Source organism: Aegilops tauschii, chromosome 3, assembly GCF_002575655.3.
Source record: "Aegilops tauschii subsp. strangulata cultivar AL8/78 chromosome 3, Aet v6.0, whole genome shotgun sequence".
Classification (NCBI taxonomy): Eukaryota; Viridiplantae; Streptophyta; class Magnoliopsida; order Poales; family Poaceae; genus Aegilops; species Aegilops tauschii.
Window position 1 is genome coordinate 321998269 of NC_053037.3, and position 72089 is coordinate 322070357.

Genomic DNA, 72089 nt, shown 5'->3' on the forward strand with positions numbered 1-72089 from the left:
TCTTCTCCTCGCTGAACACGACATCGAGGGCAATCTGGCCAAGTGATTTGGCCTTCTTCCCAGGGATTACCCCGTGGAACTGCATGTTCCTCTTGCTGAGCCAGGTCATCGGGATTCCCAACGATTCCAATGTGGCGGCATAAATGATATTAAGCCCGCTGCCGCTGTCCATTAGGACTTTGCGCAGTCGGACTCCTCTCACAACAGGATCTACCACCAAGGCATGCCGCCCCGGGGTCGGTATGTGGGCCGAGTGATCCGACTAATCAAAGGTTACTGGCGTCTTGGCCCAGTCGAGAAATTTGGTGACAGTCGGAACTGCCATGTTGACCTCTCGGTTGATGACTTTGAGGTGACCCTTGCTCTCGATGTCGGCAAAGATCATCAAGATGTTCTCGACATTGGGGTACCCAGAAGTACCCTTGGCTCCATCATCGTCATCTTCATCCTTGTCTCCAGAGGAATCTTGCCGCATCTCTTGCTTCAGGAGTCGACACTCCCGAGTGGTGTGTTTGGGAAAAATTAAATTACCCTCCTCATCTTTATTCGTATGGATCTGGCAAGGTTGGTCGAGGATGTTGCTCTTCATGGTGACTTGCTTTTTCCCTTTCCAATCTTTCTTCTACTTTTGGGAGCTCTTTTTGCCTTGGCCGGCCAGAGCCGCGGCCTCGGCGCTCCCTTCGGTATCTGCTTTCCGCTTGTGCTTCTTGCCCTTGTTCTCTGACTAATGCGCGTCGCCTGCTCGGCTCTTGCCGCTCCTCAGTCGGTCTTCCTCTTCACCATTGGCATACCGGTTGGCTATCTCCATAGCTCGACTGAGAGTCGGGGTCTCAGTTCGGCCAAACTTCATGTTCAGCTCCCGGTACCTAACTCCGGCCTTGAAAGCACAGATTACCTGGTGCTCGGTGACGTTCTCCACCATATTGTGCAAGGTGGTCCACCGCTGAATAAACTCTCGGAGAGTCTCATTCAGCTTTTGCACACAGTGTTGCAGCTCGGTTAGGCCACCCGGTCTCTTGTATGTGCCTTCAAAAGTCTTGATGAATACCCTCGCCAGGTCATCCCAACAGAATACTCTGCCTGGCGGGAGCTGAGTAAGCCAAGCCCGAGCGGAGCCTTCCAGCATCAGCCGCAAATGCTTCATGGCCACATTGTCATTGCCGTTGTCGATCTGGAAGGCCACTCGATAATCTTCTAGCCATATCCCAGGCTTGGACTCGCCAGTGAATTTGCCAATCCCCGTGGCCAACCTGAAGTTGTTGGGAATCTCAGCCGCTCATATGTAACGGCTGAAGCACTCGGGACCTGATGGTACGGTACCACTCGGTACGGTGTGATCTTGGCCTTCTCGCAAGGCCCGGCCTCTGTCGACCAGGTTCTGAGCGAGAACTGATCTCGCGTTGAACAACGGGTCTCGAGTGTCTCTTGATGGACAAGAAGGACTCAGCCTGCGATCGCTGCTGTGTGTCCGTCTGTCGTCGTAGGGCTAGCGCCCGTACGCGACATCCCGTGGTGGAGGCATCAGGGCACGATCGTAGTTGTCTTCATGCTGGGGCGACACAACTTGATCGCGCCTCCGATCTTCATGATGATCTCTGGAGGAAGAAGTGGCTCGGCGCCTGGCCGAGCCAAGTGGGCTATGAGCCAACTGGACGGCCTCCGCATGCATGGATGCGCCATGGATCCGGTCTCCGGACTGGGGCACGGCCGCATTCTGCGATAGCGCCGTCTTGAGGAGCACCTGGATCTGACAAATCCCTTCTCCAGCTAAAGAACCAGAGGGCTGAATGGAATCGACGATCCGAGTGGCGGCTGCTAAATTTTGAAGTGGAGTACTGAGGACTTGATACTTATGAGGTTGGTCACTCGAGTAGAGCCGGCGTTTGTGTCGACTCGAACTGGGTTGATGGTGCTCGCATTCATCCAGTTCCCTTTGAAGTCGTTCAAGGCGATCCTGCTCGACCAGAGTGTCCAAGCGAGCCGACTCCATGGCTATCACCTCGGGAGTCGTCCCGGTGACCGGAGTGTTTAGGAGCTGGTCGTTCCTACGACGGAGCTCGTCCCGCTGCTCCCGGGTGAGAGCCTGAGGGACATACGGCTCGTGGCCCGGCAAGCCACCGTTGGTGTTGATGTGGGACATACCTGCACGGCCGTCTTTGGGCTCCGTGTAACCTGGGGGTACGCGGTGCTCAGAGTTATCCGCCATGAGAATCTCAGCGGTTGACTCGATGCTCTCGGATTCAGACTCCTCTGAGGAATCAGCAAGCGATCCGTTAGAGAGGTTGAGGGCGGGCTCGTCGAACTCGAGAGCCGCCACTTGTTCTACCGCTTCCTGGGTGGCAACAGCGTGCTTGATCCAGTGTTGCAGCCGCGAGCTCCCGGAGCGTTTGTGACGACGCGCAATGGTGGGGTACACTACCACTCGGTACGGGGCCGAGGGCTGTCGGAGAAGGACCCCGTAGGAGGAAGCACGGAAGTGTGTCGCGCCACGGACGGGCAATGCCTCCATGTCCAGCGGGGCCTCGCGTAGCCACCCCAAGTCATCGGCGATGAAGGAGATCCTCCCGAAACGGATTTCGCCGCCGACTGACATGATGATGAAGAAATCCACCTACACCGTGAAACTTTGCTAGATGCCTAGCCCCATGATGGGCGCCAACTGTCGGGGTTACGATCCTAACAATGAGTACTAGGGGTACGAATAAGGGGCAGAGACTAGATACGACACACGTGTAACACTCGGTGTTTAACGAGTTCAGGCCCCTCACTCGGTGGAGGTAAAATCCCAACATCTCGTGCCCCGAGGCTTGCTTTGATTTGATGGGTATAGTTACAGAGATTGAACGTGTCCGGCTATGGAGAGGGGTGCGGCTTATATAGAGTGCGCAGCAGCCCCATGTCTCCCACGCCGTCGAGGCTATTAATGTCATTGAATGAGACAATTACTAGTGTAATGAGCCTCTACTACAGCAGTTACAGGTAACGGTAGCTATAACTCTATTTAGTGGATGACTTAGGATTCCTCGACCATTGCAGCTCCCACGACATCCTCTTGTCCTGTGCGTCTGAGTGGTGGTCCGTCCGCCGAGTGATGCATGATCATCCGAGTGCCGCAGAACCGTCCGAGTGAACCTCCTGAGGTATTCATCCAAATGCAGGCATGGTCCAGGGACCTACCTATGATGGTGGTGGGCCCTATGTGGGTCCCAAATGATGGGTCCTTGACCCTACCTATAATAGGTGACCGCATCACAAGCCACATAGACATCGACCTAATAAAACTAAAAAGACAGCAGACCGGTAGCCTTTGCACAAAGGAACACCAGCCAAGAATTTTTTTTACAATCAAGACCGAAGAATCCCCTCAGTTTGACAACAACGCCCGTGAGCTATCTCCGGCATCACCACAACATCACCAATGAAAAAAATGATGGATCACCTCTCACCAGAGCTCGACGCGCCCAATCACTGATATACAGCTTCGCGGACCTACACGGTGGCTCACCGAAGGCGAGTCATTGTCGTTGAACGCCTCAAACTAGGGCAAGACCTCGGACACGCCATCAAACTCTAGATCTGGAACCCCCACACAACTAAGACGACGGAGGAGGAAATCATAACTGCCAACCATGAATCCATCACACGATTCACCATCTTCCATATACCGATGATGTAGACCACATGAAAGGATCGAGAAGAGGTGTCTAGAGGGGGGTGAATAGACTCTTAACAATAAAAGTTGCAGTTTTTAAATTCCTTAAGTTGGAGTGGAATTTTAGCACAGGTTCACACATTTACAATACATGTCAAGCAAGCATGATAAGAGTATATGAGCAGCGGAAAGTAAAGCATGCAAGTTGCAAGAATGTAAAGGGATGGGATTGGAGTGTGCAAACGCAATTTGGAGACACGAAGATGTTTTATCCGTGGTTCCGATAGGTGGTGCTATCGCATCCACGTTAATGGAGACTTCAACCCACGAAGGGTAACAGTTGCGCGACTCCACGGAGGGCTCCACCCACGAAGGGTCCGTGAAGAATCAACCTTGTCTATCCCACCATGGTCGTCGCCCACGAAGGGCTTGCCTCACTCGGGTAGATCTTCACGAAGTAGGCGATCTCCTTGCCCTTACAAACTCCTTGGTTCAACTCCACAATCTTGACGGAGGCTCCCAAGTGACACCTAACCAATCTAGGAGACACCACTCTCCAAGAGGTAATAGATGGTGTGTTGATGATGAACTCCTTGCTGTTGTGCTTCAAATGATAGTCTCCCCAACACTCAACTCTCTCTCATAGGATAGGATTTGGTGGAAAGATGATTTGAGTGGAAAGCAACTTGGGGAAGGCTAGAGATCAAGATTTATGTGGTTGGAATGGAATATCTTGACCTCAACACAAGTGTAGGTGGTTCTCTCTCAGAAAATGTATGTTGGAAGTGCAGGCATGTTCTGATGGCTCTCTCCACGAATGAAGAGTGGGTGGAGGGGTATATATAGCCTCCACACAAAATCTAACCGTTACACACAATTTACCAAACTAGGTGGGACCGATTCATAGAACTCGGTCGGACCGATTTGGTTCATAATGTGACCGTTAGCGTTATCGGTGGGACCGACATGTCAACTCGGTGTGACCGATGTCACTAGGGTTAGGGCATAACGTAATCTCGGTGAGACCGATTACTCAAACTCGATGGGACCGATTTTGGTAATAGACAAACAGAGAGTTGGTCAGGCAAACTCGGTGGGACCGATTCGCTCATCTCAGTTGGACCAAAATGTTACGAAAGGGTGACAGAGAGTTTGCATTGCAATCTCTGTGGGACCGATTGCATATTTCGGTTAGACCAAAATTATTGCAATAGGCACCAGAGAGTTTGCAATCCCATCTCCGTGAGACCGAGATCCCTATCGGTGAGACCGAAATGATTAGGGTTTGTGGCAGTGGCTATGTCAAGTGAACTCGATGCGCCGGATAGATCAAATCGGTGGGGCCGAGTTTGACTTTTTGTTTGGGACATATGTGGATGTGAGAAAGTGGTTGAGGGATTTGGAGCATATCATTAAGCATTTTGAGCAAGAACCTCATTAAGCAACACCTCACCCCCTCTTAATAGTATTGGCTTTTCCTATGGACTCAATGTGATCTTGGATCACTAAAAATGAAATGTAGAGTCTTGTGCTTTGAGCTTGAGCCAATCCTTTTGTTCTTAGCATTTAGAAGGGGTTCCACATCTTCTTGTCCATGCCACTCCATTGTTGAACTTATCTGAAATATACTAGGTGAAAACATTAGTCCAACAAGAGATATGTTGACATTAATTACCAAAATCACCCAGGGAGCACTTGTGCTTTCAATCTCCCCCTTTTTGGTAATTGATGACAACATACATCAAAGCTTTAGATAAAGATATAGAGAATAACAAGTAAAGCTTTGGAAAGACATGTAACATGCATAGGCACCCCCTACATGTATGCAATCATGTGAATATGGAACATAAGAGCATATGAGTGCATAATAATGACAGAGCAAGCAATGAGTTACATGTATCTTGGCTATATGCATCAGAGCAAATGGTGTGAATATAGGAAATGTACCTTCATGCTCATGAGTCCTTCTTGCAAACAGTATGTACATCAGGAACATATCCTCATGCACATGAGTGTGATGCATATACTTACCTTGTGGTCTTGAGTTGGCTTAGAAAGGGATGAACCTGAGTAAACAAGGTTAGATAACACAAATACATCTACTAGCCAGAGCAAACAAAAGGAACCACAAGAGTACCAAGATTGGGATGACATGTAGAGTGTGAGCACTGGATACTCTATTAGATATAGACATGTCCCCAAAGGTAAAGATATGCAATGAATTCGAAGATTTTCTTCCCTTAGATGTCTTGCTCCCCCTGAATCTTATATGGGATACTGGGAGAAGATAGGGAACAGAAAATCAGAGCAAAGAAAATACACAAACAACATGAACATGTCTGTCCCCTCTAAAGACATGCGACTTCTCTCCTCTTGAACACCAAGCATCTGGGGTATGTAATTCTTCTCTCCCCTTGTTTGAAGCATTCTCTCCCCTTTTTGAAGGATTAAGCTTTGATGTGAACTCTCTCTTCCCCTTTGAAATCAATTTCCAAGAAGGGATCCTCTGGAGTGTGAGTCAAAATAGGTTTGGTCCTTGAGTCACAGAGAAAAGCAGCGTATAAAATGTGATGCTCATAGAGGAGAAGAATCATTGAGTGGAGCTGGAGAAAAAAGGAATGCAGGATCAAGTGGCAAGTTGTCTTTTCCGTAGTGAAATCGGTGGCACCGAGTTGTGTGCTTCGGTTACACCGAAAGGATTCGGTTGGACCGAAAGCAACAGATCGGTGTGACCGAGTTCATCACAGAGAAAGCACTTGTCACCTCAGCTCACTAGGTAAGAAAGATCTCACAAGGATTTGCAATGAATTAACTAAAGAATTTGCAAGGAATTGGATGCAGGGAATGCAGAACATAACAGAGAAAAGAAAATCTAGATGAAGTTTTTTTTTGAAGGGAAAACAAACATGCATGAGACAAATGCAAGAACACTGAGAAACACAAGGGAACTTCATCTAGAAATGGGTGGTGACAAAGTCACTTAGGTTAGAGTATATTGACTTAGGAGTCAAGTGAGGGCACTTGATCATGGGTCATACTCATCGTTTAAGCTCAAAATGGGGTTACCATTTTTCGTTTAAGCATTTTGATGTATTCACATCTTGTTGACTTGCTTTGACCTATGACTTGAGGTAAAGCTTCGCTAAGATGGAATGACATAACTTGGGTGGTGGTGTTGATCTTAGTCATGTAATGGAACTTGTGTGGGTTGCTCGAGGTTGATGTAGCTCATCAAGAGTTGGGAGCACCACTTGGAAGTGAGTTCATCTACCTACATGGGTTAGTTTTGCAAGGAAGAGCACTTGTGTATCCAAAATGACAATCATGAAATTTGATACCAAAAGAAATTTGATATGTAGAATTTGTCAAAGGATATGCTGAAGGGTTTCGTGCTTCCTTGTCATCAACCACCGTTTTGTAGAGACTTGGTGATGTAGAGATTGCTCAAGATGTGAGTGAGTTGCAATCTCATAGATTTAGATTCATCCAAGTACCTACAAGGGTTAGATAACGTGCAAGGGTGCAAATATATCCAAGACATATGAATATCATCATAAGAGAAATATCAAGGATTAGTCATAGATTCATGCCTTGCATGTATCCAAAATGGAGTTCCTACTCCAAGTTTGAAGCATCAATGATGTTCAATTCACCTCTCAACCGGCAAAATACTTTCTCATCAAGCAGTTTGGTGAATATATCCGCCAATTGCTTATCGGTAGGAACATGCTTAAGATCAATGTCTCCTTTAGCAACATGATCTCGAATGAAATGATGACGAACTTCAATATGCTTAGTTCGAGAATGTTGCACGGGATTGTGAGCAATCTTAATAGCACTCTCATTGTCACAAAGCAATGGAACATGTTTCACATATATCCCATAATCCTTAAGAGTTTGGGTCATCCAAAGTAATTGAGCACAACATGAACCAGTGGCAATGTATTCTGCTTCGGCGGTGGATAAGGATACTGAGTTTTGTTTCTTGGAGGACCAAGACACAAGAGATCTACCAAGAAATTGACAAGTACCCGAAGTGGACTTTCTATCAACCTTGTCTCTGGCATAGTCCGAATCGGAGTAGCCGACAAGATTGAAAGAAGACCTCTTAGGATACCAAATGCCAAAATTTGGTGTATGTATTAAATATCTCACTATCCTTTTCACAGCCTTAAGATGACATTCTTTGGGGGGCGCTTGATATCGTGCACACATGCACACACTTAGCATAATGTCGGGACGAGAGGCACATAGATATAACAATGAACCGATCATAGAGCGGTAAACTTTTTGATCAACCGGTTCACCATCCTTAGTCAAGTCAAGATGTCCACTAGTAGGCATGGGTGTACTCATACCTTTGCATTCTTGCATATTAAACTTCTTGAATAAGTCCTTGTACTTTGTTTGAGAAACAAAGGTACCTTCCTTAGTTTTCTTGATTTGCAAACCAACAAAGAATTTGAGTTCACTCATCATAGACATCTCAAACTTCTTCGACATTAGCTTTCCAAACTTCTCACTAAAATGAGGGTTAGTCGAACCAAATATAATATCATCAACATAAATTTGGCACACAAATAGTTCTCCATTAACCCTTTTAGTAAAAAGAGTAGAATCTATTTTCCAATTTCAACCCCTTTTTAATAAGGAACTTGGTCAAGCATTTATACCACGCTCTAGGAGCTTGTTTAAGACCATAAAGAGCTTTGTGAAGTTTGTAAACATGATTAGGTTTCTTAGGATTGACAAAGCCGGGAGGTTGCTTAACATAAACTTCCTCCTCAATTTCACCATTTAGAAAAGCACTTTTAATGTCCATTTGGTACAAGGTGATATCATGGTGATTATCATAAGCAAGTAAGATGCGAATGGACTCAAGTCTAGCAACGGGGGCATATGTCTCACCATAGTCCATACCTTAGACTTGAGCATAGCCTTGGGCGACTAGACAAGCTTTGTTGCGGACGACTTGACCATCTTCATCTTGCTTGTTGCGAAACACCCATTTGGTACCGATGATGTTGTGGTTGTTGTCGGGCTTTTCAACCAATGTCCACACTTGATTTCCCTCAAAAGTTGTGTAGCTCTTCATGCATGGCATTTATCCAATCCGGATCTTCCAATGCTTCTTCAACCTTCATAGGTTAAATGCTAGAGATGAATGAATAATGTTCACAAAAGTTAGCCAAACGAGTTTTAGAGCAAGTGATTCTACCGGTTTGGATATCATTGTAGATTTGTTCGACGGGATGGTCTCTGGTGACTCTTGCTCGAACTCGTGGGAGCTTTTGCTTTGTTCGGGGTGGAACATCTTCTTCATCTTGTTCTTCTTCTTGGCCTTCTTCATTGTTGACATTGTCGTTCTCTTGTCGTGGTGGAGAGGGAGGTTGATGAGGTTCATCTTGGTGTACGTCCTCGTTTTCTTTGTTTTGGTGTGTCCCACTCGTGGATGCTTCCATGTCAACTCTCGGTTCACCTTGTCGTGAGGTAGAGGCTTCCACTTGGACGGACGAGGTACTCTCCTTCACCTCCGTTGGACGAACCTTGCCAATAGACAAGTCTTGGATTGCTTCCGAAGGGTCTTTGTCTCCTACATCAATTGGCAATTGCTCTACTTGCGAGCCGTTAGATTCATCAAACTTCACATCTACCGTCTCTTCAACCTTTCGGGTGAAATTGTTGTAGACATGGTAAGTGTGAGAGTTTGAGCCATAACCAAGTAGGAAACCTTCATGAGATTTAGGAGCAAATTTAGAACGATGATGCTTATCAAGAATGTAGCACTTTGAGCCGAATACTCGAAAGTATCCAACTTGGGGTTTGTTACTGGTGAGGAGCTCGTAAGCCGTCTTGCCGAGTAGCTTGTGAAGATACAAGCGATTTGTTGCATGACAAGCTGTCTCAACCGCTTCCGCCCAAAAGTGTTTTGGAGTCTTGTACTCATCAAGCATCATTCTCGCCATCTCAATAAGAGTTTGGTTCTTCCTCTCAACGACACCATTTTGTTGAGGCGTGTACGTAGCCTAGAACTCATGTGAAATCCCTTCTTCGTCAAGAAAGGTATCCACATTTGCGTTCTTGAACTCCGTTCCGTTGTCGCTCCGAACCTTCTTGATCTTCACTTCAAATTGGTTTTGGGCCTTCCTAGCGAAATTTTGAAGATCTTTTGGACCTGCGATTTATCATCAAGAAAGAACACCCACGTAAATCTTGAAAAATCATCAACTATGACTAGACCAAATGAGTTACCACCGAGACTCTTGTAGGCATTGGGACCAAAGAGATCCATATGAAGTAGCTCGAGCGGTCTTCTTGTGGTCATAATGTTCTTCACGGGGTGGCTTCCTCCAACTTGTTTTCCTGCTTGACAAGCACTACAAAGTCTATCCTTGCCAAATATAACATCTTTTACTCCAAGGATATGATCACCCTTAATAAGCTTATCAAGATTTCGCATGCCCACATGACCTAGCCTTCTATGCCACAACCAGCCTTTAGAAGATTTAGCAATTAAGCAAGTTCTAGGTTGAGCCTTTTTAGTGAAATCAACAATGTAAAGATCACCTCTACGGATACCGGTAAAGACCATTTTATGATTATCTCTACGAAACACTTGGCAATCTACTTTAGTAAATAGGACGTTGAAACCAAAGTCAGCAAGTCTAGATACGGAAAGTAAATTGTACCAAGCGATTCAACGAGCATAACATTTTGTATGGAGCTGTCATGTGAGATGGCCACCTTACCAAGGCCAACCACCTTACCCTTTGAGTTATCACCGAAAGTGACATACTTTCGAGGGCCGCCATTTTCAGCAAGCTCACGAAACATATCTTTGTCTCTGGTCATATGATCGGTACATCCACTATCAAGGACCCATTCCTTTCCTCCAGCCATGTAGCCGCGAAGATTAGCCATAAGACCAAAGTGTCTCATCGCATCATCAAGATCATAGTCACTATCATCATCCCATCATAGTATCCATGTTCAACATCGTCTTGTATTTGATCAATTCCTAGAGAGGGTAATTCATTAGATGAATGATCATCACAATGGTCATCTTTATGAATTCTGATAGCTTCGGAGATGATATTGCTAATGATTCCAACATATCCTTTGGCACGCATGAGATTGGTAAGCTCAAATAGACAATCACCAAACATAGGATCACTGGAATTCATCTTACTCAAGGCAATAGACTTATGGAGAATTTCGTCTAAGTTTTGCAAGGAATAGTTTGGAAATCTTTCCTCAAGAAATCTCCATATAGTGTAGGCACAATCAAGAGTAGGCAAACATCCAATCAAGTTTCTAGGCAAGCCTCTACTGATAAGATTGATAGTTCTAAGATTGCGAATCATGTCAAGATCCTCATCGGGTGTGGGATGCAAAGGATCAATATGAGGTGCACAAGGGCTAGTAATGTACTTGTTCAAATGATATTCATTGAAAATCTCAAGCATCTCATTTTTTCACTCATGAAAGAACTCTCCATCAAGAATAGGCACTCTATGTCTAAGACTCCCCAACGTAGACTCATCCATCTTCCTCCAATGGTGATTAAACCAAAGTAATGGAGACCAAAGCTCTAATACCAATTGAAAGGATCGAGAAGAGGTGTCTAGAGGGGGGTGAATAGACTCTTAACAATAAAAGTTACAGTTTTTAAATTCCTTAAGTTGGAGTGGAATTTTAGCACAGGTTCACACATTTACAATACATGTCAAGCAAGCATGATAAGAGTATAAGAGCAGCGGAAAGTAAAGCATGCAAGTTACAAGAATGTAAAGGGATGGGATTGGAGTGTGCAAACGCAATTTGGAGACACGGAGATTTTTTTATCCGTGGTTCCGATAGGTGGTGCTATCGTACATCCACGTTGTTGGAGACTTCAACCCACGAAGGGTAACGGTTGCACGAGTCCATGGAGGGCTCCACCCACGAAGGGTCCACGAAGAATCAACCTTGTCTATCCCACCATGGTCGTCGCCCACGAAGGGCTTGCCTCACTCGGGTAGATCTTCACGAAGTAGGCGATCTCCTTGCCCTTACAAACTCCTTGGTTCAACTCCACAATCTTGACGGAGGCTCCCAAGTGACACCTAACCAATCTAGGAGACACCACTCTCCAAGAGGTAATAGATAGTGTGTTGATGATGAATTCCTTGCTGCTGTGCTTCAAATGATAGTCTCCCCAACACTCAACTCTCTCTCATAGGATAGGATTTGGTGGAAAGATGATTTGAGTGGAAAGCAACTTGGGGAAGGCTAGAGATCAAGATTTATGTGGTTGGAATGGAATATCTTGACCTCAACACAAGTGTAGGTGGTTCTCTCTCAGAAAATGTATGTTGGAAGTGCAGGCATGTTCTGATGGCTCTCTCCACGAATGAAGAGTGGGTGGAGGGGTATATATAGCCTCCACACAAAATCTAACCGTTACACACAATTTACCAAACTAGGTGGGACCGATTCATAGAACTCGGTCGGACCGATTTGGTTCATAATGTGACCGTTAGCGTTATCGGTGGGACCGACATGTCAACTCGGTGTGACCGATGTCATTAGGGTTAGGGCATAACGTAATCTCGGTGAGACCGATTACTCAAACTCGGTGGGACCGATTTTGGTAATAGACAAACAGAGAGTTGGTCAGGCAAACTCGGTGGGACCGATTCGCTCATCTCAGTTGGACCAAAATGTTACGAAAGGGTGACAGAGAGTTTGCATGCAATCTCTGTGGGACCGATTGCATATTTCGGTTAGACCAAAATTATTGCAATAGGCACCAGAGAATTTGCAATCCCATCTCGGTGAGACCGAGATCCCTATCGGTGAGACCGAAATGATTAGGGTTTGTGGCAGTGGCTATGTCAAGTGAACTCGGTGCGCCGGATAGATCAAATCGGTGGGGCCGAGTTTGACTTTTTGTTTGGGACATATGTGGATGTGAGAAAGTGGTTGAGGGATTTGGAGCATATCATTAAGCATTTTGAGCAAGAACCTCATTAAGCAACACCTCACCCCCTCTTAATAGTATTGGCTTTTCCTATGGACTCAATGTGATCTTGGATCACTAAAAATGAAATGTAGAGTCTTGTGCTTTGAGCTTGAGCCAATCCTTTTGTTCTTAGCATTTAGAAGGGGTTCCACATCTTCTTGTCCATGCCACTCCATTGTTGAACTTATCTGAAATATACTAGGTGAAAACATTAGTCCAACAAGAGATATGTTGACATTAATTACCAAAATCACCCAGGGAGCACTTGTGCTTTCACCACGGTCTACATCTCCTGCTCGACTATGTGATGGTGTCCTCATTAGGGGGTCTCTCACCATGTCGTTTCCCGGCCAGGTGATTAATTCCTTTGGTGATCCGGAAATGGAGTAGGAAGGATTATCGCCTTTTTCCCCATAGGTGATACTGAATTATCAAACCCACTAGAGGAAGGTGCCCTTTAAGTTAGGGTCTCAAACAAACTTTTGCTAGAGAATTAAATGCCAGCTTTTGACCGGATCGTAAATCAAGCTCACATAAAACACATATAATAAAAATAGGCATGAGTATGAGGGCTTATGCTTACAACCATATATTTGTGTCGGGACCACCATGATCTTAATTTGTGCTCTAGAAGTCATCCATCAAGATGTGCTTACTACATATCGAAGTGGGGGATGTGTCCAAATTTCGTCTTGACCGACACACGTCCTGCATCAAGAGTCAGTTGTCCAACCGAAGGTCCTATCCATCGCGCGGGTTTGCCCCGGTAATTAAGATTGCAGTAATTAGACAAAAACATTGGGCATTTAATTGCTACACCTCTTCAATCCCAAAGGATAGGATCCGTGTTACTGTCCTAAACCTTTATGTCACCAGTGTTTAGAATAACACTTCGTGGTCTCCTTGTCCTTAGCCTCTTCGTGACTCGCCCTCCATGATACTCGGCACCCGCAGGAGTGAAGATGCGAACGAGACAACAGACAACTATGGAACAATTTTACATTACACATATGAGACATTAATTCAAAGTACTTCCATTGATCCCTCCAACAAATACATCGGATTGCAAGGACCTTGCCTCAACCCATGACCTTAATGATGTAAGTGCATCAAGTGCCCCCTTAGTGGTTTTGGAGTATTGAAGACAAATTGGTTAAGGGACTAATGTGTTTGTGAGTGTACACAGGAGATATAGTCCCTGGAGATTTGGTTTAACCGAAGAAAGACGACCCCTAAAAATGTATTTCTTCAAGTGAAGAATTTGATGGCCTGTGAGGAAATTGACGTGAAGACTTGGAAGCTTGACGACTTTGTTTTTGTAGTTCATTTTTCTTCTTATTTGAGTCATGGAAAAACCCGTACTATTAAAGGAGGTCTAGGTGATACATATATCATATTTCCAATGTGATGCTCAACCCTATACACACTCTTGCCGCTTCAAGTGAAGCATTTGGAAATCTTTGGCAGGGCTAACGAATTTGCTAGCGACGGTGACATAGTTCATCTGGCCGCTCACGAATTTGGTCAGACTGAGGAGTTAGGATTTCGCCAGTGCAATCTGCCAATCGTGAGGAAATTGAGTGCCTCGACGAAACTGAGAGTTTAATCTTCCGACTGTTGCTGCGCCGCATGCCAGCTGTCGAGTGGATCCTTATCCTGACAACGGTCATGTCCGAGGGGCACTTGTGACAATTCATGTCGGGTTGCCCTGGCTATAAATAGCCTCCCCCTACAACCACTTGTTGGTTGGCTACTCTAGAGAGAACTTGACAATTGTAATTTGAGAGCAACCCTTCCTTTGACGACTTCGGGAGAAACCCAAGTGAGGAAAAACCCAACAAGAAGCTCTTTATCACTTGCCGAAGGCGTTACAGACCCAACAACATTGGAGGCACTCGCTTGCTGATACGTCTCCGTCGTATCTATAATTTTTGATAGTTTCATGCCAATATTATACCACTTTCACATACTTTTGGCAACTTTTTACATGATTTATTGGACTAACCTATTGATCCAGTGCCCAGTGCCAGTTCCTGTTTTCTGCATGTTTTTTGTATCGAAGAGTATACATATCAAACGAAGTCCAAATGCAATAAAAAAATATGGAGATTTATTTTGGAATATTTGTGATTTTTGGGAGTTGGAATCACTGCAAATGGAGGCCCACACAGGGCACGATACACCAGCGCACGGGCCAGGTGCCTGGCACGCGGTGGTGGGTTGTACCCACCTTGTACATCGGTTGGAGCTGTACTTCGGGCGCAAGGAAGCTTATATCCGGAAAAAATCATGTTAAAATCTCAGCTCAATCGGAGTTACGGATCTCCGGGAATATAAGAAATGGTTTTTGGCTAGATCTGGGGGCTCGAAACATAAGAGAACAGAGAGGGAGATCCGCCGCCATGGAGACCATGGACCAGAGGGGGAACCCTCCTCCCATCTAGTGGGGAGTCCAAGGAAGAAGAAGAAGGAGGGGGGCTCTCTCCCCCTCGCTTCCGGTGGCGCCGGAGTGCCGCCGGGGCAACAATTGTGACGGCAATCTACATCAACAACCTTGCTACCGTCAACACCAACTTTCTCCCCCTCTATGCAGCGGTGTAACACCTCTTCTCCCTGCTGTAATCTCTACTTAAACATGGTGCTCAACACCATATATTATTTCCCAATGATCTATGGTTATCCTATGATGTTTGAGTAGATCTGTTTTGTCCTGTGGGTTAATCGTGATCTTGGTTGGTATGATTGTATATTTTATTTATGGTGTTGTCCTACGGTGCCCTCTGTCTCGCGCAAACATGAGGGGCCCTGCTGTAGGGTGTTGCAATATGTTCATGATTTGCTTATTGTCAGTGTTGCGAGAGTGACAGAAACTTAAACGCGGATAGGTGGGTTATGGCGTATGGGAGTAAAGAGGACTTGATACTTAATGCTATGGTTGGGTTTCACGACCTTAATGATCTTTAGTAGTTGCGGATGCTTGCTAGAGTTCCAATCATAAGTGCATATGATCCAAGTAGAGAAAGTATGTTAGCTCATGCCTCTCCCTCATATAAAATTACAAGAATGATTACCGGTACTTGTTATCGATTGCCTAGGGACAAATGACTTTCTTATTGGCAAAAGCTATCCTCTTTTATTACCTTGCAATTTTTTCCGTAGTTTTATTCTCGTAAAGTACTCGTAGTTTTATTCTTGCCAAATAGTTTCATACTTGTTTCCAGTAAAGCAAACATCAAGCGTGCGTAGAGTTGTATCGGTGGTTGAAAGAACTTGAGGGAATCTTTGTTCTACCTTTAGCTCCTCGTCGGGCGACACTCTTATTTATCGAAAAAGGCTACAAACGATCCCCTATACTTGTGGGTTATCACTTGCCAAGAAGCTCTTTCTCTGGTGTTGGATCTCACTCTGTCACATGTGATAATAGTGTCGAATTGTCAGGAGGTCGTCAAGACAATGCAGGAGGTTTGTATGGAAGTATTATCAAGGAGATCATAGCTACTTCATCTTAGATTACAACATGTCCTTTCATCTTTGAAGGACGTGAGACAAACATTGAGGCTCATAGCCTCGCTAAGCACGCTTTAGGCCTTTCTTTGGCACGCCATCTGTGGCTCCTTCATCCTCCAGACCTCAATTGTATTCCAATGTATTTGGCCTACGATAATTAATAAAGTGTGTTTAGACCCAAAAAACTACATATTGCTAATTACTAGGACCTGGTAAAGGGTTTTCGCGATCGTTGGGGTCTGGCCCTTGCCCATCCCCCTGGCTCCGCCACTGCATGGACCCATAGCTCTAGTCGGGGGGCTATAATCACCCCCTAAGCTCTCTAACCAACTTGTGTTTTGACTACGTGTCTGGATTCCCTAGCTACCACTATTGTCCTACTCCATAGCACCGCTAGCTCAGTTGGGGCCTGACCTCGGAAGCACTCCAACGAAAGCCCTCTTTTGCCAAGGCGGTTGATGTTGGAAATATGCCCTGGAGGCAATAATAAATTGGTTATTATTATATTTCCTTTTTCATGATAAATGTTTATTAGTCATGCTAGAACTGTATTGACCGAAAACATAAATACATGTGTGGATACATAAACAATATCGTGTCCCTAGTGAGCCTCTACTAGACTAGCTCGTTGATCAAAGATGGTTAAGGTCCTAACCATAGACATGAGTTGTCACTTGATAACGGGATCACATCATTACGAGAATGATGTGATGGACACACCCAACAATAAGCTTAGCATATGGTCGTGTCACTTAGTTATTTGCTACAACTTTCTTCATGTCAAGTATCATTTCCTTAGACCATGAGATCATGCCACTCCCGGATATCGAAGGAATACTTTGTGTGTTATCAAATGTCACTTCATGACTGGGTGATCATAAAGGTGCTCTACAGGTATCTCTGAAGGTGTTTGTTGAGTTGCATGGATCGAGACTAGGATTTTGTCGCTCCGTGTGACGGAGAGATATTGCTACTTGTGAGTTGCGTTGGGATTTCCTCGGGGAGGATAGGATGATGCAGTACAATAGAGATAAGTATTTTCCTCAGTTAAGAACCAAGGTTATCAATCAAGTAGGAGAACTGCGCGAAACCTCATTAGCAGCACCTACACACAAAAGAGCAAACACTTGCACCCAACACAATCAAGGGGGTTGTTAATCCTCTTGGCGGTTATTTGCAAGGATCAAATCTGATAGTGATAGATAGATAAATAAAAACACAAAATTAACGATAAATAAATTGCAGCAAGGTATTTTTGGATTTAATATATGATAAAGGTACACCCGGGTCCATAGTTTTTACTCGAGGCTTCTCTCTCGAACAGAAAGAATACAGTGGGTAAACAAATTACTGTTGGGCAATTGATAGAAAAGTGCCTAGTTATGACGATATTCAAGGCAATGATCATGTATATAGGCATCACGTCCAAGACAACTAGACCGACTCCTGCCTGCATCTACTACTATTACTCCACCCATCGACCGCTATCCAACATGCATCTAGAGTATTCAATTCATGAAAAACGGAGTAACGCCTTAAGCAAGATGACATGATGTATACAAACTAAATCCAACCAATATAAATAAACCCCGGTGTTTTCCCCTAAATGGCAACAATACAAATACGTGTCTTGTCCTCTTCTGTCACTGGGATATAGATCACCGCAAGATTGAACCCATTACAAAGCACCTCTCCCATTGCAAGATAAATCAATCTAGTTGGCCAAACCAAATGGATGGATCAGAGAGAAATACAAAGCTATAATAATCATGCATAAAAGAATTCAGAGAATACTCAATTAATATTCATCAATAATCTCATCATAAACCCACAATTTATGATCCCAACAAACACACCACAAAAGAAGATTATTATTACGTCTCCATCGTATCTACATTTTTTGATTGTTTCATGCCAATATTCTACAACTTTTATATACTTTTGGCAACATTTTATATTATTTTTTGTACTAACATATTGATCCAGTGCCCAGTGCCAGTTCCTGTTTGTTGCATGTTTTTTGTTTTGCAGAATATCCATATCAAACAAAGTCCAAACACGATAAAAACTTATGGAGATTTATTTTGGAATAGATGTGAATTTTTGGAAGAAGAATCAACGCAAGAAGGTGCTCAAGGGGCCCACTACCTATCAGGGCGTGCCTAGGGGGGCAGGCGCGCCCAAGTGGGTAGTGGGCACCTCGTCAGGCGGTTGCTTCCCTTCTTTCGCCGCAATAAAGATAATTTATGAAATCCCCTCAAAATTTCAGCCCAATCGGAGTTACCGATCTCTGGGAATTTAAGAAACGGTGAACGGCCAGAAAACAAGAAAGCGAAACACAAGAGAACAGAGAGAGAGATCCAATCTTGGAGGGGCTCCTACCCCTCCGCCGCCATGGCGGGCCATGAACCAGAGGCGGAACTCTCCTCCCATCTAGGGGGGGAGGCCATGGACCAGAGGGGAAATCCTCCTCCCATCTAGGTGGGAGGCCAAGGAAGAAGAAGAAGGAGGGGGCTCTCTCCCCTTCTCTCTCCCGGTGGTGCCGGAACGCCGCCGGGGCAATCATCTGTTGGAAATATGCCCTAGAGGCAATAATAAATTGGTTATTATTATATTTCCTTGTTCATGATAATTATCTATTGTTGATACTATTAATTGTATTAACCGGAAACCGTAATACATGTGTGAATACATAGATCGTAATATGTCCCTAGTAAGCCTCTAGTTGACTAGCTCGTTGATCAATAGATGGTCGTGGTTTCCTAACCATGGACATTGGATGTCATTGATAACGGGATCACATCATTGGGAGAATGATGTGATAGACAAGACCCAATCCTAAGCGTAGCACAAGATCGTGTAGTTCGTTTGCTAAAGCTTTTATAATGTCAAGTATCATTTCCTTAGACCATGAGATTGTGCAACTCCCGGATACCGTAGGAATGCTTTGGGTGTACCAAACGTCACAACGTAACTGGGTGGCTATAAAGGTGCACTACAGGTATCTCCGAAAGTGTCTGTTGGGTTGGCACGAATCGAGACTGGGATTTGTCACTCCGTATGACAGAGAGCTATCTCTGGGCCCACTCGGTAATGCATCATCATAATGAGCTCAATGTGACTAAGGAGTTAGCCACGAGAACATGCGTTATGGAACGAGTAAAGAGACTTGCCGGTAACGAGATTGAATGAGGTATGGGCATATCGGCGATCGAATCTCGGGCAAGTAACATACCGATAGGCAAAGGGAATTGCATACGGGATTGATTGAATCCCCGACATCGTGGTTCATCCGATAAGATCATCGAGGAACATGTGGGAGCCAACATGGGTATCCAGATCCCGTTGTTGGTTATTGACCGGAGAGATGTCTTGGTCATGTCTACATGTCTCCCGAAACCGTAGGGTCTACACACTTAAGGTTAAATGACGCTAGGGTTATAGGGAAAGTATGTATGTGGTTACCGAATGTTGTTCGGAGTCCCGGATGAGATCCCGGACGTCACAAGGAGTTTCGGAATGGTTTGGACGTAAAGAATGATATATAGGAAGTGAGGATTTGGACACCGAAAGTGTTGCGGGCATCACCGGTAATGTACTGGGACCACCGGAAGGGTTTCGGGGTCCACCGGGAGGGGCCACCAGCCCCGGAGGCTTGCATGGGCCAAGAGTGGGAAGGGACTAGCCCCTGAGTGGGCTGGTGCGCCTCCCACCAAGGCCCAAGGTGCAGCAAAAGGGGAGAAGGGGGAAACCCTAGGCGCAGATGGGCCTAAGGCCCACCCTAGGGCGCGCCCCCCCTCTCTCCCCCTCTTGGCCGCCCCCCTCCATCCCATCTAGGGCTGCCGCCCCTTCTAGGGTGGGAACTCTAGAGGGGGCGCAGCCCCCTCCCCTCCTCCTATATATAGTGGGGGTTTTGGGGCTGCCATACACGAAAGTCTCTCTCTCTCTCTCTCTCTCCGAAGCCCTACCTCTCCACCTCCTCATCTTTCGTAGTGCTTGGCGAAGCCCTGCTGGAGAACCACGCTGCTCCACCACCACCACGCCGTCGTGCTTCTGCTGGAGTTGTCTTCCCCAACCTCTCCCTCCTCCTTGCTGGATCAAGGCGCGGGATATGTCACCGGGTTGTACGTGTGTTGAACGCGGAGGCGCCGTCCGTTCGGCGCTAGATCAGATCTTCCGCGATTTGAATCGCCGCGAGTACGACTACATCATCCGTGTTCTTTGTAACGCTTCCGCTTAGCGATCTTCAAGGGTATGAAGATGCTCTCCCTCTCACGCGTTGCTAGCATCTCCTAGATTGATCTTGGTGATTCGTAGGAATTTTTTTGATTTACTACTACGTCCCCCAACAGTGGTATCATGAGCTAGGTCTATGCGTAGATTCTATGCACGAGTAGAACACAAAGTAGTTGTGGGCGATGATTTGTTCAATTTGCTTACCGTTACTAGTCTTATCTTGATTCGGCAGCATTGTGGGATGAACCGGCCCGGACCAACCTTACACGTACGCTTACGTGAGACTGGTTCCACCGACCGACCTGCACTTGATGCATAAGGTGGCTAGCGGGTGTCTGTCTCTCCCACTTTAGTCGGATCGGATTCGATGAAGAGGGTCCTTATGAAGGGTAAATAGCAATTGGTATATCACCGTTGTGGCTTTTGCGTAGGTAAGAAACGTTCTTGCTAGAAACCCATAGCAGCCACGTAAAATCATGCAACAACAATTAGAGGACGTCTAACTTGTTTTTGCAGGGTATGTTATGTGATGTGATATGGACAAAAGGATGTGATGAATTATATATGTGATGTATGAGATTGATCATGTTCTTGTAATAGGAATCACAACTTGCATGCCGATGAGTATGACAACCGGCAGGAGCCATAGGAGTTGTCTTAATTTATTTATGACCTGCGAGTCAACATAAACGCCATGTAATTAATTTACTTTGTTGCTAACCGTTAGCCATAGTAGTAGAAGTAATAATTGGCGAGACAACTTCATGAAGACACGATGATGGAGATCATGGTGTCATGCCGGTGACGATGGTGATCATGCCGTGCCTCGTAGATGGAGATCAAAAAGGCGCAAGATCATATTGGCCATATCATGTCACTTGATGAATTGCATGTGATGTTTATCATGTTTGCATCTTATTTGCTTAGAACGACGGTAGCATAAATAAGATGATACCTCACTAAAATTTCAAGAAATGTGTTCCCCCTAACTGTGCCCCGTTGCGAAGGTTCGTTGTTTCGAAGCACCACGTGATGATCGGGTGTGATAGATTCCAACGTTCGCATACAACGGGTGTAAGCCAGATTTACACATGCGAAACACTTAGGTTGACTTGACGAGCCTAGCATGTACAGACATGGCCTCAGAACACAAGAGACCGAAAGGTCGAACATGAGTCGTATAGTAGATACGATCAACATGGAGATGTTCACCGTTGATGACTAGTCTGTCTCACATGATGATCGGACATGGCCTAGTCGATTTGGATCATGTATCACTTAGATGACTAGAGGGATGTCTATCTGAGTGGGAGTTCATTAAATAATTTGATTAGATGAACTTAATTATCGTGAACTTAGTCAAAAATATCTTTACAATATGTCATGTAGATCAAATGGCCCACGCTAATGTTGCCCTCAACTTCAACGCGTTCCTAGAGAAAACCAAGCTGAAAGACGACGGTAGCAACTATACAGATTGGGTCCGTAACTTGAGGATCATCCTCATAGCTGCCAAGAAAGCATATGTCCTTGAAGCACCCATTTTCCCAGCAACTCAAGACGTTATGAACGCCTGGCAGTCGCGTAGTGATGATTACTCCCTGGTTCAGTGCGGCATGCTTTACAGCTTAGAACCGGGACTCCAAAAGCGTTTTGAGCAGCACGGAGCATATGAGATGTTCCAAGAGCTGAAAATGGTTTTGCAAGCTCATGCCCGGGTCGAGAGATATGAAGTCTCCGAAAAGTTCTACAATTGTAAGATGGAGGAAAACAGTTCTATCAGTGAGCATGTACTCAAAATGTCTGGGTTGCACAACTGCTTGTCTCAGCTGGGAGTTAACTCTCGGATGACTCGATCATTGACAGGATCCTCCAGTCGCTTCCACCTAGCTACAAGAGTTTTGTGATGAACTACAATATGCAAGGGATGGAGAAGTCCATTCCTGAGTTATATTCAATGCTGAAATCAGCGGAGGTGGAGATAAAAAGGAACATCAAGTGTTGATGGTGAATAAGGCCACTCGTTTCAAGAAGGGCAAGGGTAAGAAGAACTTCAAGAAGGACGGCAAGGGAGTTGCCGCGCCCGGTAAATCAGTTGCCGGGAAGAAGCCAAAGAATGGGCCCCAAGCCCGAGACTCGGTGCTTTTATTGCAAGGGAAATGGTCACTGGAAGTGGAACTGCCCCAAGTACTTAGCGGATAAGAAGGCCGGCAATACCAAAGGTATATATGATATACATGTTATTGATGTGTACCTTACCAGCACTCGTAGTAGCTCCTGGGTATTTGATACCAGTGCGGTTGCTTATATTTCTAACTCAAAACAGGAGCTGCGGAATAAGCGGAGACTGGCGAAGGATGAGGTGACGATGCGCGTCGGGAATGGTTCCAAGATCGATGTGATCGCCGTCGGCACGCTACCTCTACATTTACCTACGGGATTAGTTTTAAACCTCAATAATTGTTATTTAGTGCCAGCTTTGAGCATGAACATTGTATCTGGATCTCATTTAATGCGAGATGGCTACTTATTTAAATCTGAGAATAATGGTTGTTCTACTTATATGAGAGATATGTTTTATGGTCATGCCCCGCTGGTCAATGGTTTATTTTTGTTAATCTCGAACATGATTTTACACATATTCATAGTGTGAATGCCAAAAGATGTAAGGTTGATAATGATAGTCCCACATACTTGTGGCACTGCCGCCTTGGTCACATTGGTGTCAAATGCATGAAGAAACTCCATGCAGATGAACTTTTGGAGTCTCTTGATTACGAATCATTTGACACGTGCGAACCATGCCTCATGGGCAAAATGACCAAGACTCCGTTCTCCGGAACAATGGAGCGAGCAACCAACTTATTGGAAATCATACATACTAATGTGTGTGGTCCAATGAGCGTCGAGGCTCGCAGTGGCTATCGTTATGTTCTCACCCTCACTGATGAGTTAAGTAGATATGGGTATGTCTACTTAATGAAACACAAGTCTGAGACCTTTGAAAAGTTCAAGGAATTTCAGAGTGAGGTAGAGAATCAATGTGACAGGAAAATAAAGTTCCTACGATCAGATCGTGGAGGAGAATACTTGAGTCATGAGTTTGGCACGCACCTAAAGAAATGTGGAATTGTTTCACAACTCACGCCGCCTGGAACACCTCAGCGTAATGGTGTGTCCGAACGTCGTAATCGCACTCTATTGGATATGGTGCGATCTATGATGTCTCTTACCGATCTACCGCTATCATTTTGGGGTTATGCTTTAGAGACTGCCGCATTCACTTTAAATAGGGCTCCATCAAAATCCGTTGAGACAACACCGCATGAATTATGGTTTGTGAAGAAACCTAAGCTGTCGTTTCTGAAAGTTTGGGGATGCGATGCTTATGTCAAGAAACTTCAACCTGAAAAGCTCGAACCCAAGTCGGAAAAATGCGTCTTCATAGGATACCCTAAAGAAACTATTGGGTATACCTTCTACCTCAGATCCGAAGGCAAGATCTTTGTTGCCAAGAATGGATCCTTTCTAGAGAAAGAGTTTCTCTCGAAAGAAGTATGTGGGAGGAAAGTATAACTTGATGAAGTACTAACTCTTGAACCAGAAAGTAGCGCAGCTCAGGAAGATGTTTTTGTGGTGCCTGCACCGACTAGAGAGGAAGTTAATGATGATGATCATCAAACTTCGGATCAAGGTACTACTGAACTTTGTAGGTCCACGAGGACACGTTCCGCACCAGAGTGGTACGGCAACCCTGTCCTGGAAATCATGTTGTTGGACAACGGTGAACCTTCAAACTATGAAGAAGCGATGGCGGGCCCGGATTCCAACAAATGGCTTGAAGCCATGAAATCCGAGATAGGATCCATGTATGAAAACGAAGTATGGACTTTGACAGACTTGCCCGATGATCAGCAAGCCATAGAGAATAAATGGATCTTTAAGAAAAAGACTGACGCAGATGGTAATGTGACCATCTATAAGGCTCGGCTTGTCGCTAAGGGTTATCGACAAGTTCAAGGGGTTGACTATGATGAGACCTTCTCACCCGTAGTGAAGCTAAAGTCCGTCCGAATCATGTTAGCAATTGTCGCATTCTATGATTATGAGATATGGCAAGTGGACGTCAAAACGGCATTCCTTAATGGTTTCCTTAAGGAAGAATTGTATATGATGCAGCCGGAAGGTTTTGTCGATCCTAAGAATGTTGACAAGGTATGCAAGCTCCAGCACTCAATCTATGGGCTGGTGCAAGCATCTCGGAGTTGGAACATCCGCTTTGATGAGATGATCAAAGCGTTTGGGTTTACGCAGACTTATGGAGAAGCCTGTGTTTACAAGAAAGTGAATGGGATGTAACATCCCAAATTTTCAATTTGGAATGTTATACATAGATCATCATTGCATATCATGTTTTATTGCATTTTGACAAATCCTCGATCAATCCTAAGCAACTCAAGGACCCTCGGAGAGAGTTGGGGATTTTTCTTAAATTTTCATATTTGATTTTCGTCAAATAATAAGACGAGGATTTTGGTTTTAATTATTTTCTCTCCAGAAAAATATTTCATTTTAAATAAACGAGAGGAGAAAACATGACTTCTCCAAAACAATTGAAATACTGGAGGAAAAATGTTAAAATCATTATTTGGAATTTATTTGCAATTTTTATTGCATTAAAAATATTGCATGTTTTCAAAATATTTATTTTGATTTAAAAAAATGTTCACCCTATTCTAGATTTTCTAACTAGACGGGGAAATTTTATTTCATATTTTTCTGATTTTTATTTATTTTTCTACGTATTATTTTCCGCGGAACTTATTTTTAAAAAAAACTGCGCCCGCGCGCCGACTGGGCCAAAGGCCCAGCCCTGCCGCCCCGTCGTCTCCGTCCCGGAGACGGGATCGCCGCCCGGCGCCCCCTTCCCCAAGCCTCGGACCCCCCCTCCTATATATATAGCCCCCCTCTCTCTCTCCCTCAACCCGCAAGCCGCCGCCGCCGCCCGCATCGCGCCGTTCGCCGCCGCCGCCGCTAGCCGCGCCGCCGCCGCCGGGAGCCGCCGCCCTCGCCTCGCCCGCCCCTCGCCGAGCCCCGCACCCCGCCGCCGGAGTCGCCGCCCCGCCGGAGCCCCTCGCCGGAGCCCGACGAGGTACTGCCCGCCGCCTGTTGACTTTGCCGGTTTTCGTTTAAAAAAAAAACCTTCGTTAAAAAAATCCCTAGATCGGTTTTTTTTTGGTTTTATTATTTTGCGAGCGTTCACCGAACCGTTCGTTTTAACGAACGCGTTCGTCGGTTTTCTCTGATTAACGAACGTCCGTTATTTAACCGTTCGACCGTTTTTCTTTTCGTCGGATTTTCTCGTTATTTTCTTCGATTTCTGATCAAATCTTCGATTCTGTTTAATTTCTCGCTCGTTTATCGGAATCAGGCGATTCAAGCGCCTCTCAAAATTCTCTTTCCGTTTAACCTACTCAAACAAGTTTTTGCTACAGTAAAATTTGACCTAGATCCAGATTAGCAAACGAAGTTTCTTTCTTTCGCCGTTTGACTTTCGTTGCTTCTTTCGAGTTGATTCTTTTTGCAAACCGGAGTTCTTAAGTTGAACTTTCTGGTTGGATCTTTCATTCGAGTTTTACCTGTGCATTAGATGAGTACTGATTGTATGCTTGTTTGTTTGCGATAGAGTACCCGGAGTGTGCCGCTTGTTACTTCGACTCGCTAGGTTTTGCGGATCATCAGCAAGGCAAGTAACACTTTGATCATACCCCGTTCATACCCAGTTTTATTGCATTAGATCTGTTTTCCTCAAACACTTGCATGATTAGGATCTAATTAAATTGTGGGAATTGGGAAGTAGTTGAGGTAGTACCTATTACCTGTTTTATCTATCAAACCCTTGGGAGTTACTTCTACGTTGCTATTATATTGCCATGCTATGCTCGTAGACGTGGATTGGGTTTGAGTGATATCCATGACAGATGTGAGATGTTTATTAATGGTTCAACTTAAGGTGGCAACTAAAACTCACATCTGGGTGGATTGAGGCACCTGGAGAACCCAATGTTGTCTGTTTGTATAAGGTCCGCCACCCAGGCTCAAAGGGATCATAAGATTTTTCATGCTAGAAACTTCCGTGTGCAGCCACAAGCTATTATGGGCTCTAGCATAGCTGAGTAGGTTACAGGATCTCTTGAAGAGGTGGACTAGCAGATGTAGGGGAAAGTAGGTGTACCGGTCCATCCAGAGTAAAGAGTGATTGTTTCTGAAAGACTGTGTCTCGGTCATCCGTTTCTCAAACATCATGCAGTGCGAGAATCAAGCGGAGGCGATCGAGTCTTGTGGGGAAAAGTGCGCAAACCTCTGCAGAGTGTACAAACTAATCATGATTAGCCGTGTCCCCGGTTATGGACAACTTGAGTATCTAGTACCTGGATTATCATTTGAATCTCATCACCATGTTACTTATAATTAATTTTGTTGGGTTAACGATGACACTTAATTGGGATTGAGTTGGAGGTACCTTCTCAATGTTTCACAACCACCATGATAGTTAAATAAAATTTATTCCTTTGAAGTAGGATATAATTGGCTTTTCGCAAAAACTGTAACCATAGAGCTTTCCACCAGCCATATATGCATATAGTATAGCATTATCATTGTTCATTATTCTCTATGTGTTACATTGCCAGCATATCCTATGTGCTGACCCGTTTTCGGGCTGCAACGTTTCATGTTGCAGACTTTTCAGACAACGAGTAAGGTGCTTTAGGTCGTGGTCTTATACTCAGTGATGCCGCTGGAGTGATGGACTCACTTATCTTCCAAGTCTTCCGCTGTTATCGTTGTTAGATGGCCTTAAGCCATGTTTATTATACTTTATCTCTTCAGAGATATTCGATGTAATAAGTGTGTGATTGCTACTCTGTTATAAATCCTCCATTTGTACTGTGCGTGTCAGCATTACTGATCCAGGGATGACACTGGTGCACAGCAGCACAGGCCATTTGAGGTCTGGTCGCTACATGGGAGCTCTGTAGCATTTCTCATATTATGTCTGGATGACATACTATTGATGGGAAATGATATAGAACTTTTGGAAAGCATAAAGGCCTACTTGAATAAGTATTTTTCAATGAAGGACCTTGGAGAAGCTGCTTACATATTGGGCATCAAGATCTATAGAGATAGATCGAGACGCCTCATTGGTCTTTCACAAAGCACATACCTTGACAAGATATTGAAGAAGTTCAATATGGATCAGTCCAAGAAGGGGTTCTTGCCTATATTGCAAGGTGTGAGATTGATCACGGCTCAATGCCCGACCTCGGCAGAAGATAGAGAAAAGATTAGTGTCATCCCCTATGCCTCAGCCATAGGGTCTATTATGTATGCATGTTGTGTACCAGACCTGAAGTGAACCTTGCCATAAGTTTGGTAGGAAGGTACCAAAGTAATCCCGGCATGGAACACTGGACAGCGGTCAAGAATATCCTAAAGTACCTGAAAAGGACTAAGGACATGTTTCTCGTTTATGGAGGTGACGAAGAGCTCGTCGTAAAGGGTTATGTCGATGCTAGCTTCAACACAGATCTGGATGACTCCAAGTCACAAACCGGATACGTGTATATTTTGAATGGTGGGGCAGTCAGCTGGTGCAGTTGCAAGCAAAGCGTTGTGGCGGGATCTACATGTGAAGCGGAGTACATAGCAGCCTCGGAGGCAGCACAAGAAGTAATCTGGATGAAGGAGTTCATCACCGACCTAGGAGTTATTCCCAGTGCGTCGGGCCCGATGACTCTCTTCTGTGACAACAATGGAGCTATTGCCCTTGCCAAGGAGCCCAGGTTTCACAAGAAGACCAGGCATATCAAGCGTCGCTTCAACTCCATTCATGAATATATTCAGGATGGAGACATAGATATTTGTAAAGTGCATACGGATCTGAATGTTGCAGATTCGTTGACTAAACCTCTTCCACGAGGAAAACATGATCAACACCAGAACTCTATGGGTGTTCAATTCATCACAATGTAACTTTATTATTGACTCTAGTGCAAGTGGGAGACTGTTGGAAATATGCCCTAGCGGCAATAATAAATTGGTATTTATTATATTTCCTTATTCATGATAATTGTCTATTGTTCATACTATAATTGTATTAACTGGAAACCGTAATACAGGTGTGAATACATAGATCGTAATATGTCCCTAGTAAGCGTCTAGTTGACTAGCTCGTTGATCAATAGATGGCCGTGGTTTCCTGACCATGGACATTGGATGTCATTGATAACGGGATCACATCATTGGGAGAATGATGTGATGGACAAGACCCAATCCTAAGCGTAGCACAAGATCGTGTAGTTCGTTTGCTAAAGCTTTTCTAATGTCAAGTATCATTTCCTCATACCATGAGATTGTGCAACTCCCGGATACCGTAGGAATGCTTTGGGTGTACCAAACGTCACAACGTAACTGGGTGGCTATAAAGGTGCACTACAGGTATCTCCGAAAGTGTCTGTTGGGTTGGCACGAATCGAGACTGGGATTTGTCACTCCGTATGACGGAGAGGTATCTCTGGGCCCACTCGGTAATGCATCATCATAATGAGCTCAATGTGACTAAGGAGTTAGCCACGAGATCATGCGTTATGGAACGAGTAAAGAGACTTGCCGGTAACGAGATTGAACGAGGTATGGGGATACCGGTGATCGAATCTCGGGCAAGTAACATACCGATAGGCAAAGGGAATTGCATACGGGATTGATTGAATCCCCGACATCGTGGTTCATCTGATAAGATCATCGAGGAACATGTGGGATCCAACATGGGTATCTAAATCCTGCTGTTGGTTAATGACCGGAGAGATGCCTCGGTCATGTCTACATGTCTTCCGAACCCGTAGGGTCTACACACTTAAGGTTCAATGACGCTAGGGTTATAGGGAAAGTATGTACGTGGTTAACGAATGTTGTTCGGAGTCCCGGATGAGATCCTGGACGTCACGAGGAGTTCCGGAATGGTCCGGAGGTAAAGAATGATATATAGGAAGTGAGGATTTGGACACCGAAAGTGTTTCGGGCATCACCGGTAATGTACCGGGACCATCGGAAGGGTTTCGGGGTCCACCGGGAGGGGCCACCAGCCCCGGAGGCTTGCGTGGGCCAAGAGTGGGAAGGGACCAGCCCCTGAGTGGGCTGGTGCGCCTCCCACCAAGGCCCAAGGCGCAGCAAAAGGGGAGAAGGGGGAAACCCTAGGTGCAGATGGGCCTAAGGCCCACCCTAGGGCGCGCCCCCCTCTCTCCCCCTCTTGGCCGCCCCCTTCCATCCCATCTAGGGTTGCCGCCCCTCCTAGGGTGGGAACCCTAGAGGGGGCGCAGCCCCCTCCCCTCCTCCTATATATAGTGGGGGTTTGGGGGCTGCCATACATGAAAGTCTCTCTCTCTCTCGGCGCAGCCCTACCTCTCCACCTCCTCGTCTTTCGTAGTGCTTGGCGAAGCCCTGCTAGAGAACCACGCTGCTCCACCACCACCACGCCGTCGTGCTGCTGCTGGAGTTGTCTTCCCCAACCTCTCCCTCCTCCTTGCTGGATCAAGGCGCGGGAGACGTCACCGGGCTGTACGTGTGTTGAGCGCGGAGGCGCCGTCCGTTCGGCGCTAGATCGGATCTTCCACGATTTGAATCGTCGCGAGTACGACTCCATCATCCGCGTTCTTTGTGACGCTTCCACTTAGCGATCTTCAAGGGTATGAAGATGCTCTCCCTCTCACTCGTTGCTAGCATCTCCTAGATTGATCTTGGTGATTCATAGGAATTTTTTTGATTTACTACTACGTTCCCCAACATCATCATGACGGCGATCTACACCAACAACTTTGTCGCTGTCATCACCAACTCTCTCCCCCTCTATGCAGTGGTGTAACACCTATTCTCCCTACTATGGAAATCAAGGCAAATGGAGACCAAAGCTCTGATACCACTTGTAGGATCAAAAGTATGTCTAGAGGGGGGTGATTAGACTACTTGACCAAATAAAAGTCCAACCTTTTCCCAATTTAAGTTGTGGACAGATTTTAGCAATTTGCACAAGTCAAGCAATCAACCTACACATGTAATTCTAGGAGTGCATATGAAGGTAAAGGGAAGGGTTTGGAGAAGGTAAACGCAATGGAGACACGGAGATTTTTGGCGTGGTTCTGATAGGTGGTGCTATCGTACATCCACGTTGATGGAGACTTCAACCCATGAAGGGTAACGGCTGCGCGAGTCCACGGAGGGGTCCACGAAGGAAGCAACCTTCTCTATCCCACCATGGCCATCGCCCACGAAGGACTTGCCTCACTCAGGTAGATCTTCATGAAGTAGGCGATCTCCTTGCCGTTACAAACTTCTTTGTTCAACTCCACATCTTGATGGAGGCTCCTAAGCGACACCTAACCAATCTAGGAGACACCACTCTCCAAAAGGTAATAGATGGTGTGTTGATGATGAACTCCTTGCTCTTGTGCTTCAAAAGATAGTCTCCCCAACACTCAACTCTCTCTCACAGATCTGGCTATGGTGGAAAGATGATTTGAGTGGAAAGCAACTTGGGGAAGGCTAGAAATCAAGATTCTTGTGGTAGGATTGGAATATCTTGATCTCAACACATGAGTACGTGTTTTTTTCTCAGAAAATGTATGGTGGAAGTATAGGTACATTCTGATGGCTCTCTCACAGATGGAGAAGGGGGTTGAGGGGTATATATAGCCTCCACACAAAATCCAACCATTACACACATTTGACTCATCTCAGTGCGACCGAATAGCTAAACTCGGTGAGACCGATATGTTAAAAAATGTGAACATTGCGAATCTCGGTGGGACCGACTGGAACAACTTGGTGAGACCGATGTGCTAGGGCTTAGGGTAAACATCATCTCGGTGGCACCGAATGCATCAACACGGTGAGACCGAAGTGAAGCAATAAGGCAACAGAGAGAATGTCAAGCCAACTCGGTGAGACCGATTGCGTAACTTGGTGAGACCGAAATAAATGCAGCAAGTCACAGAGCGTTGGCAAGGCCATCTCTGTGAGACTGAACTGTTAGGGTTTCTGGCAGTGGCTATGTCATATGAACTCGGTGGTGCCGGATAGAAAGATCGGTGGGGCCGAGTTGGAGTTTAGGATTTTGACACGTTTGGATGAAGAAAGTGGCTGAGGGTTTTGGAGCAATGTCACTAAGCATTTGTGCAAGCAAGCCATTAAGCAACACCTCATCCCCTTTTAATAGTATTAGCTCTCCTATGGAATCAATGTGATCTTGGATCAAGAAAATAAAGATGGAGAGTCTTGAGCTTTTGCTAATATATGTCCTTAGCATTTTGAGTTGTCCACATCTCTAGTCCATGCCATGCCAATCATTGAACTTCTTGAAATATTTATCTTGAATGGATATTAGTTCAATGAGCTATATGTTGTTATCAATTACCAAAACCATGCAGGGATTAGTTGCACTTTCACACTAACGAGATTGAACTAGGTATGGAGGTACCGACGATCGAATCTTGGGCAAGTAACATACCGACAGACAAAGGGAACTGTGTATGTTGTCATAAAGGTTCGACCGATAAAGATCTTCGTAGAATATGTAGGAACCAATATGGGCATCCACGTCCCTCTATTGGTTATTGACCGGAGAAGCGTCTCGGTCATGTCTACATCATTCTCGAACCCGTAGGGTCCGCACGCTTAACGTTCGTTGACGATATAGTACTATATGAGTTATGTATGTTGGTGACCGGGTGTTGTTCGGTGATACGTCCATTTTGCATAATGTTTTCTTACTGTTATTTATAATGTTTTTATCCATAATAATGCTTTTTGGAGTAATTCTAATGCCTTTTTCTCTCATAATTTGCAAGGTACACACCAAGAGGGAGAATTCCGGCAGCTGGAAATCTGGACCTGAAAAAGCTACGTCAGGCCACCTATTCTGCACAACTCCAAATGAGTTGAAACACCACGAGGACTTTTTATGGAATATTTGAAAAATATTGGAGCCAATAAACACCATAGGGGGCCACCAGGTGGGCACAACCCACCTGGGCGCGCCAGGCCCCCTGGCGCGCCCTGGTGGGTTGTGGCCTCCTCGGCCCAATTCCGGTGCCCATCTTCTGGTATATAAGTGGTTTTGACCTAGAAAAAATAAAGAGAAGACTTTCGGGACGGAGTGTCGCCGTCTCGAGGCGGAACCTGGGCAGGAGCACTTTTGCCCTTCGGTGGAGCGATTCTGCCGAGGGAACTTCCCTCCCGGAGGGGGAAATCATCTTCATCATCATCACCAACAACTCTCCCATCTTGGGGAGGGCAATCTACATCAACATCTTCACCAGCACCATCTCATCTCAAACCCTAGTTCATCTCTTGTATTCAATCTTGTTGCCGGAACCATAGATTGTTGCTAGGGGTGACTAGTAGTGTTCATTACATCTTGTAGTTGATTACTATATGGTTTATTTGGTGGAAGATTATATGTTCAGATCCATTATGCATATTAATACCCCTCTGATCATGAGCATGTTGGTTGTTTGAGAGTAGTTACTTTTGTTCTTGAGGTCACGGGATAAATCATGTTGCAAATAATCATGTGAACCTGATATGTGTTCGATATTTTGATAGTATGTATGTTGTGATTCCCTTAGTGGTGTCATGTGAACGTCTACTACATGACACTTCACCATATTTGGGCCTAAGAGAATGCATTATGGAGTAGTAAATAGATGGTGGGTTGCGAGAGTGACAGAAACTTAAACCCCAGTTTATGCACTACTCCGTAAGGGACCGATTGGATCCTAGAGTTTAATGCTATGGTTAGGATTTATCCTTAATACTTTTCTCGTAGTTGCGGATGCTTGCGGGAGGGTTAATCATAAGTAGGAGGTTTGTTCAAGTAAGAACATCCAAGCACCGGTCCACCCACATATCAAATTATCAAAGTAGCGAACACAAATCAAACCAACATGATGAAAGTGACAAGATGAAATTCCCGTGTACCCTCAAGAACGCTTTGCTTATCATAAGAGACCGTTTTGGCCTGTCCTTTTCCTCAAAAGGATTGGGATACCTTGCTGCATACTTATTGCTACTACCGTTACTTGCTCGTTACAAATTATCTTGCTATCAAACTACTCGCTACTTACGGTTTCAGCACTTGCAGACATTACCTTACTGAAAACTACTTGTCATTTCCTTCTGCTCCTTGTTGGGTTCGACACTCTTACTTATTGAAAAGAGCTAAAATTGATACCCTGTACTTGTGGGTCATCAAGGCAATTTTCTGGCGCCGTTGCCGGGGAGTGAAGCGCCTTTGGTAAGTGGAATTCGGTAAGGAAACATTTATATAGTGTGCCGAAAATTTATTGTCACTGGCTACTATGGAAAACAATCATTTGAGGGGTTTGTTCGGGGTACCTTCACCTCATCCGGAACCACAATTAATTTCCCCTCAACCTACTGCACCTACTGAAAATATTGAATATGAAATTCCTTTGGGTGTGATAGAACAACTGCTAGCTAATCCTTATGCAGGAGATGGAACCGAACATCCTGATATGCACTTGATACATGTAGAACAAATTTGTGGATTGTTCAAGCTTGCAGGTTTGCCCGAAGATGAGGAAAAAGGTTTTCCCTTTATCTTTGAAGGGAAAGGCATTGGCATGGTATAGGCTATGCGATGATATTGGATCATGGAATTGGAACCGTTTAAGATTGGAGTTTCACCAAAAAAATATCCTATGCATCTAGTTCATCGTGATCGGAATTATATATATAATTTTTGGCCTCGTGAAGGAGAAAGTATCGCTCTAGCTTGGGGGAGGCCTAAGTCAATGTTATATTCATTCCCCAATCATGAGCTCTCAAGAGAAATTATTATTCAAAATTTTTATGCTAGGATTTCTCGTAATGATCAAACCATGCTGGATACTTCTTGTGTTGGTTCTTTTATGAAGAAAAATATTGAATTCCGGTGAGATCTTTTGGAAAGAATTAAACGCAACTCTGAAGATTGGGAACTCGATGAAGGTAAAGAGTCAGGTATAAAGCTTAAGTATGATTGTGTTAAATCTTTTATGGATACCGATGCTTTTCAAAAGTTTAGCACTAAATATGGACTTGACTCTGAGATAGTAGCCTTCTTTTGTGAATCATTTGCTACTCATGTTGAACTCCCTCAAGAGAAGTGGTTTAAATATCACCCACCTATTAAAGATGAAAATAAAGAACCAGTACCAGTTAAAGAAGAAACTATACTTTATAATGTTGTTCCAGTTGTCCCTACTGCTTATATTGAAAAAAAAACCTTTTCCTATTAGGATAAAGGAACATGCTAAAGTTTCAACTATGGTTAACAAAAGCTATGTTAGAACACCTAAACCAGATGAACAAATTAGAGTTGAACCTAATATTGCTATGGTTAAAGATCTCTTACAAGAAGATGTGGATGGGCATGTTATCTACTTCTGTGAAGAAGCTGCTAGAATTGCCAAACCTGAAAAAGGGTAAAAATAGACCAGTAGTTGGCCTGCCTATCATCTCAGTTAAAATAGGAGATCACTATTATCATGGTTTATGTGACATGGGTGCTAGTGCGAGTGCTATTCCTCACAAGTTATATCAAGAAATTAGGGAAGACATAGCACCTGTTGAGTTAGAAAACATAGATGTTACTATTAAACTTGCCAATAGAGACACCATATCACCAATTGGGATTGTTAGAGATGTTGAAGTCTTGTGTGGGAAGGTAAAATACCCTACTGATTTTCTTGTCCTTGATTCCCCACAAGATGACTTCTGTACCATTATCTTTGGTAGACCTTTCTTGAACACAGTTAGTGCTAAGATAGACTGCCAGAGACAAACTGTGGGTGTTAGCTTTGGTGATGAGTATCATGAGTTTAATTTTTCCAAGTTTAGTAGAAATCATCATGAAAAAGAATTTCCTAGTAAGGATGAATTCATTGGTCTTGCTTCTATTGTTGTGCCACCTACTGATCCTTTAGAACAATACTTGCTAGACCATGAAAATGATTTACATATGCATGAAAGAAATGAAATAGATAATATTTTCTTTGAACAACGTCCTCTTCTTAAACACAATTTGCCTGTTGAAACTCTAGGAGGTCCTCCTCCACCCAAGGGTGATCCAGTGTTTGAATTAAAACAATTGCCACACACCTTGAAATATGCTTATCTTGATGAAAAGAAAATATATCCTGTTATTATCAGTGCTAACCTTTCAGAGCATGAAGAAGAAAGATTATTGAAAGTTCTAAGGAAGCACCGAGCTGCTATTGGATATACTCTTGATGATTTAAAGGACATTAGTCCCACTCTATGTCAGCACAAAATTAATATGGAACCTGATGTTAAACCAGTTGTTGATCACCAACGTCGGTTAAATCCGAAGATGAAAGAAGTGGTAAGAACGGAAATATTTAAACTTCTGGAAGCAGGCATAATCTATCCTATAGTTGATAGTAGATGGGTAATTCCTGTTCATTGTGTCCCTAAGAAAGGAGGTATTACTGTTGTTCCTAATGATAAGAATGAACTTATTCCACAATGAATTGTTACAGGGTATAGAATGGTAATTGATTTCAGAAAATTGAATAAAGCTACTAGAAAAGATCATTACCCTTTGCCTTTTATTGATCAAATGCTTGAAAGATTATCTAAGCACACACACTTTTGCTTCCTTGATGGATATTCTGGCTTTTCACAAATACCTGTTTCTCAACCTGATCAAGAAAAGACCACTTTTACTTGTCCTTTTGGAACCTATGCTTATAGACGTATGCCTTTTGGTTTATGTAATGCACCTGCTACCTTTCAAATATGCATGATGGCTATATTCTCTGACTTTTGTGAAAAGATTGTTGAGGTTTTCATGGATGACTTCTCTGTTTATGGGAAGTCTTTTGATGATTGTTTAAGCAATCTTGATCGAGTTTTGCAGAGATGTGAACAAACAAATCTTGTCTTCAATTGGAAGAAGTGCCACTTTATGGTTAACGAAGGCATTGTCTTGGGTCATAAAATTTCTGAAAAAGGTATTGAAGTGGACCAAGCTAAGGTTGATGCTATTGAGAAAATGCCATGTCCCAAGGACATCAAAGGTATTCGTAGTTTCCTAGGCCTTGTTGGTTTCTATAGGAGGTTTATTAAAGACTTCTCTAAAATTTCTAGGCCTCTCACTAATCTTTTGCAAAAGGATATTCCTTTTGTTTTTTATGATGATTGCTTAGAAGCCTTTGAAACACTCAAGAAAGCCTTAATCACTGCACCTATAGTTCAACCACCTGATTGGAATTTGCCTTTTGAAATTATGTGTGATGCTAGTGATTATGCTGTGGGTTCTGTTCTAGGACAAAGAGTTGATAAGAAATTGAATGCTATTCATTATGCTAGTAAAACTCTAGACAGTGCTCAAAGAAATTATGCTACAACTGAAAAAGAATTCTTAGCAGTGGTGTTTGCTTGTCATAAGTTTAGACCTTATATTGTTGGTTCCAAAGTAACTGTTCACACAGACCATGTTGCTATTAAATATCTTATGGAAAAGAAAGATGCTAAACCTAGACTTATTCATTGGGTTCTCTTGTTACAAGAATTTGATTTGCATATTATTGATAGAAAAGGAGCTGAGAACCCCGTAGCTGATAACTTGTCTAGGCTTTAAAATGTGCTTGATGACCCACTTCCTATTGATGATAGTTTTCCTGATGAGCAGTTAGCTGGAATAAATGTTGCTAATAGTACTCTTTGGTATGCTGACTATGCTAATTACATTGTTGCTAAATATTTGCCACCTAGCTTTACTTACCAACAAAAGAAAAAAATCTTCTATGATTTAAGACATTACTTTTGGGATGACCCACATCTTTATAAAGAAGGAGTAGATGGTATTATTAGACGTTGTGTACCTGCATGAACAGGGACAAATCCTACGGAAATGTCACTCCGAACCATATGGAGGGCATCATGCTAGAGATAGAACTGCCCACAAGGTATTGCAGTCTGGATTTTATTGGCCTACTCTCTTCAAGGATGCTCGTAAGTATGTCTCATCTCGTGATGAATGCCAAAGAATAGGTAATATTGGTAAGCGTCAAGAAATGCCTATGAACTATTCTCTTGCTTTCGAACCATTTGATGTTTGGGGATTTGATTATATGGGACCTTTTCCTTCCTCTAATGGGTATACACATATTTTGGTTGCTGTTGATTATGTTACTAAATGGGTAGAAGCTATTCCAACAAGTAGTGTTGATCACAACACCTCTATTAAAATGCTCAAGGAAGTTATTTTCCAAGGTTTGGAGTCCCTAGATATTTAATGACTGATGGTGGTTCACACTTTATTCATGGTGCTTTTCGTAAGATGCTTGCTAAGTATGACGTTAACCATAGATTTGCATCACCCTATCATCCTCAGTCTAGTGGTCAAGTTGAACTTAGCAATAGAGAAATAAAATTAATTTTGTAAAAGACTGTCAATAGGCCCAGGAAGAATTGGTCTAAGAAATTAGATGATGCACTTTGGGCTTATAGAACAACATATAAAAATCCTATGGGTATGTCTCCTTATAAAATGGTTTATGGAAAAGCTTGTCATTTGCCTCTTGAGTTAGAACATAAAGCATACTGGGCAGTTAAAGAACTCAACTATTATTTCAAACTTGCTGGTGAAAAGAGGTTATTTGATATAAGCTCATTAGATGAATGGAGAACCCAAGCTTATGAAAATGCAAATTTATTCAAAGAAAAAGTTAAAAGATGGCATGACAAAAGAATTCAAAAACGTGAGTTTAAAGTTGGAGAATATGTTCTTTTGTACAACTCTTATTTTAGATTCTTTGCAGACAAACTCCTCTCCAAATGGGAAGGCCCCTATGTCATCGAGGAGGTTTACCGGTCTGGAGCCATCAAAATAAATAATTCCGAAGGCACTAACCCTAAGGTTGTCAATGGGCAACGAATAAAGCACTATATCTCAGGTACGCCTATTAATGTTGAAACTAATATTATCCAAACTCTAACACCGGAAGAATACATAAAAGAATCCTTCCGGAACACTCTAGAATCATCAAAATAAGGAGGTATGTAGTACGGTAAGTAAACAGACTCCGAAAATCTGCAAAAATATTTTTTGTCAGTTTTGGAATAATTTAGAATTTTGGGAATAAAGAAACCTCTAGGAAGCGTTCCCTGGTGGGCACAATACACCAGGGCGCGCGAGGGGTGCGCCTAGGTGGGTTGTGCCCACCTGGGACACCTCCCGTACTCCGTTTTTCTTCCTTGTACTTGTCCTGCAAGATAAGATTTCTATATATACTTCCCTAACCTGTTAACCACCGTATCGCGAAGAGATCCTCTGTTCTCTTTTCTTGCTGCTTCTGGTCAGATTTATCAAGCTAGGCATCATGTTTTCCTACTCCTCCAACCACATGGAAGAACATGTTTGGCTGATGAAGATCGATACGAAGCGGGAGGAGCCTATAGACACCACCAAAGGAGAATTGAGTATCGAGTATGGGCACTCCCCTTGGCTTCCGCCAAGCTTGGGGGAGGTGCCCCGGTATCGTATCATCCACTATCTTTTTGCTTTTTCTTATCTTAGTTCAATCTTCTGTTTAGATGAATAAAATTTAGCTCGATCTTTTCTTCTTTGAGAATTTGCTTAGTAATCTATAATTATTATCATGTGTAAGTTATATAATAAAGTTTAGCTTGAGTTTTGCTTTGTTTACTTTCATGTTGCAAATAAAGAAAATAAAATGAGAAAGAAAGCAAATGGAAGAAATGAAATAAATCAATAAGAGCATATACTAATCCTATGGTAGGTGACAACACCACATAAGGAAAAGTATAAGTAAGAAATTTTATTAGAGATTGACGAACATAGCATTGGTCAGTGATGCAACTCATGAAAGAATTGATAAGGGAAGGGAAGATTCACATATAAATATACTATCCTAGAAATCTTTTGTGATTGTGAGCCCTCATCAAAATATTATATGCCAAAATTGTTGCCGTTGGACAAGGAAGACAACGTAATGGTTTATGTATGTTTATATTCACATAGAAGTCATATTGTCATAGATCCTTTAACATGTGATGCTTGCCCCTATCTTTGCTAGCCAAAAATTCCGCACTAAGTAGAGATACTACTTGTGCATCCAAAAACCCTTAAACCCAAATCTTTTTCAAATGTCCACCATACCTACCTAGGGATTGAATAAGATCCCTCAAGTAAGTTGTCATCAGTGCAAAAAGGCAATAAAAATTGCTTCTAAATATGTGAGATCTTTTAGTGTAAGAGAAAATTGAGCGTTGAACGAACTTGGATGACAAAGAATAAAAGCGACAGACTGCATAATAAAGGTTGTCATCTTAAGGGGCAATGTAACGTGACGTTCTTTTGCACTAAAGGGTTGATCATGCAAACAAATAAGCGCATGGCAACCTCTGCTTCCCTCTGCGAAGGGCTATATTTTACTTTTATGTATTTACTATTATGCAAAGAGTCAAAGTTTTCCTCCTACTCCTTTTATTTTTCTCATTTGGCAAGCATCACGTGGTGAGGAAAGATCTAGGCACATATGTCCAGTTTAATATAGATAACATGAGTTATTATTGTTGACATCACCCTTGAGGTGAGTATGTTGGGAGGCGAAACTATAAGCCCCTATCTTTCTATGTATCCGGTTGAAACGTTTTGCTCATGTGTACTCGGTGAGTGTTAGCAATCATAGAAGACTATATGATGGTTGAGTATGTGGACTTGCCTAAAGGCTCCGACACGTGACCCTTCCTGAAAAGATGATGAATTGTAGTTGCAAGGTTGACTGAGAACATAGTTTGTTGGTTTCTAATAGAGTTTTTACTTTATACTTCGATTATGTGATGAACTATTACTTATTCATGGGAAGTATATGATGAAAGTTCTATGATAAAAGTCCTATGTTTAATTTTGTTGCTGTTATAATAATCAACACGATGCTTCTATGTTCGTATTTTGTTTTTATCGACACATCTCTCTCAAAGCATGTGGACATGTTTTTCAATTTTGGTTTTCGCTTGAGGACAAGCGAGGTCTAAGCTTGCGGGAGTTGATACGTCCATTTTGCATCATGTTTTCTTACTGTTATTTATAATGTTTTTATCCATAATAATGCTTTTTGGAGTAATTCTAATGCCTTTTCTCTCGTAATTTGCAAGGTACACACCAAGAGGGAGAATTTCGGCAGCTGGAAATCTCGACCTGAAAAAGCTACGTCAGGTCACCTATTCTGCACAACTCCAAATGAGCTGAAACTCCATGAGGATTTTTTATGGAATATTTGAGAAATATTGGAGCCAATAAACACCAGAGGGGGCCACCAGGTGGGCACAACCCACCTGGGCGCGCCAGGGGGGCCTGGCGTGCCCTGGTGGGTTGTGGCCTCCTCGGCCCACCTCCGGTGCCCATCTTCTGGTATATAAGTGGTTTTGACCTAGAAAAAATAAAGAGAAGACTTTCGGGACGGAGCGCCACTGTCTCGAGGCAGAACCTGGGCAGGAGCACTTTTGCCCTCTGGTGGAGCGATTCTGCCGGGGGAACTTCCCTCCCGGAGGGGGAAATCATCGTCATCATCATCACCAACAACTCTCCCATCTTGGGGAGGGCAATCTCCATCAACATCTTCACCGGCACCATCTCATCTCAAACCCTAGTTCATCTCTTGTATTCAATCTTGTTACCGGAACCATAGATTGTTGCTAGGGGGTGACTAGTAGTGTTGATTACATCTTGTAGTTGATTACTATATGGTTTATTTGGTGGAAGATTATATGTTCAGATCCATTATGCATATTAATACCCCTCTGATCATGAGCATGTTTGTTCTTTGTGAGTAGTTACTTTTGTTCTTGAGGTCACGGGATAAATCATGTTGCAAGTAATCATGTGAACGTGATATGTGTTCGATATTTTGATAGTATGTATGTTGTGATTCCCTTAGTGGTGTCATGTGAACATCGACTACATGATACTTCACCATATTTGGGCCTAAGGGAATGCATTGCGTAGTAGTAAATAGATGGTGGGTTGCGAGAGTGACAGAAACTTAAACCCCAGTTTATGCACTATTCTGTAAGGGATCAATTGGATCCTAGAGTTTAATGCTATGGTTAGAATTTATCCTTAATACTTTTCTCGTAGTTGCGGATGCTTGCGGGAGGGTTAATCATAAGTAGGAGGTTTGTTCAAGTAAGAACAATACCTAAGCACCGGTCCACCCACATATCAAATTATCAAAGTAGCGAACACAAATCAAACCAACATGATGAAAGTGACTAGATGAAATTCCCGTGTACCCTCAAGAACGCTTTGATTATCATAAGAGACCATTTTGGCCTGTCCTTTGCCTCAAAAGGATTGGGCTACCTTACTGCATACTTATTGCTACTATCATTACTTGCTCGTTACAAATTATCTTGCTATCAAACTACTCGCTACTTACGGTTTCAGCACTTGCAGACATTACCGTACTGAAAACTACTTATCATTTCCTTCTGCTCCTCGTTGGGTTCGACACTCTTACTTATCGAAAAGAGCTACAATTGATCCCCTATACTTGTGGGTCATCATTCGGAGTCACAGATGAGATCACGGGCATGACGAGGAGCTCCGGAATGGTCCGGAGGTAAAGATTGATATATAGGATGAAGATATTCGGGTTTCAGAAAGGTTTCGGAATGCACCGGTTTACCATCGGACTGCCGAAAGGGGTCCCGGGAGGCCACCGGTAGGTTATACCTACTTGGTAGGCCTCATGGGCCAAGGAGGGAGGCACACCATCCCACAAGGGGGCTGGGCGCGCTCCACCTCCCCTGCACACGCACTAGAAGGAAGGTGGGGCGCCCTAGGGTATCCGGCCCCCCTTTCCTTCCCCCATGCACCCCCTCTCCTCTAGTTCGTTCTCCGCTCTAAACCGTTGTGCTTGGCGAAGCCCTGCGGAAATAGTTTTCACCACCACCGTCACCACGCCGTTGTGCTGCCGGAACTCATCCACTATTTCGCCTCTCTTGCTGGATCGGGAAGGCGAGGACGTCATCGAGTTGAACGTGTGCTGAACGCGGATGTGTTGTGCGTTCGGTGCTTGATCGGTATGGATCGTGAAGTTGTATGACTACATCAACCGCGTTGATAAACGCTTCCGCTTAGCGATCTGCAAGGGTATGTAGATGCTCTCCCCCTCTCGTAGCTATGCATCTTCATGGATAGATCTTGCGTGTGCGTAGAATTTTGTTTTTGTTTTTCATGCAATGTTCCCCAACATATATATACGTCCGTATGTGGTCCATAGTGAAATATCTACATAGACTTATATTTAGGAATGCAGGGAGTAATTGTCATATTCAGTTTTGACGGGATTTTGCCATGCTTCTAAAGGAAATTATCATCCTCGCGACAACATAAATAGCCATAAAACGTTCCGTTTACCATCCTTTAATATATGATGTCAGATTTTCAACATTATCGGTTTTATTTTAAAGGACCGCATGGGACATGTGAGAAGCAATCCAAACTACTCCAAAAAACAAAAAGGTTTATTTTAGAGGCACGACGCACACACTAACAACTGATATACTCGAAAAGAGAAAATATATATTGTTGGAAGCCCCAAAAGAAAATTAGCAGTGGACAAACAAGAACACAATCCTTTATCCATCTCTTTTACAAGGAGTCGTTCCAAATCGTCCGGGTCAGTTCGTTTGGGGGTAAATGGACATATGAGACGGTCCAACACGTAACCCCATCAGCAAAAAGTGTTTGTTTTTGTCCGGCTCGCCCCATCCTCGGCGCAAATTTATCTGGCTTTGCATAAACGGACCCAGACGGACGATTTCCGCATCGTCCTCGTCCGGCCGTGTCCTTTGCATGTGAGCCCTCAGCCACTTGTCACCCTCTCTCCTCTTTTCTCTCCCATGGCCCACCATGCCCACCCATCATCCTCTCTCTCTCTTCTGCTCCACCCACCCACCCATGCCGGTGCACACCACCTCCGCCTACTACATTCCCCTACTACATGCACTGCCGCGGCACGCAGTAGCTCCTCGACGAGCCCGACAGCTGCTGTGGGCGAGCTCGGCTGAGCAGGCGTGGCGCAGGGGAGCGCGGGAGAGCGGCGAGTGTGTGGGCGAGGGGTAGCGCGACACGGCGAGCAGGCGGGGCCACGGGTAGGCAATCGCGGCGGCGGAGGCAGACAGGGCGAGAGCGCGGCGGGCGCGTGAGCGAGCGCGGAGGGAGAGGCGGTCTAGTGTTGGAGAAAATTCAAACGCGGATGTCTGTTTTTCTGCTTCAAACGGACAAAATCCAAACAAAACGTACATACGGGTCTAGCGTTGGAGTTTCCTAAGAGCATCTCTAGTAGACCCCGCATCCCGTCGGCCCGCAAAACGCGTTTACAGTTCGCGGAAAAACGGCTTTGCGGGCCCGCACGGATGGCCGCAGAGGCAGACCCCCCAAACGGACCCGTATAAAAGGATATTCGCGGAATATACTTTTTTACGGGTCGGCTTTGCGGGGTCTGCTCTTGCGCCGCTGCATCCCGCATCCCGCCGGCCCGCAAATATCAACATCACACCACAAAAATAAACAAACATCCACACTACAAAATAATTATTCAAATCACGGAAGCAAACTAAATAATTATTCAATACCAACATAATACAACAATCATCCACATTACAAATAATTATTCAAATCACCGAAGCAAACTAGATAATGCAATACAAAACTTGTCCCGAATACAAATACAAATGAATAGATAAATGAGTTTGTTACTGTCCAGCCCTTTGCCAATGGTGCTCAATGAGATCCTCCTGAAGTTGAAAGTGGGTGTTTACATTTTCAATCTCTTTGTAGGTCTTAAGAAAAGCTCTAATGCGGTAAGGGTCTCTAGCTGGTTTGACACGGCTACCCACATTGTCGTAGAAGAACTCCAAGTTCATTCCTCTCCCATCTTCGAGAATCATATTGTGAAGGACAACACAACATGTCATGATATTTTTCAAGGTCCTCTTGTCCCAAAAACGAGCAGGACCACGAACAACGGCAAACCTAGATTGCAAAACCCCAAATGCTCTTTCAATGCCTTTTCAGGCTGCCGCTTGCACCCTTGCGAATTCACAATGTTTTCTAGTTTTGGGATCTTTGATGCTCTTGACAAAGGTGCACCAAGGAGGGTATATACCATCTGCAAGATAGTACCCTTTTGTGTATTCGTGCCCATTGATAGTGTAGTTTCCAGAAGGAGCATCACCACTAGCAAGCCTGGCAAACAAATGAGACCGTTGCAACACATTGATATCATTGAGAGTGTCCGGCATACCAAAGAAGCAATGCCAAATCCATAAATCCTCGGATGCTACGGCCTCTAGCACAATTGTTGCATCACAAGATTTGCCACAATACATTCCCTGCCATGCCTTCGGGCAATTTTTCCAAGTCCAATGCATTCAATCAATGCTACCTAGCTGTTGGGAAACGTAGCATGCAATTTAAAAAAAATTCCAACACTCACGCAAGATCTATCTAGGAGATGCATAGCAATGAGAGGGGAAGAGTGTGTCCACGTACCCTCCTAGACCGAAAGTGGAAGCATTTGACAACGCGGTTGATATAGTCAAACTTCATCTTGTTCCGACCGATCAAGCACCAAACGTACGGCACCTCCGAGTTCTGCACACGTTCAGTTCGATGACGTCCCTCGAACTCTTGATCCAGCAAAGTGTCGAGGGAGAGTTTCGTCAGTACTATGGCGTGGTGACGGTGATGGTGAAGTGATCCGCGCAGGGCTTCGCCTAAGCACTACGTGAATATGACCGGAGGCGTAAGCTGTGGAGGGGGGCGCCGCACATGGCTTGGAACAATTGATGTGTGTTGTAGGCGCCCCCCCATGTATAGAAAGGAGGGAGGGGAGGAGGCCGGTCCTAGGCGCGCCCAAGTAGCAGGAATCCTACTTGGGCTCCTAGTTGGATTCGCCCCCCCCCCTTTCCTTTTACCGGAGGGGGAAAGGGGGAAAGAGAGAGAGGGGGAGAAGGAAAGGGGGGGCCCGCCCCCTCCCCTAGTCCAATTCGGCCTCCTTCCCCGTGGGGGGCGCGCTACCCCTTTGTGGGCTGGTGTGCCTCCCTCCAATGGCCCATATGGCCCATATCTTCCCCCAGGGGGTTCCGGTAACCCCCTCGGTACTCCGATATGTACCCGATACAATTCGGAACACTTCCGGTGTCCGAATACTATCATCCAATATATCAATCTTTACCTCTCGACCATTTCTAGACTCCTCGTCATGTCCGTGATCTCATCCAGAACTCCGAACAACATTCGGTCACTAAATCACATAACTCATATAATACAAATCATCATCGAACGTTAAGCGTGCGGACCCTACGGGTTCGAGAACTATGTAGACATGACCGAGACACCTCTCCGGTTAATAATCAATAGCGGAACCTGGATGCTCATATTGGCTCCCACATATTCTACGAAGATCTTTATCAGTCGAACCGCAATGACAACATACGTTATTCCGTTTGTCATCGGTATGTTCCTTGCCCGAGATTCGATCGTCGGTATCTTCATACCTAGTTCAATCCGGCAAGTCTCTTTACTCGTTCCGTAATGCATCATCCCGCAACTAAATCATTAGTCACATTGCTTGCAAGGCTTATTATGATGTGCATTACCGAGAGGGCCCAGAGATACCTCTCTGATACTCGGAGTGACAAATCCTAATCTCGATCTATGCCAACCCAACAAACACCTTCGGAGATACCTGTAGAGCATCTTTATAATCACCCAGTTACGTTATGACGTTTGATAACACACAACGTATTCCTCCGATATTCGGGAGTTGCATAATCTCATAGTCAAAGGAATATGTATAAGTCATGAAGAAAGCAATAGCAATAAAACTTAACAATCATTATGCTAATCTAACGGATGGGTCTTGTCCATCACATCATTCTTGATGTGATCCCGTTCATCAAATGATAACACATGTCTATGGTTAGGAAACTTAACCATCTTTGATTAACGAGCTAGTCTAGTAGAGGCTTACTAGGAACACTGTGTTTTGTCTATGTGTCCACACATGTATCAAATTTCCGGTTAATACAATTCTAGCATGAATAATAAACATTTATCATGAAACAAGGAAATATAAATAACAACTTTATTATTGCCTCTAGGGCATATTTCCTTCACTAGCATGTCAGGCCAACCTCTCCTCTCATTAGATGTCATCAATTTCTTTGTGTCATCCTCGTTGGGTGCCCGATGATATTTAGGACCAAAGACACGGATGATCACTTTGGCGAATCTACGCACTAACTCAATTGTGGTATCTTCACCAATGCGAAGGTACTCATCGGTATAGTCAGCCGGAGCGCCATATGCAATCACCCGCATAGCTGCGGAGATTTTTTGATATGCACTAAATCCCTTTAAGCCGCAGCATTTCTTCTTTGAGTAAAATACCGACAATTTGCCTCGCAAGCTTGAACAATTTTCACAAAGAGGGATCGACGCATTCGGTACCTTCTCCGGAAGAGGTGCGATGGATATGTTGGATTCTCCGCGAAGTAGTCTTGCATCAACATCTCGTTCTCGAGATGGCGATTCCGAGGAATGCAAAGACCGACGATCGATCCTCGCCGCCTCTTTCGGTTCTCGTTTTCGTGCTCCTTCACGGCAAGTGCCATCACTAATGTCTGCTGCCGAAAGGTTGCAAGCATCGTCTCAACATCCGAGTCGTTCGAATCGGACGAATCGGAGAGCAAGAACTTCTATTCCATCTACATGGACAAGAATCGTACGTCGCGTCAATCAACTAGGCATACCGCTCGGCACAAAGCACAAAACAAACACTAAGACGAGGCATACCGACGGCTCGTGTGGCTGGTGATCCCGGGCGGCGACGAGGGGCGGGCTCGAGGGCGGTCGATCCCCGGCGGCGACAACGACGAGGGGCGGCTCTTCTCGCCGGATCCGGGGGGGCGATGCAGCGCATCGGTGCTGGAGGGTGGGGGACGCCCCCGCAGCGCGATCCCGCCCGCAGATTTGGCCGGAATCGCCAGCGGCGGACGGCCGGAACCAAGGGCGGGTGGCGGCGAAAGGAGATGGGGAAAGGGTGCGGGCTGAAATGTCCCTCCTGCCAACCGCTTCACTGCGATACGGGGCACCGTAGGGGCGAGGCGAAAACCCGCATATTCGCGGGTTGGGGTCGAGATTTCGCCGCGCCCCTCAAATTTTTTTACAGGCCGGCCGCATTTGCGTGGTTTGTTCGGGCGAGATTTTCCACGCCGACCCGTATTTTGACGATTATTTTATGTGTTGGGTTTTTTACGGGATCTGCTAGAGTTGCTCTAACCCGGTCGTTGAGCGGGCAGAACGCGGAGGCGACGGCAAACGAGAATAGAAAAAGAAAAAAAAAGGAAAAATGGCGCAAGGAGGCCACGAGCTCGGCCAGTGTGGGCCCCCGCGCCCGCCGCTCGGAGGGAGAGGCGCACCACGGACGGTGGCGAGGCGCTGCGCTGCCGCCCACCCACGCGGGGGGCCCTCCCGAGCTCTGACGCCGCGCGTGACGTCGGGCCCGAGGCCGCGCGCGCCCCGGCCTGGCGCCGCGGAGGACACGTGTCGTGCCGCCAGAGGCGGAAACCAGGCCCTGGTGGGCGGGTAACGTGCGGGCACACGCGGCTGCTCGACGGCTTTTGGTTGTGAGGGAACGTAAAGAAAAAAACGGGTAGCGTCACCCCGGCGTGCGACCCAAGCGGCGCCGCACCGCCGAGTAGGCTCTGCCGCCCCCTCTACGTCTGCGCTGCGTGCACCCGGCCGAGTGCACCTGGATGGCTCGTCTGGTCGTTGGACGGACGAAACGTGTACAGGTGCAATGAACTATGGACTTTTCCTCCAACTCCATCTTGTTGGAGGCCTCGTCGGCGGATTAGACGGCATCGGTGTGTTTGGAGCCACTCTACATCCTCCTTCCCCCACTTGAGCATGCCACATGTTAATCCGACTTTTAAATTCCCTATTACTCCCTCCTTTCACAGATATAGGATGTTTTAAATATTTTAATACGGACTATGATCGTGTTGAAATGAATGAACAAACACACTAAAATGTGTCTATATACATTTAATTTAAAAAAAGTTAGAACATGTTATATCATATGCTTAGTTAATAGCCCGATTAATGACAAACCTTATGTAAATTTGCACACAGTGGTATTTTTGTAACCATGCGGCATTCTCTCCCTCATCATTTTATTTAAAGATTGACCCGTGACATCCTCTAAACCTTAAAATTGCTTATAGAAAAGTATTGAAAACCCGATGTCAGATTTTTAACCATGTGAAATCTAACGCTCGAGACGACAAATTACGTTGTTACGAGCATGACAATTTTTCTTCAACAGCCTTGCTAAACATCCTAGCAGAAAAAAAAGCGTGACAAGGATTCTCCATGCTTGCTAAAAAAAATGCAATGCTCGCGATAACATAATTTGTCATTTAGAGCGTCAGATTTACCATATTAAAAAATCCGACGTCAGATTTGTAGCTAAATCCTATAAATAAACACCACTTGAACCTTTCCAAACCAAAGATAATGAACGAACCAACTCATTCGAAATGTGCACCTCCATTTCAATAAATTTGTTTGGTACAACCATGTGACCAATCAGCCCAACAATTCAAAAAATATATAATATCAGAATTATTGTACTATGATCGGAAACAACAAATATATCAAGTACTATATCCTATTCATTTAGCACACCGCAAAATGCATCCCTGATGATGCCCTTTGTCAACTAAAAAAGCATTTTTGAGTTCTGAAATTTTACTAGTCGTACTAGTAAATGTAAGATGTTATGGATATTTCAATATGCACTACATACGGAATGATCGATTGTGGATTTTGCTTTCCATCATTTTCCATAGTAGTGAATATGCTCTTGTCTCGACACGGCTTGTTCTGTTCGTTCTGATACGACTGGAACGGATGAACAAACATGCTAGAATGTGTCTATACACATTCAATTAAAAATATATTAAAATATCTTATTCTACCAGTAGTACTACTATTGTATTTGTAGAAGCCAATTTAAGATGAATGTTTGTACTACTCCCTCTGTTCATTTTCATAAGACCTTGAAGACATTTCAGACAATGTACTCCCTCCGTCCGAAAAAGCTTGTCTCAAGCTTGTTCTTCAAATGGATGTATCTAGCACTAACTTGATGCTAGATACATTCATTTGAGGAACAAGCTTTTCCAGACAGAGGGAGTACAAAACAGCCCATTTTAAATTGTCTGAAATGACTTACAGAAGAGAACGGAGGGAGTAGTAAAAAATGGTAGCGGTGGGAGTAGAAGCAAGCAAGAGAAGCGGTCGTACCTGGACAAGATGCCAAACCAGGTGGAAAGGGCAGGCACGAGTGCATTGCCTTTTGCCCGCTTTCCAATTCCCCTCGCCCTCATCACCTCACCTCACGGGGTGGCCACAGCGATTTACCTGTGTCGCCCCGCCCCGCCCCACTCCCCTCTCTCTTTTATAGCACCCCCTGCCCGCCTGCGTCCTCGGTTTTTCTCCGCTGAGCTTTCCTTCAACCCCGCTCAACTCCCGTCCTTCCTTCCCTCCTACAAATCTGGTCTGCTGGCCGCTGTTCGCCGCGGCCGCCGGGTCTCTCGCGCTCGCGCTACTACCTCAAAACCCTAGCCACCCTCGCGACCCAGTCGATTGGATCGCCCGCTTCCTCCTCGTCCTCCACCCAGACCCAGGTGCGTCGGCTGCCGGATTCTCCTCGCCCTCCCTACCCGCTTCCATGTCTGTATGTATGTATATGTCGTTTGCCTTCACCGTCGTTGCCGGGAAGCGCTTCCTCCCGTCTGCTATCGTCTCCGATGCGCGCCGGGGTTTCCTGCCCGCTTTCCGCCCATCGTTTTGCGCCGATTCGTGCCAGATTCACGACTCTCTGAAACCTGTTTTTTTAGATATCTCTCTCTGACTGTGTACGTGCTTCTTCTTTCATGGCTCTTGTGATTCTGTGATGTGCAGAGAAAGTCATGGCAGGCCTGTTTGTTGGTTTTCCCCCGAGATAAGAAATTTTTGGCGGCTTTCATTTATGCGCTCTTTTCTTTCCTCTCCTTTCCTTTAGCATGTAGCCTTTTGCGCCCCCTTTTTTGTTGCTTTCTGTTCAGGGTGAGCAATCTGGTGATACAAACAGCCGCCGCTGGAATTTGTTTCTTTACTCCTTTTTCTCATACCAGGTCGTTAGGGATTATGGCTCCGATTTCTAGCTTTTCATGGGCCATTCCTCAGACATGTGGGCGTGTTTGCCTCAGATTTGTCTTCTCTGTTTCGGTTGCCCTTGTTTATTAGATGACGGACATGGAAGATCGTTTCGGTGGACCTTTTTATCACCTGTCACTATTCGTGCTTCGTTAAATTATGGCTGGGTTGATGCGCAAAACTTTAGATTCTGGCGAATGCTAATTACAGAATTAGAGTTATAATAATAATAAACGTCTTATCGCTTAGCAAAGTGATCGTTTGCTCTGTTTTCTTGGGTATGCAATCCCTTCAGGGGTATGATACAATTCCATTTCTCAACTTTTCGAAAAAAAAATCCATTTCTCAAGCGAAGTAAAAAGGTGAAGACTCACGGCGTTTCCTCACGAACTTAGTGAAAACCTGTCATAATATTGTCCAATTGCCCGGTTTGGGTTGGCGTCGAGGTTTTGGGAATTAAGACTCGGCCAGTTGCCATGGATAACAAGGCTGGCTCTCTCACGAGTAATTACTTATTGATGTCAATGTTTGATCTGAAAAGCAAATCATAGCTGATGGGATCGTTGTATCTTTATTGATTGGAGGCTCCTCCAAAAGCAATGGCACTAATCCTATGACGAAAAAAGTGCAACAATATTAAATCTAGGGTAACTACTGCCAGACTGCCAAAAATTGTGGCTTGTCGCAAAGAAATTGGTCACTATAGCTTTTGCAATGTTTAGCAGAAGCCTCCTTTTATCAGCCTGGCTGGATGCTAAGGAAGTGCAGCATCCTTAGTTGTGGTAGTGAGACACATAAGAGCCGTACACGAAGTGCCATACTTGTGGCAAAGTTTGGTTATGCAATTATTGATTGAGGCGTCGTCTAGTTTTAGGTTGTCCCAACTTGTAAGGGCATGCACAAGAATCTGATGCGCACGCTAAGCATATGAAGAATTGAACACCTTACTATAACTCTTTTAGTTGTGAGTGAAACTACCTTTTTCCTTCTTTTTGAGAAACTGGTCATACAATCATCTCCTGGCAAGTACTCCCTCCGTCCGAAATACTTGTCATCAAAACGGATAAAAAAGGATGTATCTAGAACTAAAATATGTCTGGATACATCTTTTTTATCCATTTTGATGACAAGTATTTCCGGACGGAGGGAGTAACACATACTGAACTTCAAAAAATACTGTAGAAGGGATGAGCTAGTAGTAAGTGAATGGGATCACCATGAAGTTGGTGCTATTCTGATAACCCTGTGATTGGTACTTCCTATAATGTGTTTTGCAAAAGGAACATGACATAATTTAGCTATAATATGTGGGCTACAGTGTCAGCAACTTTAACATTTTCCTTCTGATGTGCACTAAAAATAGACAAGTGAAACATGTATTTAGCATGATCTACAATCTCTTATCCACCACATAAATTTTAACAAGACTACGTTATTTTTGCAGGGACCGCTGATTTCACTCCTCTGTGTTTTCAACTCACTTGGGCTCTGCGAGAGTGCTGCTATACTGGGTATAATTCAGCATCTTTGATATCTTCTTTATTATAAGGTCCTACATATCGACATTTTTCTGCCTTGCTACTGCACCTTATGAAGTGTACTTGTTGTTGGTCATCTTATGCAAATCAAAGATGTAACTGCATTACTTGTTAAGCAAAAGGTGTCATGCTGTTCAACTTCATTACTTGTTATAAGATAATGTGGTGCTGGTATTCAAATAAACAACAGATGGCAAATGTTTAATACAGTTGGAACTGCAATATTGAATTACACCTGGCCATCTATAGGTTCTGAGATTTGTTGTCCCCTCAGCTGATATAGTACATGTGTAATCAATCTTTCTGATCTTTGATCTGTGTAGGCACTTACAGATCAACAAATAAAAACGGTACATATAGACTCATCTCAAAACAATGCTATGCAATGTTATAATATTATACTTCCTCCGTCCCGAATTACTTGTCTTACATTTGTCTAGATACGAATGTATCTAGACAGGTTTTAGTGTTAGATACATCCGTATCTAGACAAATCTAAGACAGGTAATTTGGGACGGAGGTACTAATATCTTGAGAGAATATGATTATAAAAGCTAACTATTGAAGTCACTACAAAATTATAAACAGAGTCTGTTAAATTTACAAGTTGAAAGATTTAGCATTAGTGTAAACCAACATTATTTTGTTTTGAATTATAAAGGCACTGACAATTCTAAGATCTCTTGATCATGACAGAAGTGGACATGTCATGACTGTGCTCTCCTTTTAGTAGATAGCTGCTCCTGGTTGTGGTCTTCTTTTCCCTTTGTATGCAATTTTTATGACCCTTTAATGTTAAGTAGCCTTTTATGGATCTCTTTTTACTTTTGCTGCATGAGCTTTGTAGTTGAGACTTCCTATGTTCTCATCTCATATATTTTTTGCTAATCAGCAGGATCATCACCTTCTGTTTGGCCTGAACTGTGGAAGTTTCTAAGTAGAAACTGAGGGTCAGTTCAAAACTTCATCCCACTCACCCCATACATACTGGCGAGAAATGGACCGTGATGATGTATCTGGCTTTGTTAGCGGGGGTTGCAAGCTGTTCTGAGTTTTCTAACCTAGTAGAAGTTCATAAATAAAGTTATGATACCAGGAAGTCAGTCAACTGGTGGTTCTTTTCATTTACTAATTGGTTGATGTTTCCGAATTGGAATGGACAAAACTTCTCATGGCCTTGGATTTGGTGATAGCATCAACTCGTTAAACACTTCTCAGTACCAGAGTTCAGTCCAACATACTGCTCAGCATAGAGACACTACACTTGATTCCACATCATACTCCAGCTTTTCATTCACTAACACAAAAGCCCTGAAAAGGAAGTGGGGTACTATGGCGGGAGCAGAAGGTACTGGGGATGCATTACTCACTCTGGGTTTAGGCCGTTCACCAAGTTCATCTGACGATAGCAAAGTAAGCTCTGCCACAGCTTGTGCAATGTCTCCATGCTCGCTAAAGGAGGCTGATGAGGAGTCATCTGTTGATCTTAGCTTGAATTTTGAGCTTTCCCTTGGCAATGATGTTGCACACTTCCAACGGAAATCCTCTGCTGGTTTGGTGGCCAAATCTCCTAAACTGGATCTTCAGTTGAGTTTATCCACTGGCTCACCTGAATCTGCTGTCACTTGTACAAATATGGTGTCACCAAATATTCATGATGGCTTGGACATACCAGTGACCTATTCATTACCAGCCATTATAGGGAATGGGTCAGCACCGTCTAGTTGGGGTTTTGAGCACTCTGTGGTTTCATCATCATATGCGTCTGAAGCAACATATGCCTTTCCATTTTCGAAGATACCCAGACAAGAGAATGGTACTTTGTCTTCGCCAGTCATATCGTCAACTATGCCAGCAAGTGTGAAGAGCTCGGTTGCCTGTACTTCGGTGGTAACTAACCCTCAGCAGCGCAATCTTAACACTAAAACCTGCCAATTCCCTGGATGTGGGAAAGGGGCAAGAGGTGCATCAGGGCATTGCATAGCCCATGGTGGTGGCAGGCGATGCCAGAAACCTGGTTGCCAGAAGGGTGCTGAAGGAAGGACCATATATTGCAAGGCCCATGGTGGAGGGAGGAGATGTGAGTTTCTTGGATGTACAAAGAGCGCTGAAGGGCGCACCGACCACTGCATTGCCCATGGCGGTGGCCGCCGGTGCAGTAATGATGGCTGCTCCCGTGCTGCCCGAGGAAGATCTGGCTTATGCATCAGGCATGGAGGTGGAAAAAGGTGTCAGCAGGAGAAGTGCACCAAGAGCGCAGAAGGTCATTCTGGCCTCTGCATCTCTCATGGGGGTGGGAGGCGTTGCCAGTTTCCAGAATGTGCAAAGGGTGCACAGGGAAGCACAAAGTTCTGCAAGGCGCATGGTGGAGGCAAGCGCTGCACTTTCTTGGGCTGTACCAAAGGAGCTGAAGGCAGCACCCCTTACTGCAAGGGCCACGGAGGAGGCAAGCGCTGCTTATTTGAGGGTGGTGGAGTGTGCCCGAAGAGTGTGCATGGCGGGACGCAGTACTGTGTTGCGCACGGTGGTGGGAAGAGGTGCGCTATTTCTGATTGCACTAAGAGTGCTAGAGGGCGGACGGAGTACTGTGTGCGCCATGGTGGTGGCAAGAGATGCAGGTTCGACGGCTGTGTGAAGAGTGCACAGGGGAGCACTGATTTCTGCAAGGCGCACGGGGGAGGCAAGCGCTGCTCATGGGGCCTGCCGGACTCGAGCTTCGGTATTGGCACAGAGCAGTGTGATAAATTTGCTCGCAGCAAGACTGGCCTCTGTTCAGCTCACACCGCTCTAGTCCAGGACCACTGTGTTCATGGTGGTGGTACATTAGGCCCTGTGATCCACCACTTCGCCACAGATGTTAAACCCGACGAGATGGAAGTTGCTGCAGCAGTGAAGGTTGATCCTGTTTCGATGCAGTCGGAGCCTCCATTGCCGGAGGGCAGGGTGCATGGCGGCGGGCTGCTGGCGCTGCTTTCTCGCGGCGGAAACCACACAGGCCCTGTTGGTAACTTGGAGAACGGCGCCTCTGTCATGATGGCGTGGATGTGAGTGGGCGGACATTCTCATCAAGAATTGGTTGCTTCAAGTTTTGATCTGTTTCCAGAGCTAATGCTGTGGCGGGATGAAGTTCCACATTTCACCAATTGTTGTCCTAGTTGTTTGGAAGTGGTAGGACATATATCCTCCGTGTAGAATAAATAAGGGAGAGCGTTGTGGGCTTCTCTGTTATTGTAATTAATTAATTAATGTCGTCAAACTGCCCTTGCTTTGTGTTTATTACAGTTTGTGTAATCTGATACTATTTCACACTTCCTACTTGGATGTCATCTCTTCGCTGTTTGCTTTGCTTTGTGTTTCTGGTAATAGTGCAGCATGTAGTACGATATTTTTGGTGGGTAGAAGTCTGTCTTATATTGATCGGATGAGGGTTATTTTGTTATCGATTATTCATCAGATAATTCTTCTTTTTGCCGAGTCATCAGATAATTCTCAGTCGCGTCAAGAGATGAATGTTGATGCATATATCATTTCTAGAAACTCTCTAGATTTAGTACCATGAATGTCAAGAGAAGAATGTTGATGCGCATATCATTGCTAGAATCTCTCTAGATTTTTTTGGAACTTGTGGCACACTCAAATCAAGTACTTGTTACATCACTGACAAGTTCAGCTAGGATAATCTACCAAGGATCACCCTCATCCTCCCAAGAAACTACATAACTATAATCATAGGAAATCCTAGCAAGCTTGTGTGCCACCTTGTTCCCCTAAGTGAGAGGAAAATACCCAATACTTTGAGCTAAATGAAAACACTTCGTTCAGAGTAGTAGAATAAAATGAAACTCTAGATTTAGTACCATGAACATCAAGAGATGAATGTTGATGCCCATGTCATTGCTAGAATTTTCTCAACAACAAAAAAATCATTGCTAGAAACTCTCTAGATTTAGTACCAGACCGCCATGTATGGCTTTTGAGGCCCGGGCTACGTAAAATATGTTATCATTGATCAATAAAGCTTGGGAGTTACGCTAAAAAAGAAGAGATGTGAGGCAGGTTCCAGGGAAGCTTGTGGTCAGGCACTAGCCAGGGTACCAAATGTTACAATTGTGTCGAATTATTGGGCTAGAGTTAGACTTGGAGTATACGAAGGGTTAGATGTTTGAGTCTAACACGTGTTACAGGTCACTGTGGATAGCAGAAATAAACGACATAAGATCAGGCCTGCCATGGCAAGGATGGCCGGAGCGCTGTTTGGTAGCCTTATCGTCAATCTGTATCATGTGATACATGATGATATGTGCCTTGTAATTATGCTCCAGGGATTGGCCGCGATGGTGAACCTCATTAACAAAACATCACGTGTTCACATCTACCCCTTCCGTTCCTAAATATAAGTCTTTCAGAGATTCCATCTGTTTCTAAATATAAGTTTTTCAAAGATTTCAATGAAGACTACAAACGGAGCAAAATGAGTGAATCTACACTCTAAACTATGTCTATATACATATGTATGTAGTCCCTATTAGAATATCTAGAAAAACTTATATTTAGAAACAGAGGGAGTACTTTTCTGCGATGATCTATCACGTATTTTCTGATACCAACGACCCTGGGAATCTGACTTCCAGGTGGTGGTTTCCTCCAGAAATTCCATATAGGCGTCCTGCACCAGTGTCAAACGCAACTGGTTCTTCCTTAACCAACACGCAACATTAATGATCCCCGAAAAGGAAAAGGAGATGTTATGCAGTTAACTCAAGAGTAAAGGCAATGCACAGTACGCTCAGCATAGGAAGACGCTCAGTACAATGTTCCAAGAGAATCAGTTACCGTGGCTACGAAGGAGAAAGTCAACTGGGTCAACAGAAGCTCCATCGCAAAGCCAAATTTACACCTACGAACCTACGATCGCAACTCGATGGCCTAGTTATGTTACAGGGCAAAACTGGACAAAAATAATCACACCCACCTGGGAGCAACCAGTTAGGAGATTAGCAGAAAACAAAGAATGAACAAAATTTCCTGAAGAATGAATAACTGTCCTAAGTATGTGGTTAAGCGCTACTCAATCAACTGTCCGTCCTTGTGTCGTTTAAGCGACCGGCATCATCTGACGGTGGCTTTATGTACCTCCCTATGGTTTTTTGCCGAGCCCTCTTCTTCATTCTCTGGATCTTGTCTTTGGTCTGTTGCTTCCTCCGCTCCTTCTCCTGCTGCCGCATGGTCCTCTCCCGCTCGTACAGACCTTGCCACACAACTTCGCCAGTTTGTGGCCAGAGCCACCTTCTGTCAGGGTGGTCCGCATCAGCCTCTTCTGCCAAGTCTTCGTCCATGCTCTTCAGGGTAGCGTAGGAGAACCACTGGATTGACATCTGACCTCTCCTGCCCTCCAGCGGATGCTGCTCCTGCATTGCACCAGTCTCTGGGTTTACATAGACCATCCGCCGTGCACTGTGGAACGCCCAAACGTTTACAATCAACTCGAGAACACCAGAGTAGCAGTGCTTGTCCTGTACATGTACATATCAACAAGAGAGCAACGGTCACAGGTTTTCGAGGTGGAAATAGCATAACTATCGTATATCACAAACATATAGGTCAGATTTCATTTCCTGTAAAAGTGATCAGCTGTTCTTTTGTTCCAGCCACAAGTGTTCGAATGTTCTATATCAGTATATCACTGTGACAGGACTAGGAAGGGTATTAACTATTGTCAATAGGTGATAGAGGCGCTCACCCTGTGGAGACTCAAGATGCAATGCCCAGTTTGATGATGCTTGTCGTACATCTGTGCATCCAGCGCATCTACAAACATCCTACAAAACAGCATCTCTGTAAAATACCAACCGAGTATATACAAGAAAGAATTTGAACCATAAAACGCAGGACTTAAAACAAACCAAGTCCTCTTTGGACCTTAGCCCAATGTCTACACATGCAACAACAAGGCTATATACTTAAACAGTAAAAAATACACACATACTCCCTCCGTCCAGAAAAGCTTGTCCCTTAAATGGCTCAAATGGATGTATCTAGCACTAACTTGGTGCTACATACATCCATTTGAGGGACAAGCTTTTTCGGACGGAGGGAGTACAACTTTAACCATCGCTGGGCGTTATTGGAGACAGTATATACACAGGCTATGAAATTCTTACAGTAGTAGATCACTTTTTCATAGCCTGTGTATACGCAGGAGTACTTTTTTATGTTCACGGTAGTAGATCACTTGAAATGCATATAGTACAAGGCAACGACCAACTAGCCAGTGCACCAGGATTTCCATATCTAGTTAAAAAGAGTACTAGCTATATGGTTTGGCTATAATAATACTTTAAAAAAATGTTACCTTGAGAACATTACAAATTCCAGGAACGATCTCGTAGGCATAACCCAGCTTTGCATCACAGACCACGTGTCTCCGTCATTAGGCATACGTGGCAGAGAATTCAAATCTCCATCAAGCTGCAAGCCATACATCCTTTGAAAAGCCTCCAAAACAGCTAACCTTCAGGACAGAACTATGAAGAAAATTAGTTTGTTGTAAAACAAAGCAATTCAGTTTGGCACCACAGCCAAAAATTCTACTTTAAACAGTTCGTGAAATAGCAACTTTAGTTCTGTAAACATGGTAGGCCAGAAAGGGCAGTAAGATTCTCTAGAATGTTAGTATATAAGAGCATTCAGGTCACTACTTTAATGATCTAAGCGTTCTTATGTTTCTTCACGGAGGGAGTACACTGTAAGAAATGATGGTTGGTAACATGTTTTTAGAACAACTTATTGCCCAATCCAATACAATATCTGTTAAAACTAGAACATTCACAAAACTACATGCAACAGTGCAACCTACTCCCTCCGTCCGAAAATACTTGTCATCAAAATGGATTAAAAGGGATGTACCTAGAACTAAAATACATCTAGATACACCCCCTTTTATTCATTTTGATGACAACTATTTCCGGACGGAGGGAGACATGGTTAGATAGATGACCTGCAGTTCCCAGCATTAATCGCATCACAGAGGGACCAGAAATCTTGATTAGCATGATTTCTTGGATCTTGGTCCATACGAACCCAAAAGTAGAAGGCATCTCCATGCTTTTGAGTTTGAATAGCTTCCAACATTGCAGATTCAGCATTTTTTGACAAGTTCGCCTGCTTAGGAAATGGGATGGTAAGTATAGATAAGATGCTAAAAATTATGCACGACCTGGATAACTAATCTACATTGCATCATCAAAAGGAAAATTCATATCTACAGCTTGACAACGTATTAGGCAGTGACATCCAATGCACAGGTTCTGTACAAAGAATAATGCCCAAATCATTCTTATATCTATCATATTCATTGAGAATCAGTGGTACCCCAAAATAAAAATAATCAAAATACAAAGACCTCTTTGATATCAAAACAAAAATCATTCTACCTTTCTTGCAGTCACCCTCCAGGATTGAAATCCTATCCAAGAATTCTTGTGTATCCGGTCAATTCTGTTAGCCAGAGCAAAGAAAGCTCCAAATTCGCCAAGGATATCTCTGTAGTACCCACTGTTGAGCAGCGGGAGACGAGAAGAAGCATCAATGTCATCTGCTCCGAATCTTCGACCTTTTGAAGACTAATGGAAAACAAACTTCATGTGATCAATTTAAGCCATTGAAATATTTCTTAAGAGTGGCCAAATATATTCTGGCTAGCCACATACCAAAATCGGTTCCATTAGTATTAATTCAGTGATAAAAAATAATTTAAAACAAAGAAGAAATACGTATTTATTTATTTTAGTGGAAGAAGAAATAACTAATATACACATATTTGCATCTACATGTAAAGTCACCAGTCACCACATGGGTTGTTGGATTAAGTTTAGTTCGATCAGATATCTCCTCAGGTGACTAAATCTGAGCAATCCAAATCTGACTCAATGGTATACATGGCAGTTATATATGTTAACACCTAGATGAGTTTGCATTAGTTGTATGCAGGAAGCAATGCAAATCTTAGTTCCATCAAAAGTTGTGTTCACTGTCACACTCCCCATTTAACATGTACAACCAGCCATGGTACAAGGAATATGACATTTATATAAGGTCGGCTACAGATTTTAGATCTCATGATAAATTTTAGTGATTTATTGGTTTATAACATCAGAGATGGTTTTTAAATGTGTACATTTGGAGCATTCAGGCTGACCATTTAACATTCTGAATAACTTGGTTAGTGCTAAGAGGTGAAAACAGCTTACCAGGCCAATTCCACGATACAGAGAGCTCTGATGCAGAAAGGGCCAAGTTCCCTCCCCATAGAAGGGTTCGTATATACAGAGTGGCTGACCTGTCCGTTCAAGCTCCTTTTCATCTCTTTCATGCAATTCATTTTTCATCCTATCCACCCTTTTGACATTTCTATACACTTCCTCCCATGTTCCACGAGGTTGGTCACTCCTCTCCTTCAACTGCATAACAATCCAATCAAATTACTTAGCATGCATTGTTAAAACGATGAAAAATGATGTGTTAAATATCAAATTTACGTCAATACTTACATACTCTTCTTCCAATTTCATTTTGGCGCTCATAATCCGATTTGCTCTTTCTTCCTTCCATGCAATAGCAGAGAACGTTTCATCAATCTTTGGTGTAATACTGTGAGGATCATTCTTTCTGTTCCTGTGCCAATCCATTTTCTTGAGCATCTTGCAGTCAGCCAAACTTTCATTCACATTGTATAAGTGCTTCACATCCTCAAATAGATGCCATTTCCACTCTTGTTTCAAAGGCAAAGGTATCTCCCCAGCAGTTAACGGGGTCAGTGTTTCGGAAGGAAACTTGATAACATTTTCCAATAGTACAGCATAGCCTTCAATGGCTTCAGAAGCCATCAGATCCTTCGCACGGGCTTTACCAACTGATGCAATATTTTTCCCTAGATCGGATAGTTCCCCATTTGATACCACTTGCAGTAGGACTTGACTTAACATGGCAATATTCTTTCTTGGAAAAAGGAGTCCATTTATCCCATCATCAATCTAAGCCATCAAGATAACAGTGTTAGCTTATGATAAGATGTGCAATGGTAAGGTATTGTGTTGATAAATGCAATGCCAATAAAATTTGAGACATCATGAGCATACATATTTTGTGATCATTCCAAGGTCCGGAGCTATAACCAGCTTCTCAAGAATCATAGCTTCAACTAGCACACTGGGGAAGGATTGCTCATCAAGGCAAGAACAGTATATGACAAGGTTAGCTATAGCAAGGAGATTGTCAGTATCTTCAACAGCAACATGCTCCACTGCACCTCTTGAGAAGCCAACATTTAAAGCAATGGCCTATGATGATTAGAGCAATACCAAGCAGTTAGATGCAATTTAAAGGTTTATGACCTCTAAATAGTGAATTCAAACGATGAAAGACAGCATGGTTGTACATCCTAACCTCAAGGGCTATCCTATGCTTATCAGTTTGGTTTCCTGTTAAGATTCTCACTTTCAGTTCAGTCTGTGTGCTATTCTCAGAAGGATACTGCTGTAAAAGAGGTCCTACTGCTTGCAAGACAAGTGCCTCTTCCATCAAAAGCCCATCATATGAAAACTGACTACCAACCATAGCAATTACAAAATCTCTTGGACCTAAACTCAGGCTGATTCTCACATCTTTGTCATAATTTTTCGCAATGAATCTATCAGCTTGAAATGCTGGTGCAGGAGAACCTGGAATCACGAAATAGTTACCAGAATCAAATGCAGCATACATCACCTGCAGGAAATGAATATAATAAAATAATCTTATGTCAGGCTGGGGGATCTACATAAAAACGCAAACATTATTAATTCGTCAAATTTAGTAGTATGAGAATAGCTTAAATACCGGCAATATGTAGTTGGGAAAAACTATAACATTTGCCCTGCTAAAGACTTCTTGCCAACCACCTAGGATTTGAGTCATTCCACTAGACTTATATTCCCTAATACAATGAGCGAGGGAAGTCTCGTGCACAGTCCAAATGACAGGTACGGATTTGAAAGGCTCCTGCAAAAGACTGCAGCAAGACACATTAACTTTGAGTAAACATTTGGAAGCGGTCAAAATTAAACACCTGACTTTGTGCAAACACCTTAGAATAATCTGAAATATGTAGTCATAGTCCTTGTTTCATAACTACCTTGAAAATACTGGCCTTGCTTCAATTGAGTTTACAAGCATGCCATCATAGCTGCAGAAATACAAATAAACCTGGTGAGGAAATGATTAGGATGTGAGGCTGAGGCCACATACTATTTTCAAGTTAAAAATGCTGCATTATGAGACAATACGCAGTAAGTAATATAAGCAAAGAACTGGCAAGATATACTTTAAAACTTACTCTAGCCAATCCATAGAAGTGAGTAACTTTGTGTCCACAGGTAAGATCTCAACTGGTATGCCAATAGTACTCCAAATACTACTACATGGGCCATCCTCAAATGAGAAAACCTGCATTGAAAATTTGCAAAGCGGATTAATAACAACATACAGACAGGGAGTTTATGACATTTCAATCATGCGCGTCCATTTTGGTTTGGGTACTTGTGCAGTTCAAGTTTTGTGCAAAAGACCATAGATACACACTATGATAAGAGTGATTCAAGTAATCTATGCCTCAGTACTTGGGTTTTGGCTAGACATCTCAACTTGAATAGTTGGACTAGACAAGCAACTTGTTGACTAGACGTGACTCGTCAATGACAACTAGTGGCTCGACTAATTGTGCAACCCACTATAAGACTGAGCTCATGTTAGACCGAGACCACTCCAAAAGAGATGTACTTCCTAGTAAGCTCAAAGTATCAACCTAGCTCCCTGCCTCTGATAACCTAATACTTATAGCAAGATGTTGTGCTGGTTCAGAAAGTGGCCATGTATTTCTGGCTCCCACTCCCTTCAAATTTTGCAGTGTAGTCAACTAGTTAGGCCCCACTTGGATTGTCGATTGGCTCCTAAATACCCCCGTAACCGATACAGACCTCCAGCCATCGTGTTTATTCCAGGTGGAAATCACGCTGCAACCGGTAATATACACCTGTAAATTAAATCCCGGTCTATAAGCTTACACCGATTCCAAGCAGGGTCTAATGTGGTATTTGTAGCAAGCATGGCCACTAGTCTATGCATCGCACCCCGGCAAAAAGACTCGACTCTTCGGCTCATAAACTTAACACAGCACTTTAGAACCTATGCACATGCAAAAGTTTCTGCAACATAATGATCATGCACCATACAAAGAAGACAAAACAATAGAAATGAATAATCCATGCATATAGTACAGATTTTATTTCAACAAAGATCCTATTTCATCTCTAAGTGCTCATGAACTAGCAGTAATCAAAATATTAAACTTGCTGAAAAAGCGCAAAGGTAGAAGGAGGGTTCAGGGGGGGAACACCAACCATCGTTCAAGCATACCACAGTCCACAGAGTTCCATAATAAGACCATAACGCACATAGGGGTAATTAGGATACATATACGCGTGATATACTCCATTAGTCTAACAAAATATCACTAAGACTTGCACTGCATAAATTAGATTTGATTGTTGCCACCTCGGAAAGTAGGAGGTACTGACAGTGATACCTCATGCTACCTCTCGTGGAACTGCTATACTAGGAAGTGTGAACATCGAAATTAGAACTAAGAGATTAGTTGCATTACCGAATAGTACATCAGATACGGAATCTGAACTTGCTGTGTATACCATCAAGGAATATCACTTGACGAAGCAAACCAACTAATGAAGGAAACAATAAAGAGACGGCAACACGCGTTCCGGTATTCAGAAGAAAGCAGTTGAGGCACGCACCTTCATTTCGTAGCCCATCGCCTCCAGCACAGAGGCGACGCTGATCATCTGAAGCTGCATTGCGTCGGGAGAGAGATCCCCAAACACCTAAACGAAGTGCAATGAAAAAAATCAGAGCCGGAATCGCGAGAAAACAGAACTCAAACACCGCCCAGCTCAACAACTCACCAAGGCGAGGCGCGGCTTCCGGGCCCCGACCCTCTTGACGGGTCTCCCGAGCTCCGCCACGCTCTGAGCATCCTGACTCCGCTCCCTCGCCCACTTGTCCCGCAGCCTCGTGGGCTCGAACGTGAGGCCCTCGCCGTTCTCCAGCCCGCCGAGGCCGCGAGGCAGCACGGCTTCGGTCCCGCCCCGCCCCCATCCCCCGCTGGCGCGTCGCGAAGGGAGCCGCATCGTCGGGTTCTCGACGACGACCGATCCGGGGAGGAAGGTGTACACGAGAATGGTGACGAGGAAGAAGGCGGCAGCGGTGCCGATCCACTGAAGGAAGTCCACCTTGTCGACGAGCACGAACCGCGCGAGCCTGGATCTCACGCCCGGCCTCCGCGCCGCGCCTCCGCCTCCCGCCGGGGCGCGCGGCACCGGCGCCGGTGCCGCCGCGCGCTTGTAGCTCCCCGACCCGGCGGCGCTGTCGAGGGAGCCCATCGGCGCTCGGCCTAGGGTTTCGGGGCGGCCGCGGCCGCAGAGAGCATGGCGAGCGAGCGAGCGATTAGAAGCGGAGCAGTTGAGGAGAGCTGGGGACTGTGGAAGACTCGTGAGTCGTATTTAGCGAAGGAGGCGTTGCGCTGCCCCTGTTTTGTTCGTTTGGTCTGAGAGGGATGGGGGCGACTGGCGAGGACGAAGGGGCCTGGTGTGGTTTAAGGCGACGCTGGCAAGGCGACGTCCAGACGTCGGATCTCGATCGGACGGCGGGGTTTCGGGGGTTTAGCCTCGCGGTCGCGGGGCATGGGGCCGCGTGTTTCGGGAACCGGATGGAGTTACCACGTCTCGGGCTGCGTGTCATGCTGCCGCCACGCCGTCATGGCTGTTACAGGGCATGACAGGTGGGTCTACTTCTTTCGGGCCCGCGTGGCAGCCTCGAGGGTCGGCCGTTTACCGGGTGAGCATCGATCTGTTTTGCAGTCTCTAGCGACATGTTTTTTCTCGTGCGCCGCACCGCTACTTGCCTGGGACGGAAATAATTAATCAGAATATGAAGGAAAGCACGCAGGGGGGGAAGTGGCAGGGAAAAGGGAGAGCGGTGATTCGTCGTTCGACCGTAAAGTCTGGGCACGGTGGGGTGGGGTACATGCTTGTTACCTCAACTGGGGAAGGGAGGCTAGAGGGGAGCGGGAGAAAGCCGGGCGGCTCCGTGGCCGAAAGCTCCAGCCGTGGCGGCGACGAAGCGGGCGTTGCGGGGCAGTTTGGTTCATGTCCTGAACTCCATGCCTGGGAAATTTTGCTGCCTGGCCAGGCGTGAGAATCTGAAAAAAAGTTGCCTGGTCAGGCTAGCATATGGAAGGAGTGTTTGGTTCATAGCCTGGCCTAGTGGATTTTAACCCGTCGCTGTTTGCTCCCTGTTTGCCTCGTTTTCTGCACCACATCAATTAATATATGTAATTACTTTCAGGCTGCTGCACCAGGCTGTCCAGGCATCCAAAAAAGGACGCCTTGGACCAGGCTAATCATCTTGCCTCGTTTTCCATCAGGCTAACTAGGTTGTTTCGTTGTCCAGGCCAGGCATACTTCCTCTTTTCGTGGACATCAATCAAACATGCAGCAGGAAATTCCAGGCAGCCCCCAGGCCAGGCGTCACCCGCTGTGGACACGAACCAAACTGCCCCGCGTCCGGCCAGAGGAGAAGATATGCCGCCCGGTTCACTGACGGCTGACGCAACGCAGCGCGTGTATGCGGCTGAGAAACGTGTTGCTGTGTAAACCGTGAGTTGTAGCTAGATATACGAGTGGAATGCAAAAAGAAAAATATCACTTTACAATTCGCAAAAATCACCGTATCAAAAAACATAAGGCAGATAATTGTCTGCCTTTTACATTAAAAAAAACGCTTCAAAAATTGACAGCGGTAAAAAGCATTGAGTTTTTTTTCAAAAAGGGGTCAGGCCCCGGCCTCTGCATCAGAATGATGCATGCGGCCATATTATTAATAAATAAGCAAAATGTTCAACAAAAGTCACTACTGGAATCAGCTTCTTTGTCGTTGGTTAAAAAGGGTTTTCATTGAGATTTCGTGGTATCACTACTGGCCGCATGCATCATTCTGATACATAGCTAGGCAACACTGGGAAGCTGCCACGTGTCTAGCTATGCCATCCGCCAGCCGACGGCAAAGAGGTTTGAATCTTTGTCGTCTGCTGGCGGATGGCATAGCTGGTCACTTTGTCGTCTGCCAGCAGACGGCAAAATGACCAAATAGGCAGCCAGTGTTCCCAGTTTGCACAGGTGACTGCCACGTGTCCTCTTTGTCGTCCCCTGTTTTTATTTAAATCCAATTAATTAGACATGGTTTCAAACACAGATATACATGCATACATATCCAACATATCCAACAGCATGTCCAACAACATATTTCATCAAATCCAACAACATAGTTCAACAAAGTCCAACATATCCATATATACATAACCAGAAACAAGTTTCCAACAACATATCCATATAGACATACATATCCAAACAAGTTTTCATAAACAACAAGGAAGCACCAGAAGAATAGTACACTCCATGAATCCAAGCTTCCTCATGTAAAGCAAATCTGCAAATTGGGAAAGATGAAAGTTAGAAGAAGAAGAAGAAGAAGACTAGTTAAAAGAAGAAGAAGATTTTTTTTTTCTTCTCTTTCTTTTTCTCCTCTCCTCTTCTTTATCTTCTTCTTCTTCTAACTAAGGTAGATAAAAATGCCATTTTATTGCTAAGCTAGGTAAAAATGTTAAGTGTAGGTCATTTTAGAGCTAAGCTAGGTAAATAGGTCATTTTGAATCTTAGTAAGGTTATTATGTCATTTTCGAGGAAAATAAGGTAAGTCTATATCATTTTGGAGGTAACAAAGATTATCATGACATTTTTGACCTAAGTATGCTAAGTATGTCATAAATGAACTGAATAAGCTAAGTATAGCTCATTTTTATCTACTTAGGTAATTATGCCATTTAGGAGGAAAATAAGCTAAGTATCCATTTGTAAAGCAAAACACTAGAGAAAACTTACCCTTATCACAACAAATGTGAGGAAGATCACAAATAAGGTAACAATTGATCTAACGGCATAATGGTACCAAGCCTCATTGTCAATGGCATATTTTCTAATCTTCTTAAGCTTCAGGCGCATTGCATCCATCTTCAAGCACATTGCATTCATCTTCATCTTGTGATCATCGATGACATCGGCAACATACAACTCCAATGTCATCTTCTATTCTTCAATTCTTTTAATTTTTTCTTTCAAATACTCATTTTCTTTTTCAACTAAATTTAACTTCCCGACAGGAGGGTCAGTTTCAAATTCCGGTTCACATACCTTCTAGATTAAAATATCTCTATGTCAACTTGATGGCCATAATTGTCATAAATGCGAAATGCAACAAATAGTTATGAAAGAGAATTTACCACATCCGAATCATAAAGCGGGCGAGGGCGACGGGGACGGACATCAAGACCATGGCACTATGTATAAGAAACAATCATACAAAGTAAGAAAATTATACATACCAACTATATAAATCATACAATCATACAAATAACTATATAAATCAAGTACATCATAAAAATTTGAATACCTAATAATCACTATCGGTAATGACGTGCTCATCATCATCATTAATAAATCCATCATCATCATCACTATCGGCAATGACGTGCTCATCATCATCATTAATAAATGCATCATCATGTGGAAGGCCACCTTTACGTAATCGTTCAAGCATTGACAGGTCATCTGTAGCAGTAACTTCTTCTTCCGGCTCTTCTTGTTCCAGCTCAGGGGTGAAGTCGGATTCACTATCGTTGTCTACTTCAATGTTCTGGGGTGGAGTAGAGCGGTTCTTGAAACGTTTTTTGGAAAGACGTGTTTCTTGGAAGAATTCTCCTTCGTCATATGTGTCTTGGTTAATGTGAGGTTCATAATCCTCTTCATTGGGGGGAGGTGGTCTAACATGTGGCGGCACTTCATAAACGACATCCCTACCATTGAGATTTGAATCACTTTGACAGGCCCACGGTAGATAGAAAACTTGGGTTGCCTGTTGAGCCGTAATATAGACATCAGGAACATCCAAATGGGTGCTTTGTTTGATTTCGACTAGCCCTATATGTTCATGAGTCCTTCTAGTCTCCCTCGGCTGGAACCAATAACATCTGAAGACTACGACGTTTGATGGGTTTTCACCATAGAATTGAAGTTCATAAATTGCTTCAACTCTTCCATAATACTCGATACCTCCTTCGCCGATAGCAGAGACACAACAATTTGTAGACTTTCAGTCGGCCATAGATAGCTCTTTGCCATAGGTACGAAAGCGATACCCGTTGATGTCGTATTTGTCAAATGAACGGATTTTATAGTCAAAACCATTAGCTACTTGTCTCAATTCGGCATCCATAATCTCTGAATTAGCCTACAAGTTTAATACGAAAGGATTGTTGCATTAGTCGCAAATTAGCCAAAGAAATGAAAGGGCCTAATGGAAATTACCTTTTTTTGAACCAAGAGATGAAACCAGGATATTCGGCACCTTGCTTTGCCAGAAGCTCATACTCTTCGACGGAATCCTTTTGGATCACCGCTCCATACGAGAATATGCCGACGTATCGACTGCATCAAATATCCAGGAATAAGAGCAATTCAAAGGAATTAGAAGTTGCAAAACAATGTACCGAGATCTTACTCGATGTACGGCCGCACTTCTGTTAGGTTGTTGAAGAGATACAGCGAAATGGTCCACCATTCTTCAACATCCAATGATACTGGTTTCCAACCACTGGCTGGTGCGAGATTCCCTTTGAATAGGCTGAGGTTGGATTGACCCTTTTCAGGGTCGTCAGCATTGTACCGAGGCTTCGGATTATGCAAATGACGATTTTTGGCTTCGTAGTGTGCTGTCACGAAGTTTGCCGCCTCCTCAGTGATGAATGCCTCGGCCATCGATGCTTCTATTCTATGTTTATTTTTACATTTTGCTCGAAGCGTCTTCTGCATCCTCTTAGTTGAGTAGCACCAACGATTTTGCAAGGGCCCCCCCCAATCGTGCCTCGGTCGGGAGATGCAAAATCAAGTGTTGCATTGGATTAAAGAAGCTTGACGGAAAGATCATCTCTAACTTGCAGATCAACTCCGGCACCAACTGTTCCATTTCTTCTATGAGGCCAGGCGATAGTTCTTTCGCACAAATAACACGGAAGAAATAGCTCAGCTCTGCCAGTACTAGCCATTCATCCTCAGGGATGAAGCCACGCAACATCACCGGCATTATCCGCTCAATCCATATGTGCCAATCATGACTTTTTAGACCAAATATTTTAAAAAAATTAAGACTCACTCCCCTCTTTAGATTTGCTGCATACCCATCGGGGAACATCAACTGCATTTTCACCCACAAAATAATTTCCTTCATAGCTGGCCTTCCAAGATTGAACCATGCCTTTCGCTTTGTCCAGTTCCCCTTTCCTTTCGGTTCTTTCATGTTTTGTAACGGTCTATCACATAGCTCCTCTTGACCGACTCTAGCCTTAGTATTATCCTTTGATTTCCCCTCTATGCCGAACAATGTATCAAAAATGGCTTCGGCGATATTCTTTTCAGTGTGCATCACGTCGATGTTGTGTGGGCAAAGGAGGTTTTGAAGTAAGGCAGATCCCAGAAGCATGTCTTGTGAGTCCAGGCGTGTTCCTTATTATACCCCTTGAAATACCCTGGACGCTCTGGATCTGGCTTGAGAGTGTTTAACCGATCTAGGGTCTGTTGGCCTGTCAATGCAGGTGGTGCAGAGTGTTTGACAACTCTACCTTTGATGAAATTCTTCTTGTCTTTCCTGAACTTATGGCGAGGATGTAGAAACGGTCTATGCAAGTCGAAGCAACTATACTTTTGCCCTGCCGTCAGCCAACGAAACTCAAGAGCTCCCTTGCATGTGGGGCACGGGAACCTTCCATGCACACACCAGCCAATGAATAACGGATACGCCGGCAAGTCATGCGTCGAGTACATGTACCAGGCACGCATTATGAAGTTCTCTTTGCTAAAGGCGTCGTATGTCTTGAACCCATTATCCCAAGCTTCTTGCAATTCGTCCTTAAACAGCTGCATGTACACATTCATATTCTTCCCCCGATAGTTGGGCCCTGGAATTATCAACGTCAGGAAAATGTTCTTTCTTTGCATAATCTGCCCGGGGGGGGAGATTGAGTGGAATGACAAACACGGGCCAACAGCTGTATGGGGTTGCCATCTGACCAAACACACTGAACCCATCTATGCTGACGGCGACTCGACAAAGCTCAGTGTGCTTGTGGAGAGGACGTTTTGAGGACTCCAACATTTCAGTGAAGGCCTTTGAAGATTCCTCCATCTCCTCGTCCGAGTCCCGATCATCGTCAAAGTCTTGCACCATGTCTGCGGTCCCGGTACCATGCTCGTCGGTGCAACGACGAACCACCTCGGCTCTAGCACGTTGGGCAGACTCACCATGTAATGTCCAGACCGTGTAACCAAGTGTAAAACCAAACTTCTGCAGGTCATTACTCATTTCAAGCTCGTCCCTCTTTTTATAGTTGTCGCAACGGGCACAGGGGCACCAGCTTAATTCCTGGCCATTTGCAAATGCGGCTCTAACAAACCCCTTGGTTTTTGTTAACCATTCCTCGGTCCAAACTTCCTGACTAGTGTAACCGGTGTATATCCACGCACGATCACTCATATTGACTTCCTACTGGACACACAAGAAATATATACATAATTAAGCAAACCATATCCATCAGTTTATGGAGTTTGTCAGTTTTATTACGTCCATGCAACCTACACGCTAATAGGTAAAGATAGGTCCTAATCCCACCCGAGTATGTGTAGATTGGGATCGTTTTCCCATGCTCTACTCCGGAGCAGACGCAAAATTTCGGCAGCACCTCCCCGCTGTTCTCCTGATACACGTCCCGGCAATAAGCAGAGAGGATGTGTACCCGAAGAACAACAGGGAGGCACTGACGAAATTCTGCATCGGATCCGGAGCAGAGCATATGGGAAAACGAACCCAATCTATACATACTCGGGCTGTCCATGGATAACGTTGGACAATTCGAAAGAATCACAAATATAAATATGCAAATGCATGCATATTTATAGATGTAACCCTTTCGAACGGGAGACGCATAGTGGTTACGCATACTGATGATTGACACCTATAGCTAGCAAGTTTCATCGGCACGAAGACCGGAACAGAGCAAATGAAGGGGGGAGGAGGAGATGTCATTTGTGCTCACCAACGAACGCAGGGGCGGAGCTCGTCGAACACTAGACCCTCGCAGCGACGAAATAACTGCACATTTAAATCCAAAGATGAGTAACATAGCGACCACCTAACCCGCTCGTCCCCGGGTAAACTAAATAGCGACTACCATCGGTGCAAGTTACATGACGCGGTCGGCGTTGAACACTAGATCCACATCCCACAAGTGAAGCCGGTGCCCAGCGTCCCGCAACAATAGTTCTGGTGGCCGATCACGGTCGAACACCTTGGCGAATTTGCCTGGCAGCCTCTGCGATGAGGATTAAAGCCAAGTTTTGAAATTTCAAACAACCAAACCGACTTGAGTTAGTTTGGGTGTTTCAAGTTTCAACACTTAGCTTTCAATCGTCATCTCTGAGGCTGCCAGACAAATTCGCAATGGTGTTCGACCGCCATCGACGCCGAGAACTGTTGCTGCTGGACGCAGGA

The 72089-nt window shown here is 44.3% G+C and overlaps 3 protein-coding genes across 5 annotated transcripts in view; 1 reads left to right on the forward strand and 2 right to left on the reverse strand.

The window, feature by feature from the left end:
* LOC109758671 (uncharacterized) overlaps positions 1-172 on the reverse strand; it is a 363-nt gene extending 191 nt beyond the window's left edge. The window contains exon 1 of the mRNA XM_020317541.1: positions 1-172. This exon is cut by the window's left edge and continues 191 nt beyond it. Coding sequence (XP_020173130.1) covers positions 1-172 — 172 coding nt within the window.
* A 49818-nt stretch (positions 173-49990) lies between these two features.
* On the forward strand, positions 49991-55670 carry LOC109758669 (uncharacterized). Of its 3 annotated transcripts, none has more exons than XM_020317538.4 (3): positions 49991-50276; positions 52232-52298; positions 53218-55670. In XM_020317538.4, exon 3 carries the CDS (start codon positions 53481-53483, stop codon positions 55371-55373), a length of 1893 nt encoding a protein of 630 aa, XP_020173127.1. In that variant the 5' UTR covers positions 49991-50276; positions 52232-52298; positions 53218-53480; the 3' UTR covers positions 55374-55670. The 3 variants fall into 3 exon arrangements, with proteins under 3 accessions (XP_020173127.1, XP_020173129.1, XP_020173128.1); XM_020317540.4 differs by having other exon boundaries at positions 50013-50276; positions 52232-52336; positions 53221-55670; XM_020317539.4 differs by having other exon boundaries at positions 50013-50276; positions 53221-55670.
* Positions 55671-57090: 1420 nt separating this feature from the next.
* Positions 57091-65004, reverse strand: LOC109758667 (uncharacterized). Its single transcript, XM_020317536.4, has 14 exons — positions 64340-65004; positions 64172-64258; positions 62698-62807; positions 62497-62547; positions 62202-62373; positions 61770-62090; positions 61463-61663; positions 60875-61357; positions 60575-60784; positions 59759-59947; positions 59323-59486; positions 58678-58836; positions 58066-58144; positions 57091-57838 (listed from the first exon to the last, which is right to left on the reverse strand). The coding sequence occupies exons 1-14, from the start codon at positions 64814-64816 to the stop codon at positions 57398-57400; spliced, it is 3144 nt and encodes a 1047-aa protein (XP_020173125.1). The 5' UTR covers positions 64817-65004; the 3' UTR covers positions 57091-57397.
* Positions 65005-72089: the final 7085 nt, after the last annotated feature.

Bases quoted from the DNA above. Each gene is read 5' to 3' on its own strand.
- LOC109758669 (XM_020317538.4), top strand. From the start codon at position 53,481: ATGGACAAAACTTCTCATGGCCTTGGATTTGGTGATAGCATCAACTCG.
- LOC109758667 (XM_020317536.4), bottom strand. From the start codon at position 64,816: ATGGGCTCCCTCGACAGCGCCGCCGGGTCGGGGAGCTACAAGCGCGCG. The intron at 61,664-61,769 runs GTTAGGATGTAC...TAATCATCATAG, and splicing joins AGCATAGGATAGCCCTTGAG to GCCATTGCTTTAAATGTTGG. The intron at 59,948-60,574 runs GTAAGCTGTTTT...GTTTTCCATTAG, and splicing joins TGTATCGTGGAATTGGCCTG to TCTTCAAAAGGTCGAAGATT.